Source organism: Budorcas taxicolor, chromosome 25 (assembly GCF_023091745.1).
Source record: "Budorcas taxicolor isolate Tak-1 chromosome 25, Takin1.1, whole genome shotgun sequence".
Classification (NCBI taxonomy): domain Eukaryota; kingdom Metazoa; phylum Chordata; class Mammalia; order Artiodactyla; family Bovidae; genus Budorcas; species Budorcas taxicolor.
In genome coordinates this window covers 38,159,442-38,231,530 of record NC_068934.1, presented here as the reverse complement: position 1 = coordinate 38,231,530, position 72,089 = coordinate 38,159,442, and the positions used below count along the sequence as shown (strand labels likewise).

The window sequence follows — 72,089 nt, the reverse complement described above, 5'->3', positions numbered from 1 at the left end:
ATCCAAAGCAACCTATAGACTCAATGCAATCCCAATCAAGCTACCAATGTTATTTTTCAGAGAACTAGAACAAATAATTTCACAATTTGTATGGAAATACAAAAAACCTCGAATAGCCAAAGCAATCTTGAGAAAGAAGAATGGAACTGGAGGAATCATCCTGCCTGACTTCAGGCTCTACTACAAAGTTAGGAGCAAGGTAACCAAGTTAAATAAATGGCTACCCTTCCATTGCCAACCCAGAAGAAACAGCCCTGAATATTGCTTTCCTGCTGCTACATGGAGGCAGGTATGCTGATAAAATCGGAATGGGACAGGAGAGGCAAATGAAAGGAACTTCCACTCTGGTGCTTGCAGACATCTGAGAGCTACCCAGCAGTGGATGCAGTTGAGCTTTCTCTCATCTTTCCCTTCCTGAAAGTCTCCTAGCCTGGGAACAAGAGTTCCTGAGTCCCAAGTCTTCACTAAGTTACCTGAAGCCTTAAGGTGAGTCATACACCCCAGGGTTCAGTTTCCCATCTCTTGGATGAGGGAGACTGGACTTGCTCCAGAGCACTTGTTCCAGACTGAAGTTCAGTGCCAATCAGTGAACAAGTGGCTCAGAGGTGGGTGTTGCTGAGGATGCTGAGGATGCTGAGACTGCCTCTGGTGGGCAGGGGGCTTTAACTGTCTGATGATATTCATGGGTCCTGGGCTTAGGACTGGGAGTGGTAGCCACTTGGCACACAGCTACCGTGACACCTAGGACCTTAGAGTCCTTGCCCCTGGGAACTTACCATCATTTGGGTTCCGTGGGATGAGATCAGGTAGTTGTAAGTCAAAAGATCCCAATGGGGAAGCTTGTAGAATAAACAGCAGAACCCAAATGAGGCTAATGAATCATCTCTCCTAAGAAACTCTGGGAACAAGATATGCCAGGACTCTTAGACAAATTTTGTAGTATTTTAAATACTATTTAAAGTAGACCATATTTTGAATGACCTGCCATTTGCTCTCTACCTTGGGATGATACCCACAGTTAGAGTGGAATCCAAGGGCTCCTGGGATAGGCTGTTCCTCTCCCCGTGACTCATTAGCAGTGAGTACAGCTCTATTCTCTCCATATCTGGAGAAGAAATTAAAGCAGGAAGGACGCGACTTCCAAGTTTAACTGGAAGACTCAGGTAGGTCTGGCCCTCAGGTAGGCACTACTCTTTTCCCAGTGCTTCTTCCTTCCCTCCTGGGTCCTGTGCAAGCTGCCCATCTCCTGGTTGCTGGGTTCTGAATTCCTCCTCCATTCTCTTGCAAATATCCATGCAATCTCACTTGCGGCTTCCTTTCTAGCCAGGCCCTATCCCTCACCTGCAGATGGCAATAAAGAAGGGAAAACCAAGGAGGGGTCTGCCCAGATCATTCTTTCTAAAAATGTATGCATTCTTTCTCCTTTCAGACCCTGTCCTGAATCATGAGGATCTCCAACCAGATGACTCAGTATCTTAGCAGGAAGTGGAGATGCAGATAGTGTTGGAGGTAAGGTTGTCAGGTATGGGGGGGGATGGTTTTCAGATGACAACAGAAGAGTTGGAGGAAAGAGCATGTGGTCCTCCCACCACTCACTCATTGGGGACCTTCCTGAATCTACTATCTTGGGCCCCTGAGGGTATCACCAAGACAGAAACTTCATTCTATAAACTTCTTAATACAAAACAATTTCAAACATGACAAATATAAGAAAGAAGTGGGTGACGAACCCTATATTCCATCATTTGGCATCAATAACTACCAAACTAACCTCTTAGTCCCATAGGCTGTCATAGACTGGAGACTACGCAGCATCAAGGTGGTGTACAATTGAGTTCTCGTTGAAGACATTCTTGACCTGCATCAGGTCTTTTTCTTCTTGCTATGTTCCTATTTGTGGTGGGGGAAGGGAAGTAGGAATAGGGAGAAAAAGAGAGAAAAAGAGGGAGAGGATAATCCCATCATGAGGGACCACCATAAAAACCCCATGTCAACTTGCATACCTCCCAAAGGCCCTACTTCTTAATACCATCACATTGGGAGTCAATGGTGGACACAATTCAATCTATACCTGCTATGCAGATCTGCTTTTAAATAAAGACAGACCCTCATTTCATTCTCCTTTTACTCCTTATTCATTTTTCCTGAAGTGTTTTATGGACGAGATGTTCATTTCACAAAATATACATAATGAGTAGTGGGGTAAAATGATAGGATGTGAAAAAAAAAAATGCTCTTTTGTTCCCAACAAAATTAATGTCTAATATCCAGTCCATGTACAAATTACCCTGATTCTCAAAAAGCAGATGCCTTTTCACAGTTCATTGAGAGAATGTAGTCATATGTTGCTCTTGGTTGTTCTCCTTTAAGACTAAATGACTGTTCCTCTTCCAATTTTAATGCCATTTATTTGAACAGAAACTGAGCGGAAGCAGGGTACTTTGTCTTACAGAAAGTCCCACTATTGGGTTTAGAGCAGGAGTTAACAATACCAGCACAGTGGGTCAGGACAAGTACCAGTCCTGGGTCTATTAGGAACCAGACCTCCATGGCAGGAAGTGAGCTGCAGGCCAGTGAGTGAGGCTTCATCTGTAGTATAGCTGCTCCCCATCACTCTCTCCTCATCCCCAGAAGGGACAGTCTAGCTTCTTTTCCTGGAACTGTTTGTAGTTACATAAACTATGCATAATAGAAACAAAAATAGCATTAATCTTGATTATTTTCCTTTCTCAGTGCTCAGAATCTTGAGTTGGTGCCCTAGCAGTCTATCAAAGTGACAAATTAGATGTTGCATATTAACATTTAGACACATTCAGCCAGCTTAAAATTACATATTAAAAAATTAAGATCATGGCAACCAGCCCCATCCTTCATGGCAAATAGAAGGAGAATTTTTTCAGAGGGGCATATATTTTAAAATTTACAGCCTCTCTCAAATGGAACACAAATTCCCCTCCCAGGTTGGTCTAACCGTCTGTGGGCCACTGAAGACAGAGCCCAGCCTCAATTCTTCTCTGAGGATCTTAAGGCAGTGGACCTCATCCCAGTCCTAGCCCCACTTCACGTATCTCTAAGTGGGAAACTCTTCTCTCCCACACATTGGGGACCTTGTAGGTACTGACCACCTGTTCCGTCTAACCTTCATGGAATCCTGGTTTGAGATGCCTTTTGATGGCATCTTGGGCTTGAACTACTGCAACATATCCTTCACTGGAACCATCCCCATTTTTGACAAGCTGAAGAATCAAGGTGCCATTTCTGAGCCTGTTTTTGCCTTCTACTTGAGCAAGTAAGTCTGAGATGGACAATTTCTTTCTCCAAATTAGCTGTAAGATGCTTTCAGTTGCAAGAAAATTATAGAAAACTTGATAAAGTAGTATCCTGAGAGATAATCTAATCCACCATAACTATGGTCCCTACCTGACACCACCCCCTGGCTTTTATAAATAAAATTTTATTGGAACACAATCCAGATCAAGTAACTTGATCTAAAGGGGTGAGTGAGGAGGAAGGCTAATGGAAGGCAACAGGAAACAATCTGAAGGACAAGGCATTAGGATTTGCTTATGAATTTGATAAGGAAGGAAGGAGAAGGCTGGTGGATATCTTTCCTTCCTCATTATCATTTCACTTGAAGCCCAGGTCCAGCTACCCAATTTGTAGGAGCCAATGAAAAATGAAAGTGTGGGACACAAAATTGTGGGACCCCTTGTTCAAGAAATAGTAGGCATTTCAAGACAGGGAAAGCAGAGGTGGGGTTCCTTCTGAGTGTGGGGCCCTTTGAACAGGAGAGGTCACAGGCCAGTGGAGCCAATTCTGGATGACCTGAACCCACACCCTTAGAACTCGCAGGCTTTATTTTCCTGAAAAATGACAAGGTGGACAAGGAGAAAACCAATATGCTTCAGCACCATGTCCTCTGTGTGTGTCTGAGCACTCAGGTCATAGGAGGTAGGGTATCTTGAGAAGATATAGTGGGTGGATCCCAGCCAGGTGACTCAGCCTCTAACCTCTGTGCCACTCATTAGCAAGTAATCAACCTTGGTCTGTATCTCAGTGGCTCCTAGACTCGGGGAACTTATTAGGGCCTTGATCAGTGGACTAGCACAGCTCTCAAACAGTGCTGATGTTACTCTCCTCCAAGGATACCCCTTCTCTTCTTTCTACATATTCAGGGCAAAAGGCAGTGTGGTGATGTTTGCTGAGGTGGATAAATTCTACAACCAGGGAGCGCTCAACTGGGTACCATTGATCCACACGGGTGACTGAAGTGTACACATTGACCAGTAAGCTTCTCCCTCTGAGGGTCAGCCCAAGTGATGCTCCCACTACTGTACGGGGGACACAGGCAGACACACACAAATACATTCTCATACACACAGTCACACAGACACATACACCACCCACAATGACACAGACAGACACACAGACACATGCAAACACACGAGCAAACACATGTAAACATACACTGAAATACATATAAACATGCATAGCTAGTCAGAGACACACAAGCACTCACAGAGACACAAACAAACACACATACAAACAAACACACAAGCAGATAGATATGCAAACAACCAATGAGTTCATAATCCCCAGGCCTTCTGACCAGGGCTCCGACTAGGGTACTAAAAGGGTCCGGAGAAGTTTGTGCAGATGGGAGAGGATTGTATCCACTACCCTGTGAGGCATGGAGCAAGGTTAGAGGACTCTTCAGTGTGGTGAACAGAGGTATAAGATGACCAACTGTCCAGGGCTACCTGGGATATAGGAAGTTCTCAGTACAGATAAAAGCCATTTTAAAAACAGGGAAAGTCCTGAGCAAATGGAGAGACTGGCTTCCTAAGGGATCAACTACTGAGCAGGGTAGAGAGATTTGCTGAAGTCTTAAGACGTGAAAGCAATTGATAAAGAAGACACCCCACGTTCATGGGCACACAGTGGGGCAGGGGCTATAACAGAGAATCAGAAAGGTGGGATCCAGGAGAGACCTGAGGACAAGAAGCATAATTGTTAGGATTCTGTGTGATACCCTCAGACAAAAGCTGACCCATTCTTTGGAGTGTCTGTGGGCTTGTCATATATTTTCAGGGCAGGGACTGAGGGTCTGAGCTGGTTGTAGGAGCAGTGCTGGCAGACACCCTTACCCAGAGGGGCCCCTCTCTCCCACCATTATGAGAGTCTACTGCCCTCACAAATCTCCATCTTCACACTGTGATGGACCCGTTATTTGTTCCCTACCAGATACAGCTCCTTGGTATTTCTCATTCATTATTTGATAGTCTTCACTCACTCACCACACAAGGCTTGGGCATCCACTGTGTGCCAGACACTTTAGGGAAGCAAAGAGAATGAAACTCACCCTCACATCTAAGAAGGCAGATGCACAGGAAATGAGACACACACAGAGTTAATTGTGACTTTGGCACATGCTAGACATGAGGAAGTGTCTACAGAGACTATCAAGGAAGGAGACTGATCAACACCGGGGAAAAGACTTCCCTGAAACCATGACAATTAAGCTGGAATCTGGAAGATGAGAAGAAATTTGCTAGTCAAAGGGGAAGGGGCTCCTATAGGAAGAAAGACCAGCTTGTGTCAAGGTGCAAAAGAGCCTGGTGTATTCAACTACTACATTCAAGAATGTCAAGGAAGGTGCCATGTCGGGAGCAAAGGAAAAGAGGGCAAGAGACAAAGGTCTGTTTAGGAGACAGTCAGGAAGGGGGCAGCTCTGGGGAGACTCAGGGTGACCTTGATCCCTGCTTTGTCACACTGTCTCTCAGCATCTCCATGAAAAGAAAGTTTATTTCTTGTTCTAGCGGCTGTGAAGCCCTTGTGGATACTGCGATATCACTGATCCTTGGCCCAAGAAGACTGGTCAAAAACATCCAGAAGCTCATCGGCGCCACGCCACGGGGTTGCGTGGTGAAGGCTCATGCTGCAGGGTCACTCCCAGTCTCCACGCACAAAAAGGATCCCCAGGGGCAACCTCTCTCCCTCTCTCTCTAACAGCACTACGTTTCATGTTTTGGAGTCAATACCCTGTCCTCTATTATCCTCACCATCAATGGTATCAAATACCCAGTCCCAGCTCAAGCCTACATCCTCAAGGTGAGGGGAGAAGCCTGAGGGGTGGTTCTCAAATAGGAACTTGAAATAACACTTGGCCTGCTGCTAGGAGAAGGGCGCCCTCTGCAGGCCATCTCGCACTATTGCAGATGCTTCTGAGCCCTGTGGCTGGGCCAGAGCCTCCCACAACATGAACCACTTGAGAGTAAAGGGCCGTCTGGGACACTGATCATCCTGAAATAAATGTGGAGACACCACGCCATGCTGGCATGGTGGGAGTCACAAGGAGAGGGGAACACTCAGGTCCTCAGTGTTCAAAGAGTTTCAGTTCAATCTGAATCCTCAGATGTATGAACATGGAAAGTCAGCTCTAGCAGTCCCTGAATAAGTCATGTGACAAGGAGAATGGCTGGGGACAATCCCAGTGTGCTGTCCCACCATAAGGATTAACAGTCTCCCTTCACTTCTCGCAGTTTTCCTGATTTGGATGATAAATTAGATGGTTACCCTAGTTCTCGGATGCATCTTCCCATAGCTCTGGCCGGGTACCCCCTTTGTGAGTCAGGCTACCCGACCCCTCTGTGGGGACGATGGATGCAAATGTGAATAAACGGTTCACAGTGACTGCTCAGCCCCGGCACAGGGTGGAGGCTTCATGTCAGCTCCCTAGGGGCGTTCAGAGCTGGCTGATGGGCTCAAAGAAGGCTTTGAGGAAGGGAGGGAATTTCAGGAATTCTAAAACTGTAAACTCATGGAGCCATATGGAGGGTTGCTTGGTTCTAGGCAAAAGTGCACTGGATTCCAAGCAAATGGCATCCCAAGATGCTCTGCATTGGGCCACTGGGGACTTACTTGGGGTGATGAGGGCTATAGACTGACCAGTGGGGATGGGGAACTAGAATACGTTACCCACCCAAGCCTGAATTGGCCAAGGAGGGTGAGTGAGGGCAGAAGGAGGATTCCCAGAGTTCCTAAGTTAAGTCTTCAAGAAGGTGTCGTGGGCACTGCTCTATATAAGATGGGTAACCAACAATAAGTTACCCTGTAGCACAGGGAACTCCACTTAATTATATGACAACTGGGATGGGAGGGGTATTTGGGGACCAGGATACATGGATACATATGGTTGAGACCGTTTACAGTCCATCTGAAACTCAGAATATTGTTAATCAGCTATACTCCAATACACAATAAAAATTTTTAATAAAGTATGGATTGTACAGATGCAGGAGGAGAACCACAATTCTTTGCAGATAAAACAAAGAGCAGGAGTCAGAAGGAAAGAAACAGGGAAAGAGGAGAACTATGGACACTCTTTTTCTTTTCTAAAAAAATTATTGAAGTGTGGCTAATCTTCAGTGTTGTGTTAAGTTCTGCTGCACAGCATTGTGACTAGGTTATACACATATGGAAATATATATTCTTTTTCTTATTCTTTTTGATGTGGTTTATGACTGGATAGTTACTATATTTCCTTATACTCTACAGTAGGACTTCGTTGTTTATTTATTTTTTTAATTTTTATTTTTACTTTATTTTACTTTTCAATACTGTATTGGTTTTGCAATACATTGACATGAATCCACCACGGGTGTACATGCATTCCTAAACATGAACCCCCCTCCCACCTCCCTCCCCATAACATCTCTCTGGGTCATCCCCGTGCACCAGCCCCAAGCATCTTGGGCTGGGACTTTGTTGTTTATCATTCGTCTATATCCCTAACTCCCAGACCTTCCCTCCCCCACACCCTTCCTCATGGCAACCTCATGTCTTGGCCCTTTTTGGTTGTGAATGAACTCTCATATCCCCTACTAAGGAGAAACTCCCTTGATACTTACCAAAAGAGGGAAATAAAATCAAAAATTGTGCTAGGTCTAGATATTTGTGGGAGTCGCATAGAAGGGCTCAGGCTGACTGGTGTGTGTCTCTGACTCCCCCAAAATTCTAGAGGCCACTGATATACCATCTTTAGAGAACACAGTGAGGATATCTAGAGAGACCTGGATCCTGGGTGACATCTTCCTGAGGCTGTACTTCTCAGTCTTTGATGGAGGAAATGACAGGATTTGCCTGGCACAGGCAGTATAAATTCATGATGTGGTTCAGGAATCAGTAAGGGTGCTCCGAGCAAACATTAAATCACACTTAGGGTACTCCTGCCCAGGATGCTTGCGAACTGTATTTGTTGGTCTGCACACCCTATTCTCAGCAAAGAATAAAGGGTTTCACTCGTAATGATGCTGAAACAAAGAGTTGCCTCCGTTAGTGTCTGGGAAGGGTACAATGATAGGGAAGGATCTAGAACAAAGTCTGAATCACAATTGAGAGGAGCCCACCTCCAACTGGCTTCCAGGAAAGGGGAGACTCTCTGAAATGATTTTGGGAATCCAGGACACAAGACTCAGTGCAAATACAAAGATCTCAGTGACCGGACCCAAGAAATTAGAAATCATCAGTTCTCTATTTTACACACTCACTCTTTCATTCCCTCTTCTTTGATGGTCTGAGCCTGACAACATTCTTCCTAAAGCTTCTACAACTAGTTAGGGAGTCCAAGCTACCTGCCCCAGGGTTTTATATCCTGAAGGCCTCTCCAATAAGGAAACTTAAGATTGAAGACATCAGAGTTCAAGGGTGTTGTCTGAATGACCCACTTCAGATCACATGTGCAGTCCTAGATCAGCCATCCTGGCAGGGCCATGTGGTCCGATGACTGGCTTTACATGCTCTTGGGGTCTGACCCAGCAGCACACATTATTGTCAATTCCCTCCAGATCTACATGACTGAAGCTGGGGAGAGGCAGCCCCAAAGAAAGTGACTGGGAGATAGTCTAGGCCATGAAAGAGTTGGTGATGACCCACCAACTCCACCACCTCCTCATTCAGAGGAATTATAAAGGGCAATGAAATAGACTCTCTTCATCCCATCTCAGATGAACTTATAACTGGGCTTCACCTCCAGGGGAGTTTGAGTGAGGTACTTCATGGAGAGGTGGTTCCCTTTTGTCCCATACCCAGTCACCAGCTCTCTGCCACATATGCCTGCTCTGTCCTTTCCAGTCCTACTTGGTGAGTGATAGCCCCAGTGGATCCCTGAGCCGTCCCACTCCTCCAGGGACCAGAATGCCCCTTTCTTGGCCTCAAATGCTGCTGGGGAGAATGCAATGGATGTATCAGGAGACCCAGGGAACACAGAGCCTTCAGCCTTTCTGAGTTTCTCCGTGGGTGGGGCTACAAACTGTTTCCTTGGATTTGCCATGGTTAGGCACTTTTGCAGCGGAAGCATCCATTCTTTCTCCTTGGAGGCCCTCAGTAGTTGCCTCAGCTAATACAGCAGGGGTCACAGGTTGATTTCCTTTCAGATTGACTGGTTTGATCTCCTTGTTGTATAAGGGACTCTCAAGTATCTTCTCAAGCACCACAGTTCAAAAGCTCAATTCTTTGGCATTCACCATTTCTTATGGACCAGATCACACATCTGTACCTGATTACTGGAAAAACCTTAGCTTTGGCTTAACATACCTCTGAGTCTCTGCTCAGTGAGTCTCTGCTTTTTAATACACTGTGCAGATTTTTCATAGCCTTTCTTCCTTTGAAGGAGCAAGTGTGTTTTAATTTTGTGGCTGCAGTCAAGGTCCATAGTGATTTTGGAGCCCAAGAAAATAAAATCTGCCACTGTTTCCACTTTTCCATCATCTATATGCCATGAAGTGGTGGGACTGGATGCCATAAACATTGAATATCTTTTTGTGAATAGTTTTTTGAATGTTGAGTTTAAGCTAGTTTTTTCATCTCCTCTCCTCATTGAGAAGCTCTTTAGTTTTCCTTTGCTTTCTGCTATTAGGGTAGTGTCATCTTCATATCTGTGGATGTTGATACTTCTCCCAGCAATCTTTATTCCAGCTTGGGATTTATCCAGAACAGTATATTGAATGATGTATCTTACATAGGTTAAATAACCAGAGTGACAGTGTATACCTTGTCATCTCCTGTCCCAATTTTAAATCTTTCAGTTTTTCGGTGTCTGATTCTAACTGCTGCTTTTTGACCTACATACAGACTTGTTAGGAGAAAGGTAAGGTGATCTGGTACTCCCATTTCCTTAAGAATTTTCCACAGCTTGTTGTGGTCCACACAGTGAAAGGCTTTAGCATAGTCAGTGAAGCACATGGAAATATTTTTTCTGGGATTCCCTTGCTTTCTCTATGATCCAATGAATGTTGGCAATTTGATCTCGGGTTGCTCAAACCAGTTTGCATATCTAGAAGTTCTCAGTTCATGTACTGTTGAAACTTAGCTAGAAGGATATTGAGCATTACCTTGCTAGCAAGTGAGATGAACACAACGGCATGATTGGTGGAACATTCTTTGGAATTGCCTTTCTTTTGGATTGGAATGAAAACTGACCTTTAGCAGCACTGTGGTCACTGATGAACTTTCCAAATTTGCTGGCATATTGAATGCAGCACATTTACAGCCTCATTATTTAGGAACTTTAAACAGCTCAGCTGGAATTTCATCACCTTCCTTAGCATTTCTTGTAGTGATGCTTCCTAAAGCCCACTTGACGTCATACTCCAGTATCTGGCTTTAGGTGAATGACCTAACAACATCCCTATCCTAGTCATTAAGACCATTTTTGTGTAATCCTTCTGTGCATTCTTGCCACCTCTTCTATTCTCATCTGCTTCTGTTAGGTCTTTGACTTTTCTGTCCTTATTGTGCCCATATTTGCATGAAGTGTTCCTCTGGTATCTCTACTTTCCTTGAAGAGATCTATACTCTATACAATTCTATTGTTTTCCTCTCATTCTTGCACTATTCACTTATGAAGACTTCCTTATCTCTCCCTACTCTTCTCTGAAAGTCTGCATTCCATTGGGTATATCCTTCCCTTTCTCCTTTGCCTTTCACTTCTCTTATTTTCTCAGCTATTTTTAAGGCCTCCTCAGGCAACCACTTTGCCTTCTCACATTTGTTTTTCTTGAGGATGGTTTTGATGACCACCTCCCATACAATGTTACAATCCTCCATCCATAGTTCTTCAGGCTAACAGATCTAATCCCTTGAATCTATTTCTAATCCCCACTATATAATCATAAGGGATTTGATTTAGGTCATAGCAGAATATTCTAATGGTTTTCCTTACTTTCTTCAATTTAAACATGAATAATGTTTGCTTCTGCCTAAGCATTGCTTCCAGATCACTACCCACCACTCCCAGCGGGTGTCGAGCAAAAATACACAATTTGAGGACTGTTACCCTGGGTTTGTGCTTGGCTTTTCACATGCTTAGCTGTGTCAGCTTGATCAAGTCCCTCAACCTCAGTTTTCTCATCTGGAAAATGGGCACCATGATGTTAATCCCACCTTCTAGATGGCATGTGTGCCTGCAAAGAGCAAGTGGCCCTGAGAGGGCTTTCTGGGTTCCTGAATCTGGAACAAATATGAATTATTCCACCACCTGGGGAGAAGGAAATCTTCTGTTTAGAGGTTATGGCTGCCATCCCCAAGGTTAAATATTGATTCAAGCCAAATGACATCTATTTCTGAACCCTGACCCAGAACTCTGACTGAGCCAATGCTTCTGTTTTCTGGGCTCACACAAGAGCTAATGATTACTGTCTCAGATTACTCCCTTCCTCAGCCTTACCAGTCAGCCTTTCCTTGTCAACTGCTTCTCCCCTGAAATCACACTGCAAGGAAAGTTGTAAAAGCTCTTGCTCTCTTATCAGTTTCCCACATCTCCAGCTTAGCAACAAGTAGCTGTTATGGCTACTTTTCACAGCAACAACTATGGCAAGCTGTGCAGTCCAATCTCGTCCTATTCAGTGAATCTTTCCCCATTTGGGCCCTCATGTTTATATTACCTATAGTTGCCTTAGTAATCATCCTATGCTTGTTGTTTAATGTTAAAATATGTGTGTATCTGATGTAGTTTTCTTTCCCAAGCATAATTCCATCTGTGCAATTAAGTAACCAAACATTTAGTCATCTAACTACCCACAGGAATTGACAAAAGCAAACCACCCATCATGCATTTCTCGCTTGCCCCAAAAACCATTGAACTGATCTACTGAAATAATATGATACATTGGCATGTACACTCCAGAAGGGACAATTTTTCTCTGGATTTGTTTTCCACCTGATGCAGAATGTCTACCATAAGCCTGGCCCTCCAGCAGTTGGTTACCTAATTTTTGCAGACTGAGCCCACACCAGATTCCTTCCACATCCCTCAGTAAAATCTAGAGAACAGATTCAGTCAAAGTTCTCACTCCTGCAGAAAGCAGTTTTTTGTTGTTGTTTGTTTTTTTGTTTGTTTTTTGTTTTTGTTTATAAAACAATATTTGTTAACACATTCAAAATCCTGTGCTCCTTGCCTTGGATTCAAGGAGTTGCACCAAAGGATGGGAAGCCTTCACTTCCACCTAAATCTTTCACCACTCCCACCAGGGCCACAGGCTTGACTGGACCTCAAAGACTTCTGCCTGCTCCCTGATGTTTTCTGCACATTAGTTCAGTTCATTCTCTCAGTCATGTCCAACTCTTTTCTATATTATGGGATGCAGTATGCCAGGTTTCCCTGTCCATCACAAACTCCTGAAGTTTGCTCAGATTTATGTTCATCAGGTCGGTGATGCCACCCAACAATTTCGTCTTTTGTCTTCCCCTTTGCCTTCTGTCTTTAATCTTTCCCTTAATCAGGGTCTTTTCTAATGAGTCAGTTCTTTGCATCAATTGGCCAAAGTATTGGAGGTTCAGCTTCAGTATCAGTCCTTACAGTGAATATTCAGGACTTATTTCTTTAGCTTGGACTGGTTGAATCTCCTTGCAGTCCACAGGACTCTCAAGAGTCTTATCAAACACCACATTTTAAAAGCATCAATTCTTTGGTACTCAGCTTTCTTTATGGTCCAACTCTTGCATTCACTCACGATTTCTGGTAAAACCATAGCTTTGACTATACAGACATTTGCTGGTAAAATAATGTCTCTGCTTTTTAGAATGCTGTTGGGTTTTTCATAGCTTTTCTTCCAAGGAGCTAGCATCTTTTTTTTTTTTTTTTTTTCACAACTATGGTCACTATCTACAGTGATTTTGGAGCCCAGGAAAATAAAGCCTGTGTGTTGGAGATTACGAGTGAAATGACATAAAACAAGACACACACAAAGGACAGACGACACGTACACACTCCGGCTGGAGGAACAGAACAGAACTGCCCAAACTATTTGGGCTTTATTATTATAAAGCCCCCCTAGGTAGAAATTCAGACTGCATGAATAAGCCTTTTTAGTACAGCGCAGGTACATACATGTTATTGTACAGTAAAGGGGAGTGAAATTCCAGCCTTCTGCAGAGTCTGTCCAGAGCCCTTATCACAAGAAGGGAATGTTCCCTTATTTGCAAGGGACCATCAATCTCAAGGCTGTGTCCGTCTCCTTGGCAGAACATCTTGTTTGCAAGCAGCACATCTCCACTTTCCCTATTGTGGCCACATTAACCCTTCATCCCCCCCTTTTTTATTTTATTTAAGCCCTTGAGACATTTGTATTGATGTTTTGTAGAGCAAGGCATAAAGCTGTAGGCGACCAACCTCCAGCCTCGCCAGCCCCTCTTGTGGCTGTGCCTGTCTTAGATTGCCCTCCTCTGAGGGTCTTACCCGTCATTGGCTATCTAGCCACCTCTTGTGGGCTAGGCGGAATCTCTCTAGATGATTGGCATCTAGAACTCTTTTTATCTATATGTCTCAGTTAATCTCTTGAAGGGCTCATGTTAAACGGTACAGGTGTTAAACAAAACTGAGAAGAATTTCAATCACATTTCAACACACTCCATGTAGATAAAACAGCCAATTGTTCTCCAAGCCAGGAAATGGTGTGTTGAAGATTGAGCACGTCGGTAGCAAGTTGGGCATCCAAATCTCACTGTTGTTGCCATAACACATGAGAGTCTTTTTGCCAGTCCCGAATAAAATCAGCTGTTTGAATTCTTTGGTGTAAATCAAGACCTGCCGCCATTGCTGTTGCAGTTACTGACGCAACTGCTAGAATCGAAGCAATGACCACACCAAGCATATGTCAAGATCAGTGTAGCAAAGTCTGTACAGCGGTTACTAGACGAGAAACAGCAAAAGAATCTGACCATGGCCAAGTCATATTTATAGGTAACCATACTTCTGTCCGAGCCTTAACAATTGCTTGCGAGAAATTGGAATTAAAGGCTCGTCTTTCAAATTCTTTCCACCAAGACTGATTTACACATTGAGTTAGAGTACAATAATCACATGACACAGACCCCACAGTATCATTCCAGGTCCAATTCCCATATAACAATGCAAAAGGATATTTTACACATGCCATTGCAGGATAAGATTTATTAACATGTAAATTAACATGGAATGGACCTGAAGAATCACCACTGTCCAAAGTATAGTTTCCTGACCAGATAGTGAGATTACCAGAAACCGTCCAAAGTTTCCAAATATCTCCTTGAATGTGCGGATATCTTTGCAATTGTAATTGAGGAGGGACAAGTGCAAATTGCTGCCATTTAACTGTTTCATTACCATTGCCCATCAAAGTGCTATTTGCACGATGCCACCTAAAAGATTTATTTGACCATTTTTTTAAGAATTGCCCATGATCTGGACTCCAATCTACAATGATGGCCCCAGAATAATTTATGACTTTAAAGGGTCGATGACCTCGGCAACATTTCCACTCCAAAGATTCTAGAGAAGGAACAAAAAAGTTAACAGGACATAGTGACATGTGTTTTCCATTATGAATATCTATCAGTTCTGTCGAGATGCTAAATCCCCTGGTGGAAACAAGTACAGTAAAAGTAGCAAAATGTTAATTATTATATTTTACCCCCCATGTATTATAAGAATGATGAGAATGTTCCTTGGTGGACAGACAAAAGTGGTGTCCCCCTATACATAAAGGAATACCTTCCATTGCAATGGTCAAATTACTAATATTATATTATTGTTTATGATGAGATAGTTGTTTTATTCCCCCGCAAGCTGGCAGGGGAAAGAAGTCAGTCTCATTAGTACATACCTTCACTTCTGGTTCCCCCCAGGAAACTGCTCTTACTAATGGGGGATTAGGTATATATGCCCAATATGTATGATTACTTGCTGATACACCAATTACCTGACATGTTACCACCGCCATTATGGCAAGCAAAAGATTGGTAGGATTCAGAGGTTGTCCTGCCTTCGTTAATGTCTTCTCTGCTTCCTGGGTCAACCTCTTCATTTGACCCCATGTAGGAGGTGTTGCTTCCCTTGTACAGGAAGTAAGTCTTCTCTGTATAGAAAGCTCTTCGAATTTTCAAACAAGGGGGTCAGCCATAGTTGATTTTGTTCAATCTTGCTGGCGTCCAAAACCTGTAATTATCAACAGAAATGAAAGCATACCCTCGTCCCAAATATATTAATGATGCTGGGATCCAACCTTTCCCTTTATCTTTATACCAAATAAGCGTATTCAAGATCTTCTTATCCTCTTCTTTCCCTTGAAAATGCAACTGTGCTGCTGATAGATTTCCCTCGCTCCAAACATTCAAAAAATTTAAGGTAAGTAAGGTTTTATTCAGAATGTCTTTAGGTTTCATAAATCTCTCTTGTTCCCCCTTTTTTATTTTTTCAAGATAATCATGCAAGGTACAATTAGCTCTTTTAATGATAGCTTGCCCTTGACTATTATAAGGAATACCAAAAGTATGAGTTATATGATATTGTGATAAAAATTGAGCTAATTTTGCGGATTGGTAGGCAGGTGCATTATCAGTTTTTAATTTAATTGGTAATCCCATAACTGCAAAACAAGATAACAAATGAGTAATAACAGCATCAGCCTTTTCAGAATGTAATGCAGTGGCCCATTGAAAATGTGTGCAAGTATCTATAGTATGATGCACACATTTTTGTTGTCTGAAGGAAGAAATGTAAATTACATCCATTTGCCATATCTTGTTTGCTTGCAGTCCTCTTACGTGACACCTGGTGGGGTAAATGGCAAAGCAAAGGGTACACATATGGAAAAAGAATGAACAATATTTCGAGCTTATTTTCGAGTAATAGCATGAGATTTTTATAACCCTTTGGAGTTGGTATGTTGTAAGAGATGTTCTTGCTTTGTTGCTTTTATAGGATAAAGTAAGGCATCAATTGTAGCATTTCTGGATGATAAGGGTCTAGAAAGGGCAGTATGTGCACAAATGTGAGTAAAGAAAATTAATTCTGAACGCTGCAAGAGCGATTGTTGTACTTGGTAAAACAATTTATCAATAACTGTTTTAACAGTCAATGGAAGGGAGACATGGGGAATCTGTAGGCAAGAGAGAACAGCATATCGAGAATCTGAAACAATATTAATAGGAAGTTGGGGAAAATCTTGCAAAATTAAATAGATAGCCCATAATTCAGTGGGCTGTACAGAAGAAAATGAGTGGGGGAGAACCTTGGAATTTTCTGGGGTCCGATATCCAGCAGTATTTTTATTTGCATCTGTAAAAATAGTGGGTCCCTTAACTGGAATATCTGAAATTGGGGAATGAGATATCATAGTGTTAGTCCGGAGAAAATCACTCAATTTAGATGATGGATAATGATTAGAAAACGAACCAGGATATGAGGCAAGAGAAATTTGCCAGTTTTCATTAAATTGTAAACATCGAGATATTTGAGCAGTTGTTAATTGAGTAACAATCTGGTGTGGTTCACATCCTGATAATTGTACAATACAATGGCGACCCTTCTATATAAGAAAGGCTAATTTATCCATATATATAGTCAATTTTTTTGGAAAAACTGTTAGGTAAGAAAACCCATTCTATTAATCCTTTTTCTTGAGCAATTACACCAGATGGGGAATAACGGGTATGAAATATTATAAAAGAAATAGGTTGAGATGCATGTAAGTAAGTCAAAAAGCCATCATTTAGTCATTGTTCAACAAATTGAAGTTCCTGTAAAGCCAATGAGGTTAAGGTCCAGGGGCTATCCAGAGCTGTATCTCCTTCTAAAGTAGAAAACAAATGTCATAATTGATAAGTAGGAATCCCAAGTACCAGGCGTAGCCAATTAATATATCCCAATAACTTTTGAAAATCATTTAAGGTTTTGAGATGGTCTCTTCTAATTTGCAACTTTTGGGGCCTAATCCTATGTTGTTCCAATATTGTCCCTAAATATGAAATAGGAAAGTCCTTTAGAATTTTTTTCTGGGGCTATTTGCAAATTGTATAGTCTTAAAGCCTCCTGTACTTTTAAAAAGAATTCATCACGTTCAGCAATACTAGGAGCTGCCAATAGGAGATCATCCGTATAATGATATAGAATATAATTGGGGTATTTTCGACGGAGGGATTGTAAAGAGCGAGCTACGAATTCTTGGCATAAGGTAGGACTATTTATCATTCCTTGTAGTAAGACTGTCCACTGATAATGCTTAACAGGCTGAGCACGATTAAGAACAGGAACTGTAAAAGCAAATTTATCTCTATCTTGCAATTGTAGGGGAATAGTTAAAAAAAAAAAAAAAACAGTCTTTAAGATCTAGCACCATTAAGGACCAATTCTGAGGAATAAGAGCTGGAGAGGGGAGTCCCAATTGCAATGCTCCCATAGGTTCAATACATTTATTAACTTCTCGTAAATCAGTTAACATTCTCCATTTTTTAGATTTTTTTTTAAATAACAAAAACAGGAGAATTTTAGGGTGAGGTAGAGGGCTCTATATGACCAAGTTGGAGTTGTTTTTATACTAATTTTTTTTAACACCTCGAGCTTTACTTATGGTAATGGCCACTGCTCAACCCATTTTGGAGTATTAGTTAACCATTTTAATGGGAGTGTTTGAGGAATTTGGTAGTGGCTATTAGTTTTCTGATGGAATGGTTATAGAAGCCCCCAAAGGAGAGAGAAGATCTCTTTTTTATATATTAATAGGTATATTTACAATATAAAAGGTAACAAACATTGATCTTTCATTATGGAATTGACATTGCAAGGGATGGGTACTTTTTTAGACATCTGTAATGAAGCCCAATCTCATCAGCATTAAAGGGCTTTTTTTTTTTTTCCAATCTTGGGGCCATTGTTGAGAAGAAATGACTGAAAAATCTGTCCCTGTGTCTATTAGTCCTTTAAAGTTGTTTTTGTTTTTGTTTTTTGTATAATCAAGGAGAGAACAGGGCTGGAATCTTTGATAAGCATTTTTTTAAAATATATGTTGCCCAGTATTTTTAAATCTTCTTGTTTGTTTATTAGGAAGAGCCAAAAAGGAGTGATAAGGTAGGAGAAGCATTTGAGCAATATGTTTCCCAGCTAACAATGAACGTGTGGTAGAAGTAGAGACTATAATTAAAATTTCTCTAACATAGTCAGAGTCTATTACCCCAGGAATTATGGTTAAACCTCTCAAAGCCACACTGCTATGGCCTAATATCAAGCCAAAAGTGCCTTTAGGCAGTGGTCTAAATACATTTGTTTTTAATTTATAAATGCTTCCCCCTGGTGACAAAAGAACATTATCAGCTAGTGGCAAATCAGCAGTAGCACTCCCTGCAGTTGCAGACCGTAAGTCTGAAATCATCATTTGAGGTCTTTTTAATGGGGCATCGACTCGTAACAGTTGTTGGGAGGGAATAGGGTTGGGGCAGATGGGATGGGAAGAGGGCAAGGAGGAGAAGTCCCTGGTATTTTCTTGGGCCCCAAGCATTTAGGCCCACAGGATAGTATTTCAGTATCGGGTTGCCCATTTTGTCTGTTTTAAATCTGCATTTATTGGTTTAATGAAACCCTTTTTCACACCAATGGCAAAGTCTAGGAGGAGTCTAATTTTTTTCAGCAAGAAATCTGTCTTTAGGAATTGCACCTTGATCAGCTTTTAATTTTTGACATTTTCTTTTTATATTACCTGGTTTTTCACAATGAAAGCAGTTACCTCCCTTTGGTGGTCTCATAACTTTGGCCAAGGCTGTAGCAAAGACATTAGCCTGATGCTTAGTCCCTCCTATTTCCAAGCAGGCTCTGATATATTTAGCTATAGATGTACCCTCTCCCTTTAAAGGTTCCAGTATATGCTTGCATTTAGGATTTGCATTTTCCAATGTTAAAGTTTGTAATAATATCTCTGAAATTTTATCTTTCCCCTAATTTGCCTTTCCCCAATGAATCTAGCATAGCCAAAATAAAGGGAGATTGAGGACCATATTGCGCTATTGCAGCTTTAAGATCTTTAAAAAATTTATATTCCAAAGGAGCATATTGAACATTTATCACATTGCCATCCTGCTGTCTCTGGATGGGAAATAATTGTGGAGGATCGATAAACCCACCAGCGGGTGCAGGCAAGTCATCATCATGAAGCATAGACAAAGGAAAGGAGAACCGACAATGTTCCCTGCCCACATCGGGCCAATTAACCGCAGTGGGGAAAAGAGAAGCACAAGGAGGAGCAGAGGGTGTAGATTTTTTCTCCTTCTTACGGGATTTTTACCATTCCCGGAGTAGATGGGTCATTTCTTTAATCTCCTTGCCCTCCTCTGACAAAACTGGAGAAGCCTCCGAATCTGATTTTGAACTATCAGATGTTTCACCATTTACAGGAGGAGGCTCATTTGTATCCTTGCCTTCAGGCGATGCAGAAGCCCCACCAATGTCTGACACATCCTCATAAATTATTTCTCCCCTTCTTGAAGCATTAGATTTAGTTTTATTATCAGTAGAGAGCAAGGTCAAAGCCTGTGTTATAGCACTACACAAAGTCTATAACTTCAAAGGGATCACATTACCCTTCTGATGTTGCTTTTTAAATTCTTTTTGAATTATTTTCCATTCCTTCAAGTTTAACTGTAACTTAGTTTGATATTGAAACCAATGACAGTATTGCTCCACCAAGCAAAAGAGCTCATTCAACCGACGAGTCGAGGCCTTAACACCTATGGAGTGGAGAAGTCCTTTGACTAACTCCATGTACATGAATTCCCCTAGCAATTCTCCATGATTTTTTAAAAGTTCCCTGCTAGGGTGAGGAATTCCCCATGACTTTCTGAAAGTTCCCCCACTAGGGTGAGGAATTCACCATGATTTTCCCGAAAGTTCCCCTGCTATGGATTTAAAATCCCCCCCGGGATTATTCACCCTTTTGGTTTCACTCGAGCCCCACGTTGGGCACAAGATGTTGGAGATTACGAGTGAAATGACATAAAATAAGACACACACAAAGGACAGATGACACGTACACACTCCAGCCAGAGGAACAGAACAGAACTGCCCAAACTATTTGGGCTTTATTATTATAAAGCCCCCCTAGGCAGAATTCCAGACTGCATAAATAAGCCTTTTCAGTACAGCGCAGGTGCATACATGTTATTGTACAGCAAAGGGGAGTGAAATTCCAGCCTTCTGCAGAGTCTGTCCAGAGCCCTTATCACAAGAAGGGAATGTTCCCTTATTTGCAAGGGACCATCAGTCTCAAGGCGGTGTCCATCTCCTTGGCAGAACATCTTGTTTGCAAGCAGTACATCTCCACTTTCCCTATTGTGGCCTCATTAACCCTTCACCTGTCACTGTTTTCATTGTTTTCCAGGTATTTGCCACGAAGTGATGGAACTGGATGCCATGATCTTTTTTTTTTTTTTTTTTGATCTCTAAATAGCACATCAAGACCATCCCAAACAAAAAGAAATGAAAAAATGCAAAATGGTTGCCTGAGGAGGCCTTACAAATAACTTAGAAAAGAAGAGAAGCTAAAGGCAAAGGGGAAAAGAAAGATGACCCATCGGAATGCAGAGTTCCAAATAATAGCAAGAAGAGATTTTTTAAAAAGCCTTCCTAAGTGATCAGTGAAAGAAATAGAGGAAATCATTTAGAATGGTAAAAAACAGAGATCTCTTCAAGAAAATTAGAAATAGGGAGGGAAAGTTTCAGGCAAAGATGGGCACAATAAAAGAGAGACTGGGGATGGACCAAACAGAAGCAGAATATATAAAGAAGAAGTTGAAAGAATACATAGAAGAACTGCACAAAAAGATATTAATGACCATGATAACCACGATGGTGTGATCACTCACCTAGAGCTAGACAATCCTGAAATGTGAAGTCAAATGGGTCTTCAGAAGCATCACTAAGAGCAAATCTAGTGGGTGTGATGGTATTGCAGTAGAGCTATATCAGATCTTAAAAGATGATGCTGTTAAAATGCTGCACTCAATATGCCAGCAAACGTGGAAAACTCAGCAGTGGCCACAGGACTGGAAAGGTCGTTTTCCTTGCAATCCTCATAAAAGGTGATTTTAAAGAATGTTCAACTACCACACAGTTGCACTCATCACACATGCTACCAAAGTAATTTCTCCAGGCAAGTCTTCAACAATACATGGACTGTGAAATTCCATATGTTCAAGCTGGATTTAGAAAAGACAGAGGAACCAGAGATCAAATTGCCAACATTCATTGGATGATAGAAAAAGCAAGAGGATTCTAGTAAAACACCTACTTCTGCTTTACTGACCATGCAAAAGCCTTTGATTATGTGAATCACAACAAACTGTGGAAAATTTACAGAGAAGGGAATACCAGACCACCTTACCTGCCTTCTGAGAAATCTGTATGCAGGTCAAGAAACAATAGTTAAAACTGAACATGGAACAACAAACTGGTTCCAACTCGGGAAAGGAGTACATAAAGGCTGTATATTGTCACCTTGCTTATATAACTTACATGCAGAGTACATCATGTGAAATGCCCAACTGGATTAAGCACAAGCTAGAATCAAGATTTATGGGAGAAATATCAGGAACTTTAGATATGCAGAAGACACCACCCTCATGGCAGAAATTGAAGGGGAACTAAAGAGCCTCTTGATGAACCTGGAATAGGAGAGTGAAATATCTGGTTTAAACTTCACATTCAGAAAATGAAGATCATGGCATTAGATCCCATCACTTCATGCCAAATAGATGGGGAAACAATGGAAACAGTGAGAGACTTTATTTTCAGGGGCTCCAAAATCACTGCAGATGATAACTGCAGTCATGAAATTAAAAGATCCTTGCTCAGTTGAAGAAAAACTATGACACAACGATACAAGTTTTTAAAAGTAGAGACATTACTTTGCTGAAAAAGTTCAGTATAATAAAAGCTATGATTTTTCCAGTTGTCATGTATGGATGTGACAGTTGCACCATAAAGAATGGTGAGTGATGAAGAATTGATGGTTTTGACCTGTGGAGTTTTACAAGACTCTTGAGAGTTCCTTGGACTGCAAGGAGATCCACCCAGTCATCCTAAAGGAAATCAGTCCTGAATATTTATTGGAAGGACAGATGCTGGAATTTAACCTCCAATACTTTGGGCCAACTATGTGAAGAACTGACTCATTAGAAAATAACTTGTTACTGGGCAAGATTGAAGGCTGGAGGAGAGAGGATGACAGAGGATGAGATGGTTGGATGGAATCACCAACTCGATGGACATGAGTTTCCCCAAGCTCCAGGATTTGGTGAAGAACATCAAGCCCTGGCATGCTGCAGTCCACAGGGTTGCAAAGAGTCAGACATGACTGAGACACTGAACTGAACTGAACTGAACATATAGCAAATACTATTTGTAATGGGCATGTTTCTCCAGCAAGCCTGGGGCTCCCTATGGCCCCAACATATATCCCCAGTCAAGTTTGCACCCATGCACAGAACTCAGTGCCTAGCATTCACAAGCCATTCAGTGAGTTCTGATTGCAGGGGGACCTCCATTTCAGTTGACATAAAGGATTAAAAGACACATTTATCCACCTGTCTCTAATGACTCCTAAGTAGGAAAGACAAATGAAAGAGCATTGTCTTACATCAAACATCTGTCAACAGAGAATGGATTCCTGAGGTGGGGAGCAAGCAAGGAGAGTTCTACAATTGCCCCAACTCTAGAAACAGTTTCCAACACATAAATGGAAGTTGTAATTAGGCAGAGACAAGCAGTCTCCCCAAGAAGAGAGATTTATGACTCTATATAACTAGAGTTCACAGGAGAGAGCTACATACAGAGAACTGTAGGAAGGTACAGGTGATACCCTTCCAGTTTTCTACAGAGAGTTGATAGTACTGGTCTGAATTATAGGGAAAAATCCTTGAGTCTCAAATAGCACCAAGTCTAATTGGGTCCCCACCCACCAGCATGTAAATTGCTCATTTTTAATATAAATTTATTTATTTTATTTGGAAGCTAATTACTCTACAATATTGTATTGGTTTGCCATACATTGACATGAATCCACCATGGGTGTACACACGTTTCTTATCCTGAACCCCCATCCCACCTCCCTCCCTATACCATCCCTCTGGGTCATCCCAGTGCACCAGCCCCAGGCATCCTGTATCATACATCGAACCTGGACTGGCGATTCGTTTCACATATGATAATATACATGTTTCAATGCCATTATCCCAAGTCATCCCACCCTTGCCCTCTCCAGAGTCCAAAAGACTATTCTATACATCTGTGTCTCTTTTGCTGTCTTGTATACAGGGTTATCATTACCATCTTTCTAAATTACATATGTATGTGTTAGTATACTGTATTGGTGTTTTTCTTTCTGGCTTACTTCACTCTGTATAACAGGCTCCAGTTTCATCCACCTCATTAGAATGGATTCAAATGTATTTTTTTTAATGGCTGAGTAATACTCCATTGTGTATATGTACCACAGCTTTCTTATCCATTCTGCTGATGGACATCTAGGTTGCTTCCATGTCCTGGCTATTATAAACAGTGCTGCAATGAACATTGGGGTACACATGTCTCTTTCAATTCTGGTTTCCTTGGTGCTTATGCCAAGTAGTGGGATTGCTGGCTCATAAGGCAGTTCTATTTCCAGATTTTTAAGAAATCTCCACAATGCTCTCCATAGTGGCTGTACTAGTTTGCATTCACACTAACAATGTAAGAGATTTCCCTTTCCTCCACACCCTCTCCAGCATTTATTGCTTGTAAACTTTTGGATAGCAGCTATTCTAACTGGCATGAAATGATATCTCCTTGCGGTTTTGATTTGCATTTCTCTGATAATGAGTGATGTTGAACATATTTTCATGTATTTGTTAGATCTGCAATCCTTATCAAGCTACCAATGGTATATTTCACAGAGCTAGAACAAATAATTGTGCATTTTGTATGGAAATACAAAAACCCTCGAATAGCGAAAGCAATCTTGAAAAAGAAGAATGGAACTGGAGGAATCAACCTGCCTGTCTTCAGGCTCTACTACAAACCAACAGTCATCAAGACAGTATGGTACTGGCACAAAGACAGAAATATAGATTAATGGAACAAAATAGCCCAGAGATAAATCCATGCACCAATGGTCACCTTATCTTTGACAAAGGAGACAAGAATATACAATGGAGAAAAGACAATCTCTTTAACAAGTTGTGGGCCTTGCTCATGGAAGCTTGGTCACCTCCTGTCGTTCTTTCTTTCCTTTTCAGGCTGACTCCCTGGAGCGCAGGGGCCCTCTGAATTAACTTCTCTGCCCGGGCTTCTAAGACCCACTCGAGAGGGTGCCCAAGGTGGGGCACCCTCTGCTATTTGGGAGGGCGCCTGTGGCTTACGTGAAGAGAACAAGGCTGTGCTGGGGCTTTATTGGCTTTCTGCAGAAACCAAGGAATATCAGCCACTTTCTCTCCTCTATTTTCTTAACTGCAATATTCTTTCTTTATCTCTCTCTATATCTCTAAATAAATCTCAGTTGCCGATGCCGTCACACTTTGGATATCCTGGATCCAACTGGGGCTGGACCCCGGTACATTATCTTTGACAAAGGAGGCAAGAATATCCAATGGAGAAAAGACAATCACTTTAACAAGTGATGCTGGGAAAACTGGCCAACCACTTGTAAAAGAATGAAACTAGAACATTTTCTAACACCATACACAAAAATAAACTTAAAATGGATTAAAGATCTAAATGTACAACCAGAAACTATAAAACTCCTAGAGGAAGACATAGGCAAAACATTTCACAACATAAATCACAGCAGGATCCTCTTTGACCCACCTCCCAGAATATTGGAAATAAAAGTAAAAATAAACAAATGAGACCTAATTAAAATTAAAAGCTTCTTCACAACAAAAGAAACTATAAGCAAGGTGAAAAGACAGCCTTCAGAATGGGAGAAAATAATAGCAAATGAAACAACTGAAAAGAACTAATCTCAAAAATATACAAGCAACTCCTGCACCTCAATTTCAGATAAAATATGACCCAATCAAAAAATGGGCCATAGAACTAAACAGACATTTCTCCAAAGGACATATAGATGGCTAACAAACCTGTGTGTCTTTCATTTCTGATTTCTGTGGTGTGTATGCCCAGCAGTGGGATTATTGGGTCTTATGGCAGTTCAGTTTCCAGTTTTTTAAGGAATCTCCACACTGTTCTCCAGAGTGGCTGTACCTGTGTGCATTCCCACCAACAGTGTAAGAGGGTTCCTTTTTCTCCACACCTTCTCCAGCATTTACTGCTTGTAGACTTTTGGATAGCAGCCATTCTGACTGACGTGAAATGGTACCTCACTGTGGTTTTGATTTGCATTTCTCTGATAAGGAGTGATGTTGAGCATCTGTTCATGTGTTTGTTAGCCATCTGTATGTCTTTTTTGGAGAAATGTCTGTTTAGTTCTTTGGCCCATTTTTTGAATGTGTCGTTCATTTTTCTGGAATTGAGCTGCAGGAGTTGCTTGTATATTTTTGAGATTAATTCTTTGTCAGTTGCTTCATTTGTTAATATTTTCTCCCATTCTGAAGGCAGTATTTCCACCTTGCTTATAGTTTCCTTTGTTAGGCAGAAGCTGTCAATTTTAATTAGGTCCCATTTGTTTTTCTTTTTGCTTTTATTTCCAATATTCTGGGAGGTCGGTCACAGAGGATCCTGCTGTGATTTATGTCGCAGAGTGTTTTAGCTATGTTTTACTCTAGGATTTTTATAGTTTCTGGTTGTACGTTTAGATCTTTAATCCATTTTGAGTTTATTTCTGTGTATGGTGTTAGAAAGTGATCTAGTTTCATTCTTTTACAGGTGCTTGGCCAGTTTTCCCAGTACCACTTGTTAAAGTGATTGTCTTTTCTCCACTGGATATTCTTGCCTCCTTTGTCAAAGATAAGGTGTCCAATGGTGCGCGGATTTATCTCTGGGCTTTCTATTTCATTCTGTTGACCTATATTTCTGTCTTCGTGCCAGTACCATACTGTCTTGATGACTGTGGCTTTGGAGTAGAGTCTGAAGTCATGCAGGTTGATTCCTCCAGTTCCATTCTTCTTTCTCAAGATTGCTTTGGCTATTCGAGGCTTTTTGTATTTCCATACAAATTGTGAAATTAATTGTTCTAGCTCTGTGAAAAATACATTTGGTAGGGTTTCCATTGGATTTATAGATTGTTTTAGGTAGTATACTCACTTTCACTATATTGATTCTTCCAATCCATGAACATGGTATATTTCTCCATCTATTAGTGTCCTCTTTGATTTCTTTAACCAATGTTTTATAGTTTTCTATATATAGATCTTTATTTTCTTTAAGTAGATATAGTCCTAAGTGTTTTAATCATTCATTTCAATGGTGAATGGAATTGTTTCCTTAATTTCTCTATTTTCTCATTATTAGTATATAGGAATGCAAGGGATTTCTGTGTGTTGATTTTATATCCTGCAACTTTTCCATATTCATTGATTTGCTCTAGTAATTTTCTGGTGGAGTCTTTAGGGTTTTCCATGTAGAGGATCATGTCCTCTGCAAACAGTGAGAGTTTTACTTCTTCTTTTCCAATTAGGATTACTTTTATTTCTTTTCTTCTTGGATTGAAATTTTGATCATTATGTAGTGTCCTTCTTTGTCTCTTTTCACAGCCTTTGTTTTAAAGTCTATTTTTTTTTTTCTGATATGAGTATTGCTACTCCTACTTTCTTTTGGTCTCTATTTGCATGGAATATCTTTTTCCAGACCTTCACTTTCAGTCTGTATGTGTACCTTGTTTCAAAGTGGGTCTCATGTAGATAACATATATAGGGATCTTATTTTTGTATCCATTCAACCAGTCTTTGCCTTTTGTTTGGGGCATTCAACCCATTTACATTTAAGGTAATTATTGATAAGTATGATCCTGTTGCCATTTACTTTCTTGTTTTGGGTTTGAGTTTCTACACCCTTTCTGTGTTTCCTGTCTAGACAAGATCCTTTAGCATTTGTTGGAGAGCTGGATTGGTGATGCTGAATTCTCTCAGCTTTTGCTTGTCTGCAAAGCTTTTGATTTCTCCTTCATATTTGAAGGAGATCCTTTCTGGGTACAGTCATCTGGGCTGTAGGGTTTTTTCTTTCATCACTTTAAGTCTGTCCTGCCCATTCCCTCCTTGGGTGAAGAGTTTCTATTAAATGATAAGCTGTTTTCCTTATGGGAATCCCCTTGTGTGCTATTTGTTGTTTTCCCTTGCTGCTTTCAATATTTGTTCTTTGTGTTTGATCTTTGTTAATTTGATTAATATGTGTCTTGGAGTGTTTGACCTTGGGTTTATCCTGTTTGGGACTCTCTGGATTTCTTGGACTTGCTTGATTATTTCCTTCCCCAATTTAGGGAAGTTTTCAATTATAATCTCAAGTATTTTCTCAAGGTCTTTCTTTTTGTCTTCTTCTTCCGGGACCCCTGTGATTCTTATGTTGGGGCATTTCAAAGGTCTCTGAGATTGTCCTCATTTCTTTATATTTCTTTTTCTTTTTCTTTTTTTTTCTGTTTCATTGATTTCTGCCATTCTATCTTCTACCACCATTATTGTACTGTTGGTTCCCACCAGAATGTTTTTTATCTCATTTATTGCATTATTCATTATATATTGACTTTTTTATTTCTTCTATGTCCTTGTTAAACCTTTCTTGCATCTTCTCAATCCTTGTCTCCAGGCTATTTATCTATATTTACTTATTGTTTCCAAGATTCTGGATCATTTTGACTATCATTATTTCAAATTTCGATCAGGTAGATTCCCTATCTCTTTCTCTTTTGTTTGGTTTGGTGGACATTTATTCTGTTCCTTTACCTGCTGAGTATTTCTGTGCCTCTTCTTCTTGTTTATATTGCTGTGTTTGTGGTTGCCTTTCTGTATTCTGGCAGTTTGAGGAGTTCTTTTTATTGTGGAGTTTCCTCACTGTGAGTGGGTTTGGACGGATGGCTTGTCAAGGTTTCCTGGTTAGGCAAGCTTGTGTCGGTGTTCTTGTAGGTGGAGCTGGATTTCTTCCCTCTGTAGTGCAATAAAGTGTCCAGCAATGAGTTATGAGATGTCCATGGGCTTGGAGTGACTTTGGAGAACGTGTATATTGAAGCTCAGGGCTATGTTCCTGTGTTGCTGGAGAATTTGCATGATATGTCTTTCTCTGGGATGGTGCTTGGCTTCAGTGTAGGTATGGAGGCATTTGATGAGTTTCTATCGATTAGTGTTCCCTGGATTCAGGAGTTCTCTGGTGTTGTCAGGATTTGGACTTAAGCCTCCTGCCTCTGGGTTTCAGTCTTATTCTTACAGTAGCCTCAAGACTTCTCCATCTATGCAGCACCGATGATAAAACATCTAGGTTAAAGATGGAAAGTTTCTCCACAGTGAGGGACATCAAGAGAGGTTCACAGAGTTACATGGAGACAAGAAGAGGGAGGAAGGGAGGTAGAGGTGACCAGGGGTAGGTGAAGGGGAATCAAAAGAGGAGAGAGCAAGCTAGCCAGTAATGACTTCCTTATGTGCTCTCCACAGTCTGGATCCCTCAGAGATGTTCACAGAGTTACACAAAGAAGAGAAGAGGGAGGAAGGAAACAGAGGTGGCCAGGGGGGAATAAAGGGGGAATCAAAAGGAGAGAGACAGATTCAGCCAGTAATCAGTTCCCTAAGTGTCTCACCCATCAGGAACACACATAGAGATTTACAGAGTTGGATAGAGAAGAGAAGGGGGAGGGAGGAGTTAGAGGAGACCTGGTGGAGAAAAAAGAGATCCAAAGGGGGAGAGAGCAATCAGGCCAGTGTTCTTGCTCCCAAGTGAAAATGGTTACTGAAGATTGGGTTCTTAAAGTTACAAAATTGATAGCAAACACCAAAAAGCAAAGATTAAAAATCTAGAGAAGAGGTTGGATTCTCAAAAATACAATATTAAAGAAAAAAAAAACAAACTCACAGAAACTATATATATATATATATATATATATATATATATATATATATATATAGAGAGAGAGAGAGAGAGAGAGAGAGAGAGAGTTTGCTTTAAGAAATAGTGTCTTTTTTTTCTCAAAGTAATTGTAGGTTATAAAAATGAAATTTAAAGAAGTAGTAGAGGACTTAAAAATAAAAAAAATAAATTTAAAGAACAAAAATAGTAAAAAATATATCTAAGACTTTCTCTGGTGTTTATGTGGACAGTGTGGGGTCAGTTCACTTTCAGATAGTTCCTTGATCCAGCTTATACTTCTCAAGATCTATAGGCCCCGTCCTATGTAGTTGGTGCTAACTGCGGGGTTTTAATCTATTGCATCTGTCACTTCCAGGGTGGTTCCCTCTGTTGTACCTTCTTCTGTTTGCTGGTCTCTTCAGTGTTTAATTTCTGCCCCGACCGAAGTGTTTGGTGGTGGACAATTTTTTAGGTTCACTTGTTCTCATGTTGTGGGGAGGGAGGAACACTGCAAACAAATATCACTGGCATGTGTGGGGAGTGCTCCCAGTGTCTCAGGCACACTGGCTTTGCCCCTGCTCATGGTGTGTGTGCTTTCCCAGTGTACACTGTTCAGGCTCTAGGTTGCTCTGCTGAAAACTGTCTGAGGCGGGCCCTGGGTTGCATGCACTTTCCAGGTCTAAGCCTCTCAGGTTCATTTACTTGGGTACTCCTCAAAGGCACAGACTCTGTTGGGCCTGCACTTTGTGCTCTTCCCAGGTCCGAGCTGCTCAGGTGACCATGACCAGGTGTTTGGTGAGCGTGGTTGCTCCTACTTATTGCCTCTCCCATCCCTGCTGCTAAGTTTTCTGGGTGTACAACCGGTGTGACTTCTCAGGAGGATATTGACCATCCAGAATCCCAAGAAGACTTGATTAGCAATGAAGCCTGCTAGCAGTATTTTTTCCTGGAGAATCCTGGGGATAGAGAAGCCTGGTGGGCTGCCATCTAAGGGTTCACACGGAGTCGGACACAACTAAAGCGACTTAGCAGCAGCAACAGCTGCTTGCAGTTTGGTAGATGATGACTCTCTGGGGCCACGATTGCCCCCTTCTGGCTCTGGCTGCCCTTGCTCCCCTGTTCCTGGCAGGGGATGGGCCCGTCCACAGCTGGCTACCTCTGCTCACTCCTTTGACTGTGAGTAGGCCAAGAAGTGTCTTAGTTTAAGGCTTTTTGCCAGGGTAGATATCCCAGGGTTTGGTTTGCTATCTCAAGTTAGTTCCCTCAGATTGCACTCAGGGCATTCAGGCCCAGTCCTTGTTCTAAGCAATGCAGCCAGCACCTCCCTGCCCAGTCCCCACTTGCTAGTGGTGGATGCGGGCATCTGCACTGCTTCTCTGCTGAGAGTTACCACTGGGCATGTAATCTGTGGGTTTAAATTATTTATTTATTTTTCCTCCCACTTATATTGCCCTCTGAGGTTCCAGGGCTCACCACAGACTCACCAGTGAGAGTGTTTCCTGGCGTTTGGAAGCTTCTCTATTTTTTATAGTCCCTTCCTGGGGTGGATCTCCATCCCTACCTCTTTTGCCTCTCTTTTTATCTGTTACATTTTTTCCTACCTCCTTTCAAAGACAATGGGCTGCTTTTCTGGGTGCCTGATATCCTCTGCCTGCATTCAGAAGTAGTTTTGTGGAATTTACTCAGTGTTCAAATGCTCTTTTGATGAATCATTTGCGAAGAAATTGTTCTTCCTGTCCTATTCCTTCACCATGTTAGGACTGTCCCCTAAATTACTCATAATTCCCATGAGATCAATAGGGCCCTGAAGTCAATATCCCCTTGCTAGTGGGGAATAGTAAACCTGGTCTAAAGGCCGGTTTCATCTCAGTTTAAAAAACTTTACATCAAGCCTTCAAAAAATGCAATTGTTTCCAAGAAATTAACAGTGTTTGCAAACAGTGAAAGGAATAATTTAGAAAAATTAAAAAATATCCAGCATCCAAATGTAAAGTGACCACATCCACAATCCAATTTAAAATTTCCATATAAATTGTGAATGTATTTGTCCTAGTTTCATCTCAATATAGTAAGGTAATTATTCTCTGATTAAGATAAATAAATATATTTAAAAATTTAAAAAAATCCAGATGTGTAAATAAGCAAGAAAATATCCATAATGAGGGCAAAATCAATTAGTAGAAAAAAGAGTAAGATATATGTTACATTATTAGCAGGGAAGGTCATTAAAGTGCTTCCTATGTCAATAATCCTTCATGAAGCTGAAGAATATTGAGTACGTTAAATAGAGACATGTAAAATAGAAATGCAAAAACTCTGGGGAAAATTTAATTGTGCCTCAGAGACCTTTGAAGTAACTTTATTTTTTTTCCTTTATTTTAATTTACAATAATGTATTGGTTTTGCCATACATTGACATGAATCTGCCACGGGGGTACATGCGTTCCCAAACATGCGTTGGGATGCGTCCCCCACCCACCTCCCTCCCCATAACGTCTCTCTGGGTCATCACCGTGCACCAGCCCCAAGCATGCTGTATCCTGCATCGGACATAGACTGGCGATTCGATTCTTACATGATAGTATACATGTTACAATGCCATTCTCCCAAATCATCCCACCCTCTCCCTCTCCCTCTGAGTCCAAAAGTCCGTTATACACATCTGTGTCTTTTTTGCTGTCTTGCATACAGGGTCGTCATTGCCATCTTTCTAAATTCCATATATATGTGTTAGTATACTGTATTGGTGTTTTTCTTTCTGGCTTACTTCACTCTGTATAATCGGCTCCAGTTTCATCCATCTCATCAGAACTGATTCAAATGTATTCTTGTTAACAGCTGAGTAATACTCCATTGTGTATATGTACCACCGCTTTCTTATCCATTCATCTGCTGATGGACATCTAGGTTGTTTCCATGTCCTGGCTATTATAAACAGTGCTGTGATGAACATTGGGGTACACGTGTCTCTTTCAATTCTGGTTTCCTCGGTGTGTATGCCCAGCAGTGGGGTTGCTGGGTCATAAGGTAGTTCTATTTGCAATTTTTTAAGGAATCTCCACACTGTTCTCCAAAGTGGCTGTACTAGTTTGCATTCCCACCAACAGTGTAGGAGGATTCCCTTTTCTCCACACCCTCTCCAGCATTTATTGCTTGCAGATTTTTGGATCGCAGCCATTCTGACTGGTGTGAAGTGGTACCTCATTGTGGTTTTGATTTGCATTTCTCTGATAATGAGTGATGTTGAGCATCTTTTCATGTGTTTGTTAGCCATCCGTATGTCTTCTTTGGAGAAATGTCTATTTAGTTCTTTGGCCCATTTTTTGATTGGGTCGTTTATTTTTCTGGAATTGAGCTGCATAAGTTGCTTGTATATTTTTGAGATTAGTTGTTTGTCAGTTGCTTCATTTGCTATTATTTTCTCCCATTCAGGAGGCTGTCTTTTCACTTTGCTTATATTTTCCTTTGTTGTGCAGAAGCTTTTAAGTTTAATTAGATCCCATTTGTTTATTTTTGCTTTTATTTCCAGTATTCTGGGAGGTGGATCATAGAGGATCCTGCTGTGATTTATGTCGGAGAGTGTTTTGCCTATATTCTCCTCTAGGAGTTTTATAGTTTCTGGTCTTACATTTAGATCTTTAATCCATTTTGAGTTTATTTTTGTGTATGGTGTTAGAAAGTGATCTAGTTTCATTCTTTTACAAGTGATTGACCAGTTTTTCCAGCACCACTTGTTAAAGAGATTGTCTTTACTCCATTGTATATTCTTGCCTCCTTTGTCAAAGATAAGCTGTCCATATGTGTGTGGATTTATCTCTGGGCTTTCTGTTTTGTTCCATTGGTCTATATTTCTGTCTTTGTGCCAGTACCATACTGTCTTGATGACTGTGGCTTTGTAGTAGAGCCTGAAGTCAGGCAAGTTGATTCCTGCATTTCCATTCTTCTTTCTCAATATTGCTTTGGCTATTCGAGGTTTTTTTGTATTTCCATACAAATCTTGAAATTATTTGTTCTAGTTCTGTGAAAAATATGGCTGGTAGCTTAAAGGGATTGCGTTGAATTTGTAAATTGCTTTGGGTAGTATGCTCATTTTCACTATATTGATTCTTCCGATCCATGAACATGGTATATTTCTCCATCTATTAGTGTCCTCTTTGATTTCTTTCACCAGTGTTTTATAGTTTTCTATGTATAGGTCTTTAGTTTCTTTAGGTAGATATATTCCTAAGTATTTTATTCTTTTCGTTGCAATGGTGAATGGAATTGTTTCCTTAATTTCTTTTTCTACTTTCTCATTATTAGTGTATAGGAATGCAAGGGATTTCTGTGTGTTGATTTTATATCCTGCAACTTTACTATATTCATTGATTAGCTCTAGCAATTTTCTGGTGGAGTCTTTAGGGTTTTCTATGTAGAGGATCATGTCATCTGCAAACAGTGAAAGTTTTACTTCTTCTTTTCCAATTTGTATTCCTTTTATTTCTTTTTCTGCTCTGATTGCTGTGGCCAAAACTTCCAAAACTATGTTGAATAGTAGTGGTGAAAGTGGGCACCCTTGTCTTGTCCCTGACTTTAGGGGAAATGCCTTCAATTTTTCACCATTGAGGATAATGTTTGCTGTGGGTTTGTCATATATAGCTTTTATTATGTTGAGGTATGTTCCTTCTATTCCTGCTTTCTGGAGAGTTTTTATCATAAATGGATGTTGAATTTTGTCAAAGGCCTTCTTTGCATCTATTGAGATAATCATATGGTTTTTATTTTTCAATTTGTTAATGTGGTGAATTACATTGATTGATTTGCGGATATTGAAGAATCCTTGCATCCCTGGGATAAAGCCCACTTGGTCATGGTGTATGATCTTTTTAATGTGTTGTTGGATTCTGATTGCTAGAATTTTGTTGAGGATTTTTGCCTCTATGTTCATCAGTGATATTGGCCTGTAGTTTTCTTTTTTTGTGGCATCTTTGTCAGGTTTTGGTATTAGGGTGATGGTGGCCTCATAGAATGAGTTTGGAAGTTTACCTTCCTCTGCAATTTTCTGGAAGAGTTTGAGGAGGATAGGTGTTAGCTCTTCTCGAAATTTTTGGTAGAATTCAGCTGTGAAGCCATCTGGACCTGGGCTTTTGTTTGCTGGAAGATTTCTGATTATCATTTCAATTTCCGTGCTTGTGATGGGTCTGTTAAGATTTTCTATTTCTTCCTATTTCAGTTTTGGAAAATTGTACTTTTCTAAGAATTTGTCCATTTCTTCCACGTTGTATTTTATTGGCATATAACTGCTGATAGGAGTCTCTTATGATCCTTTGTATTTCTGTTTTGTCTGTTGTGATCTGTCCATTTTCATTTCTAATTTTATTGATTTGATTTTTCTCTCTTTGCTTCTTGATGAGTCTGGCTAATGGTTTGTCAATTTTATTTATCCTTTCAAAGAACCAGCTTTTGGCTCTGTTGATTTTTGCTATGGTCTCTTTTGTTTCTTTTGCATTTATTCCTGCCCTAATTTTTAAGATTTCTTTCCTTCTACTAACTCTGGGGTTCTCCATTTCTTCCTTTTCTAGTTGCTTTAGGTGTAGAGTTAGGTTATTTATTTGACTTTTTTCTTGTTTCTTGAGGTATGCCTGTATTGCTATGAACTTTCCTCTTAGCACTGCTTTTATAGTGTCCCACAGGTTTTGGGTTGTTGTGTTTTCATTTTCATTAGTTTCTATGCATATTTTGATTTCTTTTTTGATTTCTTCTGTGATTTGTTGGTTATTCAGAAGTGTGTTGTTCAACCTCCATATGTTGGAATTTTTAATAGTTTTTCTCCTGTAATTGAGATCTAATCTTAATGCATTATGGTCAGAAAAGATGCTTGGAATGATTTCGATTTTTTTGAATTTATCAAGTTTAGATTCATGGCCCAGGATGTGATCTATCCTGGAGAATGTTCCATGAGCACTTGAGAAAAAGGTGAAATTCATTGTTTTGGGGTGAAATGTCCTATAGATATCAATTAGGTCTAACTGGTCTTATGTATCATTTAAAGTTTGCGTTTCTTTGTTGATTTTCTGTTTAGTTGATCTGTCCATAGGTGTGAGTGGGGTATTAAAGTCTCCCACTATTATTGTGTTATTGTTGATTTCCCCTTTCATACTTGTTAGCATTTGTCTTACATATTGCGGTGCTCCTATATTGGGTGCATATATATTTATAATTGTTATATATTCTTCTTGGATTGATCCTTTGATCATTATGTAGTGGCCTTCTTTGTCTCTTTTCACAGCCTTTGTTTTAAAGTCTATTTTATCGGAAATGAGTATTGCCACTCCTGCTTTCTTTTGGTCTCTATTTGCGTGGTATATCTTTTTCCAGCCCTTCACTTTCAGTCTGTATGTGTCCCTTGTTTTGAGGTGGGTCTCTTGTAAGCAGCATATAGAGGGGTCTTGTTTTTGTATCCATTCGGCCAGTCTTTGTCTTTTGGTTGGGGCATTCAACCCATTTACGTTTAAGGTAATTGTTGATAAGTATGATCCTGTTACCATTTACTTTATTGTTTTGGGTTCGGGTTTATACACCCTTTTTGTGTTTCCTGTCTAGAGAATATCCTTTAGAATTTGTTGGAGAGCTGGTTTGGTGGTGCTGAATTCTCTCAGCTTTTGCTTGTCTGTAAAGCTGTTGATTTCTCCTTTGTATTTGAATGAGATCCTTGCTGGGTACAGTAATCTGGGCTGTAGGTTATTTTCTTTCATCACTTTAAGTATGTCTTGCCATTCCCTCTGGCCTGAAGAGTTTCTATTGAAAGATCAGCTGTTATCCTTATGGGAATCCCCTTGTGTGTTATTTGTTGTTTTTCCCTTGCTGCTTTTAATATTTGTTCTTTGTGTTTGATCTTTGTTAATTTGATTAATATGTGTCTTGGGGTGTTTCACCTTGGGTTTATCCTATTTGGAACTCTCCGTGTTTCTTGGACTTGGGTGATTATTTCCTTCCCCATTTTAGGGAAGTTTTCAACTATTATCTCCTCAAGGATTTTCTCATGGTCTTTCTTTTTGTCTTCTTCTTCTGGGACTCCTATAATTCGAATGTTGGAGCGTTTCATATCATCCTGGAGGTTTCTGAGATTGCCCTCATTTCTTTTAATTCGTTTTTCTTGTTTCCTCTCTGATTCATTTATTTCTACCATTCTATCTTCTATTTCACTAATGCTATCTTCTGCCTCCGTTATTCTGCTATTTGTTGCTTCCAGAGTGTTTCTGATCTCATTTATTGCGTTATTCATTATATATTGACTCTTTTTTATTTCTTCTAGGTCCTTGTTAAACCTTTCTTGCATCTTCTCAATCCTTGTCTCTAGGCTATTTATCTGTGATTCAATTTTGATTTCAAGATTTTGGATCATTTTCACTATCAATATTCGGAATTCTTTCTTAGGTAGATTCCCTACCTCTTCCTCTTTTGTTTGGTTTGGTGGGCAACTCTCCTGTTCCTTTACCTGCTGAGTATTCCTCTGTCTCTTCATCTTGATTATATTGCTGTGTTTGGGGTGGCCTTTTTATATTCTGGTAATTTGTGGAGTTCTCTTTATTATGGAGCTTCCTCAATGTGGGTGGGGTTGTATCAGTGGCTTGTCTAGGTTTCCTGTTTAGGGAGGCTTGTGTTGGAGTTCTGGTGGGTGGAGCTGGGTTTCTTCTCTCTGGAGTTCAGTGGAATGATCAGTAATGGGTTATGAGATGTCAAAGGTTTTGGAGTAACTTTGAGCTGCCTGTATATTGAAGTTCAGGAGTGTGTTCCTGTGTTGCTGGAGAATTTGTGTGGTATGTCTTTTTCTGGAACTTGTTGGCCCTTGGGTGGAGCTTGGTTTCACTGTAGGTATGGAGGCATTTGATGAGCTCCTATTGCTTAATGTTCCCTGAATTCAGGAGTTCTCTGATGTTTTCAGGCTTTGGACTTAAGCCTCCTGCTTCTGGTTTTCAGTTTTATTTTTACAGTAGCCTCTAGACTTCTCCATCTATATAGCACCGATGATAAAACATCTAGGTTAAAGATGAAAAGTTTCTCCACATTGAGGGACACCCAGAGAGGTTCACTGTTTTTGAAGACAATGGTCTGCTTTTCTGGTTGCCTGATGTCCTCTGCCAGCCTACAGAAGTTGTTTTGTGGAGTTTGCTCAGTGTTGAAATGTTCTTTTGAGGAATTTGTGAGGGAGAAAGTGGTCTTCACGTCCTATTCCTCTGCCATCTTAGGACCGCCCTTGAAGTAACTTTAAGAGTGCTAAAATATATGTAAATGGAATCACACAGGAACTGAAAGACAGTAGAATAAAGCAAAGAACTTCATAATTATTGGTTGAAAAATTTCCAGGTATGATGAAAGCTTTAAGGCCATCAACACAGAAACTCATTTAACTAGAGGACAAAAAATATGACAATTCTACAAAGGCACATTATAATTCATGGATTAAGACAATCAACCAAAGAAATGTAACCAGAAGGAAAAACAGACACAGTAGAACAAAAAATGGGGATGACAGCAGATTAGGCAAATGAAATAATGTTAGCCAGGGTACACTGGTGCCACATCTTAATTGCTGAGAGAAATAGAATTGACTCAGAATTCTATACCCAAGAAAAATACATACCAAAAACAAGATAGAATACTTTCTCAGACAGACAACTACAAGACTGCATTGCCACCAACAGACCAATGTTTTTTTAACGGGTCTCAAGTCAGAAGGAATTTAAAACAAAGTGAAAAATCTGGATCTACAGGAGGAATGAACAGTACCCAAAATGATAAACATGTAATATGTATTAAAAGGTAAATATAGGGACTTCCTTGGTGGTCCAGTGGTTACAGATCTGCTTTGTAATGCAATGCATTTCCAAATAGCAAAGTTTTATTCCTTTGCCAGAGAACTAAGGTGCCACATGCCACTGAGCAACTATGCCTTCATGTCTCAAATAGAGTTTAAACGCTGCAAGTACTGAGCTTGCCCTCCTCAAATAAAGAGTCCCTACCACAAGGAAGATCCTGCATGCCACACTAAGACCCAGTATAGACAAAGAAATGATAAAGGAATAAATAATTTAATAATTATCATAATTAATAATGATAGACTGGCAAGTTAAAGATGCATACCATGGATCTTAAACTACTTAAAAAACAGTTACATTGAATAAAGTAACAAAAGATATAAAAGGGAATCCAAAAACCTACTCAGTCACAAAGAAGTCAGGGATAAAGAGACATAGAAAGAAAGAACATGAGACAAACTGAAGATAAAGAGCAAGATAATAGAGTTAAACCAACTAGAGTTAACCCCTCAGATGTGAACCCAGACTGAAGATATACCCCAGGCCCCAGACGACAGTAGATCCCCATACACTGCACTATGAAGTCTAAACAGAGCCTGCCAGGCTCCAGGGCCCCATGTGCCTGGGCACAGAACAGCACCAAAAGTTTATAAGGAACAGTAATTTAGAAAACTTCAATCATACAAAGTATATCCTCTGTTTATAAAGTAATAGCATTAGAAATCAATGTTCACTGGACAGAAGAAGAAGGTGCTAGTATAGTGCAGACTTTCCCACTTTTACAACACTAATTCTGCCCAGGAAGGAGCAGATAAATTGACAGGACTGACATCTCTTCAATACTAGACATACTTGACATACATAGACAATACTAGACATACATGTTTGATTTTCACTGCTCAGTCTCCTCTCTTCCTCATCCTGGGTAACAGGGACCTCTCCTCTAAACCTCAGCTCAATCACTACACACAAAGCCGGATGATATTTGCTGCGTCTTCCACATAAACCGGTGAAAACTTGTTTCCTCCTATTCCACACTCTTGGCTTTTTTCAAGCAACCACGACTCTTTTCCTACCTCCTGGGAACTTGAACCTCCATCACTTGCAGCCATGTTCCTATACACCAGGGCTCAATTACACCCAAAGAAATTCCTATTCAGAGTTGCGATAATACACGCAAAAAGGGAAAGAACAGGCAGCTCCTTACTCTCCTCTCTTGTTCCTTCACTACATACATTCACTGAAAACCTGCGTAGCAAGTTTGTTACATACAAACGTTCAAGTTGAAAACTTTCAAACATGTAAAAGTGCATTTGCAAGTGCAATCACATCAGTTAATTCACAGATCTGACACACATCGTCATGTGTACATCCAAGTTGGTGTGCATTTGTGTACTTTACTGTACAGAACTGTATGGAGTACAATAGTGCAGGACTTTTATTTCAAGCCCACACTGTCTGGAAGGAAGCATAAATGCAGTGGTAATGTAGATGCTACTACTATTCTGTTTTTAAAGGTGTGCTTAGTTGCTCAGCTGTGTCTGAATTTTCAACATATGGACTGCAGTATGCCAGCTCCTCTTGCCAAGGGGATTCTCCAGAAAAGAATATTGGAGTGGGTTGCCAAGCCCTATCCAGGTACACAAGATTTAAAATGTTTCTTTTATTGTTTGTGTTTGTTTATTATATATTATTTGTGTCAAAAATATTATAAAGGTACTAAACTACAGTAATATATAGCCAATTGTCTTACTTGGCTACCTAAGTAACTTTGCTGGATTTATGAAGAAATTGGTATTTTTGAACCCCCCTTTCAAAAGGAACTTGTTCATATACAGGGGACTTGTTCTGCTAAAGCCTGTGGATAACAAAAGTGAACGCATCCCCTCCAGGGAAAAGGAATTCACATTCTTGGTTGGGATTTTAGAGGAAATGTGAGATCTCCATAATTCTAGCCATTTCAGTCTTTTCAAAAGACCTTGATCCGGACAAACAAACACTAAAGGAGAAATAGTCATTGTGTTTATACCCACTTCTAGAAAGTGTTGCTAAATTTTCAATACTGGATCTTGTAATGCTGGTGGACTATTGGACAAGTGATGTGAACAAAAATAAGGAAGGTGAAACAGGTAGGTCAGAATGTGATGTTAAAAAGACAAGATATTTAAAAGCTGAAGAATTGAGAGGGATTTGGGACCTGAGTTGGAAATGCAGTTTTCAAAAGAAATTGGGTCATGTGGTATGTGTAATCCTCACTTCATCCCTTAGAAGATTTCTACAGACTAGTCTGCCTCTATTTTCTGGAGCACAGTTCAGATCCATCTAGCTGTTTCTCATTGCTGCTTCTTTCTCCTGGCTCCAGCACTGTGGCCAGCCGTTCAGCCTATTCCATTCATTTTTGTTGTTGTTGTTATTGTTCTTTAAGGCAGGTGCTGCACGCTACCTACAAAATGATCAATTCTCTGCTTCTCTTTCAAAACTGAAGATATTTTGTTATATAGCCATGAGCCCAGTAGCTACAGGACTGCCCTTCCTATACACCCATGCCTTAGTTATGACTGGTGACTTAGAGATGCAAGAAGATCTGTAAGAAGGATTTCTTGGAAGACTGCATTCAAGGAGCTAATTTAGCTGAAAGATGGGAATCTTCCCATCCCTAATTTCTTCTTAACTGTTGTCTGGATTTTAGTTGTGATGGCTGGAAGTCATGCAGTTGTATTGGACAATCATGTAACCTTGGAGATGGATACCACCCAAGCTCTGGCTGGCCCACCCCCAGCTTTGTTTCAGAGGAAGAGAAAAATCGAGTTTATCTTGCTAAAGTTATAGTTGTTTTAGTTTTTTGCAATGTGCATCCAAACTTAATCCTGTTACTACTATGTGTTTAATATGATATAGCCTCATTATTTTGTTGGGTTTAGTGAATATATTTATGTTTTACATTTCTCTAATTTTTTTTATTTTATAAATTTATTTATCAGCCATTATACCTAAATTGTATAAATGCAAAATTATGATTATAAGCATGCTTTTATTTGGATTTTTAATTTTTCTACTGTCTTATCTTCTTTCCATTATTGTTTTCTCCATATTTGTACAGCCTGGGCCATGTCCTCTCTTATAACCTCATCCATATTCATATCTGCAGGCTAAAAGAGACTGAGAGCTGTGTGTGGAGAACCAAAAAAGAATGAATTACAGAGACATGAATGAAGGATGGTGGCCCTTGTTACTCATCATGAATGTTCTTCAGTAGGATCACATTCCCCTGCCCTTCTGTGTGCCCACCACCCCAGGTTTGCCATGACCATGGAAGATACTTCAGCCAGTGGAATTTAAGTAGAGTTGACATGTCACTTCCAAATGGAAGTATTATTTTCTGTCCTACTAGCTGGAATGCAGATACATTTACAGGAGCTGGAGTAGCCATGTTAAAACAAAGGTAAGCAGCACAGGCATAAGATGTGACAAGAAAGAAGTGGGCCCTCATCTCTGTGGAGAGACCTGTACTAACATTATATGACAGAGAATTGAAGTTGTATTGTACTTAGACAATGTTATTTAGGTTTTGATTATAGTCATTGAACTTGTAACCTAATAGTCACAATAGAATAACTGATCTTTGGGTTAGCCTCGTCTTGACATTAGGGTCTGAATGAGACAATATCTACTGATGTATACTTAGAAGTGAGTCAAGTGACAGCCCTGGCCTCTGGAAGCTTTGCTCTAGCATGGGATTCAGAAACTGAAGCAAGAACAAAGCCAATGGAAGGAGAGATGCATGATCCTGTAGGAACCCTTGGGAGGGGAACCTCAATCAATCCTGATCTCAGGAGGTTGCTTGAAGCAGGGACAATCCTCTATCATTTTCCTCATAAATAGGCCATGGTGCTAAGTTTCATGTAATAGTGAGTTATTTCTAATTCCTTCCAGAGTGTTTTCCCTTTTCATCCAGTGCTTAAGATATGCTTTTGAGACCTGGTTTGGGAAGATTTCAAATGCTCCAGGGCAACTAAGCTGGTGACCCACAGCTACTGAGCCTGAGTGACCTAGAGCCTGTGATCTACATCAAGAGAAGCACAGGACTGAAAAGCCAGTGCATTGCAATTACAGAGTAGCCCCTGCTCACTGCCAATAAAGAATTCCTGAGCAGCAATGAAGACCTGCTGCTGCTGCTAAGTCATTTCAGTCGTGTCCGACTCTGTGAGTCCCCATAGACGGCAGCCCACCTGGCTCCCCAGTCCCTGGGATTCTCCAGGCAAGAACAGTGGCGTAGGTTGCCATTTCCTTCTCCAATGCATGAAAGTGAAAAGTGAAAGTGAAGTCGCTCAGTCGTGTCTGATCCTCAGCGACCCCATGCACTGCAGCTTTCCAGGTTCCTCCGTTCATGGGATTTTCCAGAGAAGAGTACTGGAGTGGGGTGCCATTTCTTTCTCCACAATGAAGACCTAACGCTGGCAAAAAAAAAAAAAAGATTCTCCCAGAAAAACCAGTGATGTCTCCGGGGAAGCAGCACATGAAAAATGATGAAACCAGTCTGGGTCTGATATCATGCAAGTCATGGAGAGGGAAGCTACAGCCTGTTTTCACAGGGAACTTGGGATATAAGTTGTGCCTCAAACATGTCCCAACTCAAGGCTGCGGAGCTGGGATTTCAATTTCCCACTAGTGCCTCCTCCTCTTCTTTCAACTAACACCCAGCTGGTGTCTCCAAGCCCTTGTATTAGATCCTCCAAAGACAAATCAAAGTTGACACTTGAAGCAAAAGACACGAAAGCTCAGGAAAATGCAAACTCAGACAATGTCTAGATTTCTGCACCCGTTCTGCCATCTCCAACATCATATCTGAAATTCTGCGAGTCTAAAGAACTCCATGGGTCTCTACATGTAAGCATTTTTTTTTAATTCAGGTTTTAATTTCTATAGGAGTGTAGTTGATTTGCAGCATCGCATTAATCTTAGTTGTATGGGAAATTAATTTCCTTATACACATACATGTATCATTATTTCTTAGATTCTTTTCCCATACAGGATATTACAGACAATTGAGCAGAATTCCTGTGCTGTACAGTTAATTCTCTATTAAATCAAGTAGTATACATATGTCAATCTCAAACTCTCAATTTATCCCTCTTCCACCTTTCCACATTGGTAACTATGATTGTTTAGATGGAGGGAAGTGTCTATGGGCACTTTTTGGATGAGGGTCTGTGCTTGTGAGAGTGGAGTGGTCAGGGAAAGCAAGCCTGAGAAGGACACATTTCAGATGATGCTGAATGTGAAGAAGGACCTGGCCATGCAAAAATCTGAGAGAAAAACTTTGTAGATAAGGTAAGTCGACCCTGCTAAGGACCAAGGTAAACAAGTTTAATAAATGGCTACCATTCCACTGCCAATCTTCCTTCCATGATTGGAACTTGACCCACAGGTCAACCGCCATGACCTCATCCCATGCTTCAGTTGTGAGTTAGCTGCAATGAGCCATGCCAACCTTTCCAAGAAGGGAGAACCAGGGGTTATCACAAGGCTGAATATGCTCTGGACTCAGGGACTTGTCCACAAACTGGTTATCACCAGGAGCATAGGGTGCCAGGGGAACCACCAATGCTCTGACTATCTCCAGGTACTTGTTCTCAGGAGAAGAAAAGCCAAGGAATTGATAGAGCAAACAAACAAATAATGCTTCTTGTTTAATCTTGCCCCGTGTGATTCCCATGGCCCTTTGAACACAATGCTCTCTGCCCAAAACTCTCTCCTCTTTTGCTTCTTCAAAGGTGGCTTGTGAATAACATCAGCACCTGACTGTGAACCCTGGTGGCTAGAACTCTAATCTCAGTCAGCTGGGACCCAGAGATGTCCAGCCTTGTCCTGTGTTTCTGTCGTTTTTCTCCAACCATATTCATAAAGCAAAGTACCTAAAATATATAAGGGTGATTGTAATTCTCTCAAGGCCTTTGAATCTCCAAGGTCTATTTGGAGCATCAAAGTGGGAACATATCCCCTGCATCCAGGCTAGTCTCAGACCCCAACCTCAATCAGCCAGTGGTTCCCTAAGGAAAGATAAGGCACATATCTAAGTTGCCAGAAGGCTGAGAAGAGAATGCTTCTCACTGTGAATGCAGGTTCATGTTACCCAGTCAATCAAAGGTCTGTGTTGTCTCAATGAAGACTGGAAATTCTGGGAATTCTGAGTTGGGAGTGAGTCAGTGATGACCTGCATGATGGCCTCCTAGGGTCATTACAGCTGGGGCTCTCCCAATCTGCCTGGAACCTAGAAGAAACAGCCCTGAATACTGCATTCCTGCTGCTACAGGGAGGCAGGTCTGCTAATAAAATAGGGACCAGACTTGAGGGGCAACGTGAAAGAAAGTTCCACTCTGGTGCTTGCAGACATCTGAGAGCTACCCAGCAGTGAATGCAATGATGTTTTCTCTCATCTTTCCTTTCCTGAAAGTCTCCTAGCCTGGGAACCAGAGTTCCTGGGTCCCACGTCTTCACTAACCTACACACAGCTAAGGTGATTCATACATCCCAGGGTTCAGTTTCCCATTTTTCGGATGAGGGAGTCTGGACATGCTCAAGAACCCTTGTTCCAGAATGAGGCTCAATGCCAATCAGTGGACAAGTGGCTCAGAGGTGGCTGTTGCTGAGGATGATGAGGTTGCCTCTGGTGGGCAGGGGGATGTAACTGTCTGGTGATGTTCATGGGTCCTGGTCTCAGGACTGAGAGTGGTAGACCACTTGGCACACAGCTGCTGTGCCATAGAGGACCTTAGAGGCCTTGCCCCCTGGAACTTACCATCATTTGGGTTCTGTGGGATGAGATCAGGTAGTTATAAGTCAGAAGTTACCAAAGGGGAAGCATGTAGATTCCTCAACAGAAACCCAAATTTGGGTGATGAATCATCTCTCCAAAAAAACTCTGGGAACTAAATATACCAGGACTCTTAGACAAATTTTGTAGTATTTTAAATACTTTCTAAAGTAGGTCATCTTTTGGATGACCTGCCGTTGGGTCTCTGGCTTGGGATGATACCCACAGTTTGAGTGGAATCAAAGGGCCTCTGGGGGATGTTGTCTCTCTCCCTTTGACTCATTAAGAGTGAGTAGAGCTCTCTCTCCTCCACATCTGGAGCAGGAATTCCAGCAGGAAGGATGTGACTTCCAAGTTTAACCAGAAGACTCAAGAAGATCTGGCCCTCAGGTACGCACTCTTCTTTTCCCAGTGTTTCTTCCTTCCCTCCTGGGTCCTGTGCACACTGCCCACCTCCTGGTTTCTGGGTTCTGAATTCCTCCTCCCTTCACTTGTAGATATCTAGGCAGTCTCACTTGTGGCTCCCTCCCTACCCAGGCCCAATCCCTCACCTGCGTATCGCACTAAAGGAGGGAAAACCAAGACGGGTCTTCCCAGTTCATTCTTCCTAAAAATGTCCACATTCCTTCTGCTTCCAGACACTGTCCTGAGTCATCAACATCTTCAGCTAGATGACTGAGCTTAGGAGAGGAATGGAGATGCAGATTTGGGAAGGGGGTGGTAAGGGTGTCAGTTGTGGGGGACAGTTTTCAGGTGACAAGAGATGAGTTGGAGTAAGGAGCATGTGGTCCTCCAACCACTCATTCATTGGGGACCTGCCTGAATATGTATTCTTGGACTCCTCGAGTATCACTAAGACAGAACCTTCAAAATGGACTTCCCATAAACCTCTTATGCAAAAAAATTCAAACAAAACAAATATAAGAAAGAAGAATGTCATGAACCCTATATTTCATCAATTGATATCAGTAACTACAAAACTAACCTCTTAGTCCCACAGGCTGTCATAGACTGGAGACTATACAACATCAAGGTGGTGGCCAATTGAGTTCCCAGTGAGGACATTCTTGACTTGGCATCAGTCTTCCTCTTCTTGCTATGTTCTCACATGTGGTGGTGGAAGGGAAGTAAGAAGAGGGAGAATAAGAGAGAAAAACAACGAGAGGCTAATCCCATCATGAGGGACCACCATCAAAACCCCATGTCAACCTGGGTACCTCCCAAAAGCCCTACTTCCTAATACCATCATGTTGGCAGTCAAGGGTAGACACAATACAAGCCATAGCAGCTATACATAGCATAGCAGCTATCTGTTTTTAAATCAAGACAGACCATCGTTTCATTCTCTCTGTCTTAACGCTTATTTATTTTCCCTGAAGTATTTAAGGGACAAGATGAATATTTCACCAAATCTACATAATGAGTATCTGTGGTAGAATGATACGATATGAAAAAAATGCTCTTTTGTTCCCCTCAAAATGAACATTTTATATCCAGCCCATGTGAAAATTTTCCTGATGCTCAAAAAGCAGATGTCTTTTCACAGTTTATTGAAAGAATGTAGTCATATGTTGCACTTGGTTGTTCTCCTTTAGGACTAAATAACTGTTTCTCTCCCAATTTTAATGCCATTCATTTGTTCAGAAACTGGGCGGAAGCAGGGTGGTTTGTCTTACAGAATGTCCCACTATTGGTTTTAGAGCAGGAGTCCACAATACCAGCACAGTGGGTCAGGACCAGTACCAATCCTTCGTCTATTAGGAACCAGACCTCCACAGAAGGAAGTGAGCTGCAGGCCAGTGAGTGAGGCTTCATCTGTATTATAGCTGCTCCCCATCACTTTCTCATCACCTCCAGAAGGGGGAGTCTAGCTTGTTTTCCTGGAACTGTTTGTAGTTACATAAACTAAGCTTAAAAGAAACAAAAATAGCTTAAATATTGATGATTATTTTCCTTTCTCAGTGCTCAGAATGGTGAGTTGGTGCCCTAGCAGTCTATCACAGTGACAAATTACGTTTCCTATTAACATTTGGACACTTTCAGCCAGCTTGAAATTCAATATTAAAAACCTTAGATCATGGGATCCAGCTGCATCCTTCATGGCAAATAGAAGGAGAAAGGGTGGAAGCACTGACTGATTTCTTCTTCTTAGCTTCTGAAACCACTGTGGATGGTGCCTGCAGCCGTGAAATCAGAAGACATTAGTTTATTTGCAGGAAAGCTATGAGAAACATAAACAGTGTGTTGAGAAGCAGAAATATCATTCTGCCCAACAAACTGGTAGATGTTTGGTCTTTTCATTTGGATTCCTAAACATTCTGTCCAGTCCCCACTGGTCTTTGAAGTCCCTCCGTTTTCTGGTTCTTCATGATTCCCAAGATTATTTTGTGCATTTCTCTACCCAGTCCTGAAATCAGCCATCTCTTTAAGATCTTCTGATGGGAAATGTATTTAGAAGCTACATGTTAGACCTCAGAATAGGCACTGTCATCAAGTTGTTACTGTTTCTAGGCTTTACAGTGGTTGGTTTAAAAATTAAAATAAAAGAAATATAATTAGTGGGTACAAACTTATGCTTTCAGTTCAAGATTCAAGACAGCAAGGTTTGAATTAAACTTCTTTATGTTATGTGTGAACCATTTTTCCTAGCCACTGAAAGGCTTACTTTAAAACATTAGTTTTAATTATCATCTTGCTTTTACCTGTTAACATACATATGATTCTGTCACAATAACAGAAACAATATGAGAAACAATAAGTGGTTGAATTTTTGCTCGCCTCAGCTGTGATGGCGGTGCAGATGCATGATGGCTACAATGGCAGCACAAAAGTGTGGTGGAGAGGAACTACCTCATGTCCCAATCAGGTTCAGCAACCAAGAGGAGCTACCCTACGTCCAAGGTAAGAGCAGTGGCTGTGCTTTGCTGGAGAGCAGTGAAGTGATACCCCACATCCAAGATAAGAGAAACCCAAGTAAGACAGTAGGCACTGAGAGAGAGCATCAGAGGGCAGACAGACTGAAACCACATGCGCAGAAACTAGCCAATCTGGCATGCGGACCACAGCCTTGTCTAACTCAATGAAACTAAGCCATGCCGTGTGGGGACACCCTAGATGGATGGGTCATGGTGGAGAGGTGTGACAGAATGTGGTCCACTGGAGAAGGGAATGGCAAACCATTTCAGTATTCTTGCCTTGAGAACCCCATGAACAGTATGATAAGCAAAAAGATAGAATACTGAAAGATGAATTTCTCAGGTCATCAGGTGCCCAATATGCTACTGGAGATCAGTGGAGAAATAACTCCAGAAATAATGAAGGGAGGGAACCAAAGCAAAGACAACACAGAGCTGTGGGTGGGCCTGGTGATAGAAGCAAGATTCGATGCTGTAGAGAGCAATATTGCATAGGAACCTGGATTGTTAGGTCCATGAATCAAGGCAGATTGAAAGTGGTCAAACAGGAGATCACAAGAGTGAACACAGACATTCTAGGAATCAGCCAACTTAGATGGACTGGAATGGGTGAATTTAACTCAGAAGACCATTATATCTACTACTGTGGGGAAGAATCCCTTAGAAGAAATGGAGTAGACATCATGGTCAACAAAAGAGTGTGAAATGCAGTACTTGGATGCAGTCTTTAAAACGACAGTATGATCTCTGTTTGTTTCAAGCCAAGCCATTCAGTACCATGGTAATCCAAGTCTCTACCCCGATCAATAAGGCTGAAGAAGCTGAAGCTCAACAGCTCTATGAAGACCTACAAGACCTTCTAGAACTAACACCCAAACAAGATGTCATTTTCATTGTAGGGGATTGGAATGCAAAAGTAGGAGTCAAGAAACACCAGGAATAACACACAAATTTGGCCTTAGAGTACAGAATGAAGCAGCGCAAAGGCATTCTGCCAAGAGAACACACTGGTCATAGCAAATACCCTCTTCCAACAACACAAGAGAAGACTCTACACATGGACATCACCAGATGGTTGGCACCAAAATCAGATTGATTATATACTTTGCAGCCAAAGATGGAGAAGCTCTACACAGTCAGCAAAAACAAGACTGGGAGCTGATGGTGGCTCAGATCATGAACTCCTTATTGGACATTTTCAGACTGAAATTGAAGAAAGTGGAGAAAAGCACTAGACCATTCAGGTATGACCTAAATCAAATCCCTTAGGAATATACAGTGGAAGTGAGAAATAGATTTAAGGGACTAGATCTAATAGACAGAGTGCCTGATGAACGATGGAAGGAGGTTCATGACATTGTACAGGAAACAGGAATCAAGACCATCCCCAAGGAAAAGAAATCCAAAAAAGGCAAATGGCTGTCTGAGGAGGCCTTACGTATAGCTGTGAAAACAAGGGAAGCAAAAAGCAAAGGAGAAAAGCAAAGATTTACCCATTTGAATGCAGAGTTCTGAAGAATAGCAAGGAGAGATAAGAAAGAAATCCTCAGTGATCAATGCAAAGAAATAGAGGAAAACAACAGAATGGGAAAGACTAGAGATCACTTCAAGAAAAGTAGAGATACCAAGGGAATATGTCATGCAATGATGAGCTCAATAAAGGACAGAAATGTTATGGACCTAACAGAAGCAGAAGATATTAAGAAGAGGTGGCAAGAATACACAGAGGAACTGTACAGAAAAGATCTTCATGACACAGATAATCACGATGGTGTGATCACTCACCTAGAGCGAGACATCCTAGAATGTGAAGTCAATGGGCCTTAGAAAGCATCACTATGAACAAGGCAAGTGGAGATGATGGAATTCCAGTTGAACTATTTCAAATCCTGAAAGATGATGCTGTGAAAATGCTGCACTCAATATACTAGCAAATTTGGAAAACTCAGCAGTGGCCACAGGACTGGACAAGGTCAGTTTTCATTGAAATCCCAAAGAAAGGCAGTACCAAAGATTGCTCTAACTACCACACAATTGCACGCATCTCACACACTAGTAAAGTAATGCTAAAATTCTCCAAGCCAGGCTTCAGCAATATGTGAATCATGAACTTCCAGATGATCAAGCTGGTTGTAGAAAAGGCAGAGGAACCAGAGATCGTATTGCCAATATTTGATGGATTATTTAAGAAGCAAGAAATTCCAGAAAAACACCTACTTCTGCTTTACCGACTATTCCAAAGTCTTTGACTGTGTGGATCACAATAAAATGTGGAAAATTCTGAAACAAATGGGAATACAAAATCACCTGAATTGCCTCTTGAGAAATCTGTATGCAGGTCAGGAGGCAGCAGTTAGAACTGGACTTTTGAACGGTGGTGTTGGAGAAGAATCTTGAGTGTCCCTTGGACTGCAAGGAGATGCAACCAGTCCATCCTAAAGGAAATCAGTCCTGAATGTTCACTGGAAGGACTGATGCTGAAGCTGAAACTCCAGTACTTGGCCACCTGATGCAAAGAGCTGACTCATTTGAAAAGGCCCTGATGTTGGGAAAGATTGAAGGCAGGAGGAGAAGGGGATGACAGAGGATGAGATGGTTGGATGGCATTACCAACTCAAGGGACATGAATATGTGTGGACTCCGGGTTGGTGATGGACAAGGAGGTTTGTCTGCTGCCCTTCATGGGCTCACAAGAGTTGAACATGACTGAGGAACTGAACTGAACTGAAGTTGTTGAATATATTGTCAGACTTCTTTCCTTTTTTTCTTTTGGTTTTCTTTGGTTTTGTTCTGATGGGCAGGATTTTTGTTTTTCCTTAGAAGATATTCCACTCTGAATGCGGAGTTATAAGTCTGAATTTTAAAGCCACTTAAGTAATGTGTTGTTATAGGTAGCTAGTCAACACCTTGATGCAATTAGATTTATTAGTCTTTGTTCTCAATTTGTTCAGTTCAGATCAGTCCTTCAGCTGTGTCTGTCTCTTTGCAACGCCATGCACTGGAACAGGCCAGGCTTCCCTATCCATCACCAACTCCTGGAGCTTTCTCAAGCTCATGTCCATCGACTTGGTGATGCTATCCAACCATCTCATCCTCTGTCTTTCACTTCTCGTCTTGCCTTCAATCTTTCCTAATATCAGGGTTTTTTCCAATGAGTCAGCATGTTTAGTATGCAGTCAGTCTCTTTTAAAATCAACCAACACGAATTGAATTTGTCTTTGTCCCCACTTCACTCTCAACTCTAGGCCAGAAACAAAAACCTGCAGAGACTGAAGGTTGATGCCAGCACATTGCTGTGGAGATTTTGTACCCCTCCCTTTTTTTTGGGGGGGGGGGGGTGGGGAAATAAAATTAGTTGCTAATTTAAAATCAGTACATTGTACATAAATATCCAAACTTCTGATTTTCTTGAAAACATGGCCAACTGGCCTGCTTTCCAGCACGGGTGAAGTGGAGAAAGGCTGCTCCCAGAGGTAAGGCCTGTGCTGCCCAGATTCCAACATGGCCACCTAGTCCTAGTATCATATTTCCTACCTCCTGGGGCCATGAGTTTGTGAGAACTGTGGTGTTGGAGAAGATTCTTGAGAGTCCCTTGGACTGCAAGGAGATCCAACCAGTCCATTCTGAAGGAGATCAACCCTGGGATTTCTTTGGAAGGAATGATGCTAAAGTTGAAACTCCAGTACTTTGGCCACCTCATGAGAAGAGTTGACTCATTGGAAAAGACTTTGATGCTGGGAGGGATTGGGGGCAGGAGGGGAAATGGACGACCGAGGATGAGCTGGCTGGATGGCATCATGGACTCGATGGACATGAGTCTGAGTTAACTCCGGGAGTTGGTGATGGACAGGGAGGCCTGGCGTGCTGCGATTCATGGGGTCACAAAGAGTCGGCCACGACTGAGTGACTGAACTGAACTGAACTGAGACTTCTAGCTCTCTTAAGATAAAGACTACTTTTGTCTTGATCAACTTTGACTTTGAAGCCTTTAACCCAGAACCTAGCACACAGTTCTTCCTTGTACAGTTGTTGGATGATAGAAAATATCTTGTGGATGCATCTGACATTTCTTGCAATACAGAAACCATGCAATTGAAGTACTGCTCTGCCCTATATCTTTGATGCAGCCTAACATCATAGGTGTCCCATGTCTGCCATTCGACCCACTACCTAAACCCAGTTGTATGTCCCTGGGCTGTTCCTGAAGTCTTCACTTTGCCATTTGACAACTTATCATCCTAGCAATATCCTCACCAATGAAGACAGCAATGCATATCTCACAAAGTAGCTAGGAAGATGACATGAAACCACACACATCAAGCATGGCCCCAAATATCCATTTTCATGATGTTGTTAGCAGTTTTTTTCTCCAAGTAGCCCAGTTTTCCATCTTCTTAGATGTCCATGCAGATCAGCTTGATTTTCGAGCCAAGATTCAAGGATGAGATTACAGCTCAATTCTCTGTATTCTGAAAAGCTTCAAAGTCCATTCGCCAAGGACACTGATGAAGGTAAAGTTTTTATTGAGACCTTTGTGTTTTTTCCAGATCTTTTAGTGGCCTGAAGGGGAAAACTAGGGTAGGTCAGAGCATATATAACTAGGGGCTCCCAGTCACCACTACATGCTAAGAATCCAAACTTCCCTGAGTACTTGGTGCCAGAAAAGAAGCATGAAGTGGCTTGTGCTCCTCGGGCTGGTGGCCTTCTCAAAGTGCATATTCAAGTAAGTATGGGGACAGTATGTCACATCATATTCCTTTCTCGGATTTTTCTTTTCATCTGATTATTCTTCTAACCATCAGGTTTAGAATGGAAAGGAATATTACTGTAAGATTCTTCAAGTTCAACACTGATTATTGATAAGTAACTTGCTATAGGAACTGTGGATCCCAAGGTCTTGGTGTAGATTAGGGTTGCACAACACTTGGGGTCTAGTCATGTCATGACCTGTTGAAAATGCAGCTCCTTGCAACTGTTCAGTGCACAGTCAATGCAGATGTTGATCTGGTCCTGTGGAATAGCACTTTTCTGCATTTGTTCAACATGTCTTCCCTGTCTATTTCAGTGTGTATATGCCTATGTCAGCATCTCTGTATCACTGTCATTTATCTCTCCATCTCTTTGGAAGTCACTGGGTGTGTATTTCTCTATGTGTTGTTTGCTTTTAATTTTTCATTTGACTCATCCTTCCTTCTCAAGCCTCTGAATTTCCCTTACTTGTTCCCTATATTTGGACTCTTCTTTCAACTCTCTCTTCTCATTCAACTTGGAGAAAGATACGCTGTTTTATATCTGACAAGCAGTGTGACCATAGCCAACTCAGAAACCTCTTGCATTTCAAATTTCTCCCTTGTAAAAGAGAATGAGTCCCCTTTCTACCTCCTTCCTTGAGGTTCTTTGTGAAGGAATGAGTGGGATGGCAACAACAATGCTAATGGCTGTCATTGTTGAGACTTCCTATTTATCAGGTACCTTATATCCATCACTTCGCATATCCCCAAGATATTCTATTTGGAGGGTTTGTATTATTACATTCCACTATTCCACTTTTTTGCCGAAGGGGAGACTGAGACACCACATGGTCATATGGCTTACCCAAGATGGCAGCAAAGAACCTGTATTCAAATCTATGTCTTTGCCATGGTATATGCATAATATTCTGATAATAATGTGCCTCATAAAAATGATTAGAAAACACACAGGGCCATTACAATGACAGTTATATCTTAACACTGACAGCTAATTGTAGCATCTTCTTTGTTTTCTTTGTCAAATGCTTGGTGAAAGAATACCTCTAAGGAGAGTGAAGACCATGAGAAAAACCCTCAGTGGTAAAAACATGCTGAACGATGTCTTGAAGGAGCATCCTTACAGACTGCCCCAGATTTCTTTTCGTGGCTCAAATCTAACTATTCACCCACTGAGAAACATCAGAGATGTGAGTATTTTGGGATGATGGTGCTCCACAGTGCTTCCTGGTGCTCTAGCTTAGCATGGGGCTCATCTGGAGGTGCCAGGTGGGATGTTGGGGTTGGGATTCCTGCAGAAGGCTGAGACACTGGAAAACAGGAACCCCATCTAGAGATAAGGCACTCTCATCCTCAACTGTTGGTCTTTGTGACTGGGCCTGGCCATTACCAGGTGGCAGGTAAATATCCATTTCTGTGTCAATCGTGTCATTAGTTTGAGAGTGATTGTTCCTTCTGAAATAAGTGAACACCTCAGTTACAGATGAAGAGTGAACTATCACTGATCAAGAGGTAGAACAAAATGCAAAGCAATTGTGAATCCCCAGGTAGAGGAATTCGGTTTCCACAGATGCAAGAACAACAGCAGGAAAAAGTTACTGAACCTGTATTCCGTGTATGGCCATAAGAATCTAACAGAGTGCTTACAGTTTCTAGATTAGAAAAGGGCTTATTTTGTCTTCAAAAATGCCCATGCCAGCCTGAGAGATAGGCAAAGAGTAAATACATGTCAAATGAAAGGGTCACCTGTGTGGTGTTGATTGGATGTGGTCTGAGTTTAGAGGGAGTAGCTGGAGTTGATCAAGAAGGACCTCCTGGAAAAGGGATTGCTAAGGCTTGGTTTGAAGAGACTACAGAGCTTCTCAAATGAAGGCACCAGGACTTCCCTGGGTGTCCAGTGGTCCTGGAGGCCCAGTGGTTATGCCTCTGGTCTTCTCATGCAGGAGGTACCACTTCAACGCCTATTCGTAGAGTCAATATCTTGCTTACAATGTAGCACAGGAAAAATATATCAAATGTAGACACCTCTGTGACCAAAGTCTGTGAACTGAACGGTGGTTAGAAAGTGGCCTCAAGAGATATGTGACACCCAGAGGGAGGCATCTGTGTGGGAATAGAGGGTAATCAATCTGCATTAACCCACTCCCTCCCTCTCTATGTAGACATTCTACGTGGGTAACATCACCATTGGAACACCCCCTCAGGAATTCCAGGTTATCTTTGACACAGGCTCATCTGTTTTGTGGGTGCCCTCTGTCTTTTGCAACAGCTCAACCTGTTGTGAGTACAGACACTCCCTACCCGGATGATCTTTCACTTGCCCTGCTGCCCTATTTCCACCCTTGGCACCTGATGACACTCATCTCTTGTGTCTGCAGCTACACACGTTAGGTTCAGACATCTTCAGTCTTCCACCTTCCGGACAACCAATAAGACATTCTGGATCACCTATGGAGCTGGGAGAATGAAAGGAGTTGTTGCTCATGACACAGTTCGGGTAACAGAGTAACAAATGCTGAGTCAGGACTAGATATGAGGAGACCACTGCTTGCAAAACAGATGCAGGACCATATGGCAGCACCCTTCTTATCCTAACTCCCATAGATATTGGCCATCTTATCGACAGGATCATGTCTCTGAGGTGGTAGTGCCCGTGGTGACACACAAGCAAACAGGTTAGCTAACCCAGAGTTTGGCTTGAGGTGTGGACTTGCAGCTCCTCTGCCCATGAGCAGTTCAAGGTTCATTTCTCTCAGAGTGAAAAGGGATAAAAGCACCCACTTTTATATTAACAGACTCTTCCAGCCACTTTCCACTTAATTCTGCAACAACTTCACAAAGCAGTTACTCTGATTAGCTCATGAGACATATGAGGAAACTGAAGTACAGACAGCAAGGGCCTTGCTGAGAGCACACATGTGATAAAAGGTGGAGTTAGGCTGGCTTTTCAGGACTGAAGTTGCTGTGGGGTGTTTGGGGACAGGATAAAACTGATCTGGGGACATTGGGGGGCAGTCAAGGCCTTCAGGTATCCAGAGAGGGAAACTGGAGGCCTGAGAAGTCAAGGGGTCTGATGAATGAGTTCTCACTCTAGAGGACCCTTGAGAGTCTAATAAATCTATGGCTTGCCTCCCCCAAAGTACTTGAGTAGTTCCCTCCCCCCTCATACACACTGACAGAAATATACACATATCCCCAAAAGTAATTCCCCAGGCAGTAATTTCATAGAACCCTGCAAGCAAGATTGTGTTTTTGTCTTCTGTCTTCCTGGACAGATGCAGAATCCACAGTACATTACAGAGAATTCAGTCCATTCCTGTCATTAGGTCACAGTGATGCCAAAGAGAAGGCTACCTTGCTCTCAATTGTTGTCCATAAGGTGGCACCAATGGGACCTGGCCTGACTCTTGGTTGCCCCACCTGGACAGAAGCCACGGGGCAAATTTGACTCACTCAGGTGGTGTTTTTCAGAGGGGCAAATGTTTTAAAATTCACAGCCTCTCTCAAATGGAACCCACATTCCCCTTTTACTTTGCTCTAACCATCTGTGGGCAACCAAAGACAGAGCCCAGCCTCAATTCTTCTCTAAGGATCTAAAGGCAATGTACCCCAGCCCAGTCCTAGTCCCATTTCACATATCTGTAAATGGGAACACTCTTCTCTCCCACAGATTGGGGACCTTGTAAGTATTGACCAGCCGTTTGGTCTAAGCATGGCAGAATACGGGTTTCAGGGCAGAAGATTTGATGGCGTCTTGGGCTTGAACTACCCCAGACAATCCTGCTCTAGACCAATCCCCATCTTTGACAAGCTGAAAAATCAAGGTGCCATTTCTGAGCCTGTTTTTGCTTTCTACTTGACCAAGTAAGTGTGAGATGGACAATTCCTTTCTCCAAATTAGCTGTAAGATGCTTTCAGTTGCACAAAAATTATAGAACACTTAATAAAGAAGTATCCAGAGAGTAATATAACCAAGGATAACTATGGCCCCAGGTCACTATCTGGTTTCACCACTGGCTTTTATAAATAAAATTTTATTGGAACACAACCCTACTCCTGGGCTCAAGACCAGTAACTTGGTCTAGGGGGTGAGTCATGAGGGAGGCAGAAGGAAGGCAACAGGAAACAAGTTGGAGGAAAAAGCATTATGATTTGCTTATGAATTTGATAAGGAAGGAAGGAGAAGAAGGATTGTGGATATCTTTCCTTCCTCATTAGCATTTAAAAGAGAGCCCAGTACCAGCTACCCAATTTGTGGAGCCACTGAGAAATGAAAGCATGGGACAAAAAAGTGTGGGACCCCTCGTTCAAGAGATATTAGGCATTTCAAAACAGGGGGAGCAGAGGTGGGGTCCCTTCTGAGTGTGGGGCCCTTTGGACATTGTAGGTCACAGGCCAGTGGAGCCAACTCTGGGTGACCTGAACCCATACCCTTAGAACTCCCAGGTCTTGACTTTCATGAAAAATGACAAGGTGGACACGGGGAAAGCCAAAACACTTCAGCACCCTGTCCTCTGAGGGTGTCTGAGCACTCAGGTCGCTGGAGGTCCAGGGCATCTTTCAAAGACATAGTGGGTGGAGCTCAAACAAGTGATTCAGCTTCTAAGCTCCTCTGTGCCACTCATGAGACAGTAACAGACCTCAGTCTGGATCTCTATCTCTCCTGGACTCGATTTCTGCATCTGTACATGGGGACCTCATTAGGGCCTTGATGGGTGGACCAGCACAGCTTTCAGTCAGTGCTGTTGTTACTGGCCTCCAAGGATCCCCCAACTCACTTCTCTCTACAGAGACGAGCAGGAGGGCAGTGTGGTGATGTTTGGTGGGGTGGACCACCACTACTACAAGGGAGAGCTCAACTGGGTACCATTGGTCAAAGCGGATGACTGGACTCTGCACATAGACCGGTAAGCCTCTCCCTCTGAGGGTCAGCCCAAGTGATGCTCCCACTACTGTACATAGACACAGGCAGACACACACAAATACATTCTCAGACACACAGTCACCCAGACATATACACCACCCACAATGACACAGACAGACACACAGACCCTTGGAAACACACAAGCAGACACATATTAACATACACAGAGACACATAAAAACACGCATAGCTAGTCAGAGACACACAAGCACTCACAGAGACACATACAAACACACATACAGACAAACACACAAGCACATAAATACACAAACAACTCATGGGTTCATAATCCCCAGGCCTTCTGAGCAAGGCTCTGACTAGGGTCCTAAAAGGGTCCAGAGAGGTCTGTGCAGCTGGGAGAGGGCTGCACCCACTGCCCTTTGAGGTGGGGAGCATGGTTAGAGGACTATATAGTGTGGTGAACAGAGGATCAGGGAGAATTTCACCAGCCTGGACAGAGTTATGATAAGATGACCAACTGTCCAGGGCTACCTAGTACATAGGAAGTTCTCAGTACAGATAAATGTCTGTTTAAAAACAGGGACAGTCCTGAGAAAATGGGGAAAACTGGTCTTCTTAGGGAGCAGCTACCCAGCAGTGGAGAGAGGTTGGCTGCAGTCTTAAGACCTGAAAGCAACTAATAAAAAAGGCACCACATGTTCATGGGCACACAGTGGGGCAGTGGCTATAACAGAAAATCAGGAAGGTGGGATCGAGGAGTGACCTGAGGACAAGAGGCTTAATTGACAGGATTCTGTGGGATACCCTCAGACAAAAGCTCACCTGCCCTTTGCAGTTTGTGTGGGCTAGTCATGTATTTCCTGGCCAGGGTCTCAGGGTCTGAGCTGGTTGTAGGAGCTGTGTTGGGAGACACCCTCTCCCAGAGGAGCCTCTCTCTCCCTCCATTATGAGAATCTGCTGCCCCTGCGAATCTACATCTTCACTCTGTGTGCGACCTGTTATTTGTTCCCCATCAGATACAGCTCTCTGGATCTTTCTTATTTTTTTCTCTGTTCATTCACTCTTTGAACAGACAAGCACTGGGCATCCACTGCGTGCCAGGCACTTTAGGGAGGCAAGGGGAATAAAACTCACCCTCACATCTAAGAAGGCAGATATACATGAAGTGACTTGCCCACATAGTGAACTGTGACTTTTGTATATGCTAGACATGAGGAGGAGAAGGCAATGGCAACCCACTAAAGTACTTTGCCTGGAAAATCCCAGGGACAGGAGAGCCTGGTGGGCTGGTCTCTATGAGGTCTGACAGAGTTGGCCACGACTGAAGTGAGTTAGCAGCAGCACCAGCAGCAGCAGTCATGAGGAAGGGTCTACAGAGAGTGACCGACACAGGAGACTGATAAACACCAGGGCAAAGACTTCCCGAAAACAATACAATTAAGCTAGAATCTGGAAGATGAGAAGAAATATACTAGTCAAAGGGGAGTGGAGTCTTCTAGGAAGGAAGACCAGTTTGTGTCAAGGTACAAAAGATCCTGTTGTATTCAAGTCCTGCATTTGAGGATGTCAGGAAAGGTGCTGTGTCAACAGGAAAGGAAAAGAGGACAAGAAATGAAGGGCTGTTTAGGAGACAGTCGGGAAGGGGGCCCCTCTGGTGAGACTCAGAGTGACCTTGATGCCCGCTTTCTTCTATTGTCTCTCAGCATTTCCATGAGAAGAGAGGTTATTGCTTGTTCTGACGGCTGTGATGCCCTTGTGGACACTGGGGCATCACTTATCCATGGCCCAGGAAGACTGGTCGATAACATACAAAAGCTCATTGGCGCCAAGCCACGAGATTTCAAGGTGAAGGGTAATGCCCCAGGGTCACTCCCAGTCTCCACACACAACAAGGATCTCCATACTTAATGTCTCACCCTCTCTCTCTAACAGCACTACATTTCATGTTCTGCGGTCAATACTCTGCCCTCTATTATCTTCACCATCAATGGCATCAAGTACCCAGTGCCAGCTCAAGCCTACATCCTCAAGGTGAGGGGACAATACTGAGGGTTGGTTCTCAAACTGGAGGTTGCAGGAACCCTTGGGCTGCTGCTGGGAGGAGGGCGCCCTCTGTAGGCCATGTCACACCATTGCAGAATTTGCTGAGCCCTGTGGCTGAGCCAGTGCCTCCCACAAAACCAATCACTTGAAAGTAAAGGGCAGTATGGGACTGCCGGGAGCCAGTGTGAGGAACTCCGCCCATAGCAAAGGTCATGAGTAGGGAGGCTTCGGCATACGCAAAGGTGGGATTGAACCTCAGGAAACCCCCTGTTCCCGAGCATCTACCCCCAAAACCAGAGTCTACCTACTTTACTGTTTCATGCTCTCACCTTCACCTCTGACTTTATGGGGGGAAGGGGGGGGGGGGCTGTTCCTCACCGGTTCTCTCGAAGAACGAGTAAACTTGCAGCTCCAGTCAATAAAAATTTCTGGGCATGACAAGGGTGTCTCAGGTCAAACCTCTACACTGATTTTCCATATGGCTTGGTGGGAGTTAGGGAGTGGGGAACACTAAGGTCCTCAGTCCCCAAAGAGCTTCAATTCAATCTGAACCCTTAGGTGCATGAACATAAAATTCAGCTCTAGCAGTCCCTAAAATAGGCCATGATACAAGGAGAATGGCTGGGGACAGTCCAAGTGTGAAGTCCCTGCATAAGTTAACAGTCTGCCTTACCTTCTCAAGATTTTTCTGGTTTGAATGATAAATTACACGGTCAGCCTAGTCCTCGCCTGCATCTTCCCCTTGCTCTGAAGAGGTGCCTTCTTTGTCAGTTGGGATACCAAACCAAGTGGGGAGGTTGTATAATAAGGTGTATAAAAGGTGCACAGTGACTGCTTAGCCCCGGCACAGGGTGAAGACTCCATGCCAGCTCCCTGCGAGAGCTCAGAGCAGGCTGATGGGCTCAAAGAAGACTTTGAGGAAGAGAGGGAATTTCAGGAATTCTAAAATGACAAACTAATTGAGCATATGGAGGGTTGCTTGGTTCTAGGCAAAAGTGCACTGGTTTTTATGCAAATGTCATCTCAAGGTGCTCTGCACTAAGTCACTGCGGACTTACTAGGGCTGATGAGGGCTATGGACTGACTAGTGGGGATGGGGAACCAGAGTACCCTACCCATCCAAGCCTGGAGTGGCCAAAGAGGGTGAGGGTGGGCTGAAGGAGGCTTCTTAGTGTTCCTGAGTTAAGTGTTCAAGAAAGTGTTGTGGGCACTGCTCTATTTAAGATGGATAATCTACATTGAGTTACTTTGTAGCACAAGGAACTCCACTCAGTTATATGACAGCCTGGATGGGAGAGGTGTCTTTGGGACCAGGATAACCGGAAACATACAGTTGAGTCCCTTTACTATCCACCTGAAACTCAGAATATTGTTAATCAGCTATATTCCAATGCAAAATAAAGTTTTTTTTTTCAATAAAGTACAGATTGTGGGGATGCAGGAGGAGAACCAGCATTCTCTGCAGAGAAAACAAGGAGCAGGAGTCAGAAGGAAAGAAACAGGGAGTGAGGAGAACTATGGACGCACTTATTCTTTTCTAAATAATTATATTTAAGTTTGGCATATCTTCAGTGTTGCATTAAGTTTTGCTGCACAAAAATGTGACACAGTTATACACATAAAAAATCTTTTATTCTTATTCTTTTTCATGTGGTTTATCACTCTTTGTTGTATATAGTTCCTGACGCTCTACAATAGGACTTTGTGTTTTTTTGTTTTTTTGTTTTTTTTACATTCCTCTGTTTCCCAGCCTCCCAGTCCTACACTCACCATACCCTTCCACATGATAACCTGATATCTTGGACCTTTTTGGTTTTTGATGAACTCTCATATCCCCTGCTGTTGAAAAAACCCCTTGATATTTACCAAAAGAGGGGGGAAAAAAAAAAACAAACAATTTCGCTGGGTCTGGATATTGGGGGGACTCACTGGTAAGGGCTCATGCTGACTGGTGTCTCTGATTTCTCCAGGGTTCTAGAGGCCACTGCTATACGGCCTTTAGAGCGAAAAGAGTGAGGACATCTACAGAGTCCTGGGTCCTGGGTGACGTCTTCCTGAGGCTGTATTTCTCAGTCTTTGATCGAGGAAATGACAGGATTGGACTGGCACCGGCAATGTAAATGCTTGGAGTGGTTCAGGAATCAGTAAGGCTCTTCCTAACACACACTCAATCACACTTTGGGCACTCCTGCCCAGGATGCTGGTAAACTATATTTGGTTTTCTGTACACCCTATTCTCAGTAATAATAAAGGGTTTCACTCTTAATGGTGCTGAAACAAACATTGCCTCTGTTTGTGTCTGGGTGTGAAGGATCTAGAACCAAGTCTGAATCAAAATTGAGAGGAGCCCTACTCCAACTGGCTTCAAGGAAAGGGGAGACTCATTGAAATGATTCTGGGAATCCAAGATACAAGAATCAGAGCAATACAAAGATCTCAGTGACTGGAACCAAGAGATCAGAAGTCATCAATTCTCTGTCACCCTCACTATTTCCCTTCAGTCTGCTTTGATGGTCTTAGCCTGGCAACATTTTTCCTTAAGGCTTCTACACCTAGTGAGGGAGTTCAAGCTACCTAACCTAAGGTTTTAAATCCTGAAGGCATCTCCTAGTAAGGAAAAAGGATTGCAGACATCAGAGTTCAAAGGTGTTCTCTGAATGACCCATCTCAGTTCACACGTACAGCTCCAGATCAGCCATCTGGCAGGGACATGGTGTCTTATGACTGGCTTGACATGGTCTTTGGCCCTGACTCAGCAGCACACATGAGTGTTAATTTCCTCCAGAACTACATGACTGAAACTGGGGAGAGGCAGCCCCAAGGATAGCAACTGGCAGATGGTCTAGGCCAGGGAAGAGTTTGTGATGACCCACCAACTCCACCACCTCCTCATTCGGAGGAATTATAAGGGGTAAAGAAATAGACTCTCTTTGTCCCATTTCAGAGGAACTTATCACTGGGCTTCTCCTCCAGGGGATTTTGGGTGAGGTGCTTCACGGAGAGCTGGTTCCCCCTTTTTCCCACAACCCAGGCACCAGCTGTCTGCCACATATGCCTGCTCTATCCTTTCTAGTCCTACCTGGAAAGTGGTGGTCCCAGTGGATCCCTGAGCCATCTCCCTCCTCCAGGGCCCAGAATGCCCCTTCCTTGGCCTCCAATGCTGTTGGGGAGAATGCAATGCATGTATCAGGGAACCCAGGGTACACAGAGCCTTCAGCCTTTCTGAGCTTCCTCCAGGGGTGGAGCTACAGAGTATTTGCTTGGAGCTGCCATGGTTAGGCTCTTTTGCAGTGGCAGAATCCATTCTTTCTACCTGGAGGCCCTCAGTAGATGCTTCAGCTGAGTCAGCAGGCGTCATAAGTTGATTTCCTTTCAGATTGACTGGTTTGATCTCCTTGTTGTATAAGGGACTCTCAAGAATCTTCTCAAGCACCACAGTTCAAAAGCTCAATTCTTTGGCATTCACCCTTTCTTATTCTCCAGATCGCTCATCTGTACATGATTACTGGAAATATCATAGCTTTGACGCTACAGACCTCTGTAGCAAAGTAAGTCTCTGCTTTAAAATACACTGTGCAGGTTTTTCATAGCCTCTCTTCCTTCCAAGAAGCAAGTGTCTTTTAATTTGGGGCTGTAGTCAAGGTCCATTGTGGTTTTGGAACCCAGGAAAATAAAATCTGCCACTGTTTCCACGTTTCCCTCATCTATATGCCATGAAGTGGTGGGACCAGATGCCATGAATGTTGAGTATAATTTTGAGAAGAGTTTTTTGAATGTTGAGTTTTAAGCCAGTTTTTGCATCTCCTCTCCTCATCAAAAGGCACTTTAGTTCTTCTTTGCTTTCTGCCATTACGGCAGTGTTATCTTCATATCTGTGGATGTTGATATTTCTCCCAGCAGTCTTTATTCCACCTTGGGATTTATGCAGTCCAGCATATCAAATGATGTATCCTACATAGAAGTTAAATAACCAGAGTGAGAATGTACACCTTGTCACGCTTCTTTCCCAGTTTTAAATCTTTCAATTGTTCCATGTCTGATTCTAACTGCCACTTTTTGAGCTACATACAGACTTTTCAGGAGACGGGTAAGGTGATCTGGTACTCCCATTTCCTTAAGAATTTTCCACAGTTTATGGTGGTCCTTTATGTGAAAGACTTTAGCATAATCAGTGAAGCAGACAGAAATGTTTACTAGGATTCCCTTGCTTTCTCTATGATCCAGTGGATATTACCAATTTGATATCTTGTTCCTCAAACCAGTTTGTACATCTGGAAGTTCTCAGTTCATGTAGTGTTGAAGCTTAGTTTGAAGGATTTTGAGCATTACCTTGCTAGCAAATGAGATGAGTGCAATTGCATGATAGGTTGAACATTCATTGGAATTGCCTTTCTTTTGGATTGGAAAGAAAATTGACCTTTTCCAGCACTGTGGCCACTGCTGAGTTTTCCAAATTTGCTGACATATTGAATGCAGCATTTTAAAGCCTCATTCTTTAGGATTTTTAAATAGCTCAGCTGGAATTCCATCACCTCTCCTATCATTGTTTGTAGTGATGCTTCCTAAGGCCCACTTGACTTCATACTCCAGCATATCTGGCTTTACATGAGTGACCCAAGCATGATCCCTATCCCAGTCATAATGACGGTTTTTGTACAGTTCTTCAGTGCATTCTTGCCACCTCTTCTTAATCTCATCTGCTTTTGTTAGGTCTCTGACTTTTCTGACATTTATCGTGCCCATCCTTCCATGAAGTGTTCCTCTGGTAGCTCCAAATTTCCTGAAGTAATCTATACTCATTACATTTCTATTATTTTCCTCTAATTCTTACAGTGTTCACTTATGAAAACTTTCTTATATCCCCTTGCTATTCTCTGGAAGTCTGCATTCCATTTAGTATATCTTTCCCTTTCTCCTTTGCCTTTCACTTCTCTTATTTTCTCAGCTGTTTTAAGGCCTCCTCATGCAACCCCTTTTCCTTCTCCTATTTGTTTTTCTTGGGGATGGTTTAGGTGACCACCTCCCATACAGTGTTATGAACCTCCATCCATAGTTCTTCAGGCTTCCAGACCTAATCCCTTGAATCTATTTTTCATCTCCACTATAAAATCATAAGGGATTTGATTTAGGTCATAGGTGAATGTTCTACTGGTTTCCTTACATTCTTCAATTAAAGCCTGAGTACTGCTCACTTCTGCCTAAGCATTGTTGCCAGATCACCACCCACCACTCCCAGTGGGTGTGAAGCAAAAACACACAATTTGAGGACTGTTACCCTGGGTTTGTGCTTGGCTTTTCACTTGCTTAGCTGTGTGACCTTTATCAAGTCCCTTAACCTCAGTTTGCTCATCTGGTCAATGGGCACGATGATGATAATTCCACCTCTAGATGCATGTGTGCCCGCTAAGAAGAGGTGGCCCTGAGAGGGCTTCCTGGAATCCTGAGTCTGAAAAAGTATGAATTATTCTGCCACCTGGGGAGATGGAAATCTTCTGTTTAGAGATTATGGCTGCCATCCCCAAGGATAAATATTGATTAAAGGCAAATGACATCTATCTCTGAACATTACCCAGAACTCTGACTCAGCCGATGCTTCTGTTTCCTGGGCCCCAACAAGAGCTAATCATTACTGGCTCAGATTGCTCCCTTCCCAGGCTTACCAGTCAGCATTTCCTTGTCAACTACCTCTAGCCTGAAATCACACTGCAAGGAGAGTTGTAAGGCTGTTGGTCTCTTTTCGGTTTCCCACATCTCCAGCATAGCAACAAGTAGCTGTTATGGCTTCTTGTCATGGCAACAAGTATGGCAACATGTACAGTCAATCTCAGCCTGTTAAATGAAACTGTCCCTATTTGGCAACTCATGTTTAAATTACCTACAGTTGCCTTAGAAACCTTCCTATGCTTGCTGTGTAATGACCAAATATGTGTGGACTTGATCTAGTTTTCTTTCCCAAGTATGATTCCAACCATGCAATGAAGTAACCAGACATTTAGTTATCTAATAACCCACAGGAATTGACAGAAGCAAACCACCCATCCATTTCTTGTTTGCCCCTAAACAACTTTGACGTGATCTGCTGAAACAATGTGATACATTGGCATGTACACTCCAGAAGAGACACTTTTTCTGGATTCATTTTGCACCTAGTGCCTGATGTCTACCACAAGCCTCTCCCTCCGGCAGCCGGCCACCTGGTTTTTGAGGACTCAGCCAACTCCAGATCCCTTCGACATCCCTCAGTAAAATCTAGAGAACAAACAGTCTCTCCTGCAGAGGAGAATTTTTTGGGTTTTTTTAGAAAACAATTTCTGGTAACATTCAAATCTTGTGCTCCTTGCCTTGGATTCAAGGACCTGCACCAGAGGATGGGACGCCTCCCCTTCCAACTAAACCTTTACACTCCAACCAGGACCAGAGCCTTCACTGGACCCTGTGTCTTTATTGGTATCGTTCAGTTTTAAGCCATGTCTGACTTTTTGTGATTACATGTTTGGCAACAAAACAGGCCTCCCTGTCTTTCACTATTTCGTGTAGTTTCCTCAAACTAATGTCCTTTGAGTAGGTGATGCCATCTCATATTGTCATCTCTCTCTTTCTGCCCATGATATTTCCCAGCATCAGGGTCTCTTCCAATGAGTAGGGTCTTCATATCATTGCCCTAAGTGTTGGAGCTTCATCTTCATCATCAGTTCTTCCATTGAATGTTGCTGTACCACTTCATGTTTCCAATCACCGAACAATATTGAACATTGATAAAGTTTAATAGAAGTGGGATCTGGTCCTCTGGAAAATTCCAGCACTGCTCCCCTGCCCTTCTCTTACCATTCTCTCCACCTGGCATAGAATTGCTTCCCTACAGCTTCTTCAGCTTGAAATGGCCTGCGGACCAAAAATTGTCAGCTATCCAGGACTTGTTCCTTCCTCCTTCCTTAAAGACTTCTGCCTGCTTCCTGATTGCCCTTTGTACATCAATTCAGTTCAATCTCTCAGTCATGTCCACTCTTTGCTATATCATGGGGTGCAGCACGCCAGGCTTCCCTGTCCATCACCAACTCCCAGAGGTTGCTCAATCTCATGTTCATCAAGTTGATCATGCCAGCCAACAATTTCATCTTCTGTCTTCCCCTTTGCCTCCTGCTTTTAATCTTTCCCAGCATCTGGGTCTTTTATAATGAGTCAGTTCTACCCATCAATTGGCCAAAATAATAGAGGTTCAGCTTCAGCATCAGTCCTTCCAATGAATATTCAGGACTGATTTCCTTTAAGATGGGCTGGTTGGATTTCCCTGCAGTCTAAGAGACTCTCAAGAGTCTTGTCCAGCACACAGTTCCAAAGCATCAATTCTTTGGTGCTCAGCTTTCTTTATGGTCCAACTCTCACATCTACTCATGACTTCTGGAAAAACCATAGTTTGACTGTACAGATCTTTGCTGGTAAAGTAATGTCTATGCTTTTTAGTATTCTGTCAAGGTTTTTCATACCTTTTCTTCCAAGGACCAAGTGTTGTTATTGTTGTTGTTTTCCCTACAGCTGCAGTCATTATCTGCAGTTAGTTTGGAGCCCAGGGAAATAAACTCTATCACTGTGTTCATTGTTTCTCCATATATTTGCCATGAAATAATGGAACTGGATGCAGTGATCTTCATTTATTGATCTGTACATACTTAATCAAGGTCATCCCCAATAAAATGAAATGCAAAAAGGCAAAATGGTTGTCTGAGGGTGCCTTAGAAATAACTTAGAAAAGAAGAGAAGCAAAAGGTAAAAGGGAAAAGAAACACATACCAACCTGAAGGCCGAGTTCCAAAGATAGCAAGAAGCTATTTTAAAAAAGCCTTCCTAAGTGATCAGTGCAAAGATAGAGAGGAAAACAATAGAATGGGAAAGACCAGAGATCTGCTCAAGAAAATTAGAGGCAGGGAGGATCATTTCATGCAAAGATGGGCCAAATAAAAGACAGAAATGGTATGGACCTAAGAGAAGCAGAACATATTAAGAACAGGTTGAAAGAATATATAGAAGAACTATACAAAAAAGATATTAATGACCCAGATAACCACGATGGTGTGATCACTCACCTAGAGCTAGACATCCTGAAATGTGACGTCAAGAAGGCCGTAAGAAGCATCACTACGAGTAAAGCTAGTGGTTGTGATGGAATTTTAGTTGAGCTATTTCAAATCCTAAAAGATGATGCTGTTAAATTGCTGCACTTAATACACTACCAAATTTAGAAAACTCAGCAGTGGCCACAGGTTGGAAAGGTTGTTTTCATTGCGATCCCAAAGAAAGGCGATTTCAAAGACTGTTCAACTACCACCCACTTGCACTCATCTCACATGCTACCAAAGTAATTTCTCCAAGCAAGTCTTCAACAGTGCATGATCTGTGAAATCCCATATGTTCTAGCTGGATTTAGAAAAGGCAGAGGAACCAGAGATCAAATTGCCATCATCCATTGGATCATAGAAGAAGCAAGAGAATTCCAGATATATACCTACTTCTGCTTTATTGACCATATAAAAGCCTTTGACAGTGTGGATCACAACAAACTTTGGAAAACTTACTGAGAATGGCATACCAGACCATCGTGCCTGCCTTCTGAGAAATCTGTATGCAGGTCAAGAAGCAACAGTTAGAACTGAACATGGAACAGCAGACTGATACCAAATCAGGAAAGGAATAAGTAAAGGCTGTATATTGACACCCTGCTTATTTAAATTATATGCTGAGTACATAATGTGAAATGCCCAACTGGATGAGGCACAAGTTGGAATCATGGTTGGTGGGAGAAATATCAATAACCTCAGGTATGCAGAAGACACCACTCTCATGGAAGAACATGAAGAGAAATTAAAGAGTCTCCTGTTGAAAGTGAAAGGGGAGAGTGAAACTTCTGGCTTAAATTCCACATTCAAAAAATGAATATCATGGCATTTCGTACCATCACTTCATGGCAAATACATGGGGAAACAATGGAAACAGTGAGAGACTTTATTTTTAGGGGCTCCAAAATCACTGCAGGTGATGACAGCAGCCATGAAATTAAAAGATGCTTGCTTGTTTGAAGAAAAGTTATGACAAGCCTAGCCACATTTTTAAAAGCAAAAACATTATTTTGCTGAAAAAGTTCAGTATAATCAAAGCTATTTTTCCAGTTTTCATGTATGGATGTGACAGTTGAGGCATAAAGAATGGTGAGTAATGAAGAATTGAAGGTTTTGAACTGGGTGGTGGTGGTGTTGGACAAGTCTCTTGAGAGTCCCTTGGACTATACGGAGATCCAACAAGTCCATGCTAAAGGAAATCAATCCTGAATATTCACTGGAAAGACAGATGCTGAAGCTGAAATTCCAGTACTTTGGCCAACTGATATGAAGAACTTACTCATTAGTAAAGACCCTATTACTGGGAAAGATTGAAGACAGGAGGAGAAGAGGATGACAGAGGATGAGATGGTTGGATGGCATTACCAACTCGATGACATGAATTTGAGCAAGATCCAGGAGTTGGTGATGGACAGAGAAGCCTGGCGTGTTGCAGTCCATGGGGTTGCAAAGATTCAGACATTACTGAGTCACTGAACTGAACTGAACATACCCCTTAACAAATGCTATTTGTAACTGTCAGGTTTCTCCAGCAAGACGGGTCTCCCCAGAGCCCCATATCCATAGTTAGTCTGCACCCATGCACGGAAGTCAGTGCCTAGCATTCACAAAGCATTCAGTGAGTTCTGATTGCAGGGGGACCTCTATTTTGCCAGACATAGAGGAGCAAAGGACACATTTATTCTCCTGTCTCAAACAACTTGAAAATAGAAGAGATAAATGAAGGAACACTTTTTTACATCCAATGTCAGGCAGCAGATATTGGATTCCTGAGGCGGGGAGCAAGCAAGGTGAGTTCTACAATTGTCCCAACTCTTAAAATAGTTTCCAACACATATATGGAAGTGCTATCTAGGCAGAGATAAACGGTCTCCCAAGAAGAAAGATTTGAGACTCTAGATTGTTAGAGTTCACAGGAGAGACCTACACACAGATAACTGTGCGAGTGTACAGGTGATACCCTTCCAGTTTACAGCAGAGATTTGATAGTACTGGTCAGGATTATAAGGAACAATTCATGAGTCTCAAATTGTGCCAACTCTAATGGTGTCCCCACCACCACCATGGAAATTACTCATAATTCCCATGACATCAGTATGGCCATGAAGACAATATTGCCTTACTAGTGGGGAATAGTTAACCTGGTCTAAAGGCTGGTCTTATATCAGCTAAAAAACCTGAACAGCAAGCCTTCAAATAATACAATTGTTTCCAAGAAATTAACAGTGTCTGCAAACAGTGCCAGGAATAGTTTATAAAAATTAAGAATATCCAGCATCCAAAGGGTAAAAATTGACACATCCAATATCCAACTTAAAATTTCCATATAAATTGTAAAAATATTTGTCCTACATTAATCAAAATATTGCAAAGTAATTATCCTCTAATTAAGATAAATATATAAATTTAAAAAGAAAAAAAATTTTCCAATGTGTAATAATGCAAGAAAATATCCAAAATGAGGGAAAAATCAATTAGTAAAAACACAGTTAAGATCTACATTACATAATTAGCTGGGATGGACATTAAAATGCTTCCTAGAACAATAATCTTTAGAGTCATGAAGTTGAAGAATAGTGAGTATGTTAAATAGAGACATGGAAAACAGGAATGAAAAGACTGTGGGAAAAAATTAATTGCCCATCACAGAGATTTGAAACAACTTTAAGACTACTGAAATATATGTAAATGGAATCCCACAGGAAATGAAAAGAGGAGAACAGAGAAAATAACTTCATAATTACTGGCTGAAAATTTTCCAGATACGATGAAAGCTTTAAACCCATTAACACAGAAGTTCAATTAACTCAAGGACTAGAAATAGGACAACTATTCAAAGGCGCATGATAATTCATTGTTTCAAACAGTCAACCAAAGAAATGTAACCAGAAGGAAAATCAGACACAGTAGAACCAAAAATGGGAAAGACAGAAGATTAGGCATAGGAAACAATGTTAGCCAGAGGACACTGTCATTACATCTTAAAATGCTGAGAGAAATATAATTGACTCAGAATTCAACACCCAAGAAAAATACATATCAAAAACAAGATAAAATACTTTCTCAGACATACAACAACTATGAGACTGCATCACCACCAACAACCAATGTAACAAGAAAATTTTTTACTAGGCCTCAAATGTGAGATCTCCATAATTTTAGCCATCTCATTCCTTCAAAAGACCTTGATAAGGACAAACAAATATTTAAGTAGAAATAGTCATTGTGTTTCTACCCACTTTGAGAAAGTATTGCTAACTCCTCAGTTCTGGATCTTGCAATACTTGTGGACTAGATGGAGAAGTGATGTGAACAGAAATAAACAAGGTGAGACAGGTAGGTCAGAATGTGGGGTAACAAAGATAAGATATTTAGAAGCTGAAAAATTGAGAGAGACTTGGGACCTGCAGTTTTCAAACCACATTGGGTCATGGGGTGTGTATAATCCTCACTTCAGTCCTTAGAAGATCTCTACTGACCAGTCTGCCTTTTATTTCTGGAGCACAGTTCAGGTTCATCTAGATGTTTCTCATTGCTGTTCCTTTCTCCTGGTTTCCACACTGTGCCCAGCAATTCAGCCTAATCCATTCAGAAAAGGTTTCTTCTTTTAGGCAGGTGATGCAAGTTACCTACAAAATGATCTATTCTCTGATTCTCTTTCAAAACTGAAAATAGTTTGTTAAATAGCCATGAGCACAGTAGCTACAGGACTGCATTTCCTGCCCACCTGTGCTCTTAGTCATGACAGGTGACTGAGATGCATGGAGAATCTGTAAGAGGGATTTCTATAAAGACTGCTTTCAAGGAGCTGATTTAGCTGAGAGATGGGACTCTTCCCTTTCCTACTTTCTTCCTAACTATTGTCTGGATTTTAGTTGTGACGGCTGGAACTCCTGCAGTTGTATTGCACAATCATGTAACCGTGGAGATGGATACCACCCAAGCTCTGGCTGGCCCACCTCCACCTTTGTTTCAGTGGGAGAGAAAAATGAAGCTTATCTTGCTAAAATTATAGTTGTTTTAGTTTTTTGCAATGTGCATCCAAATTTAATCCTGATACTACTATGTGTTTAATATGATATAGCCTTATTATTTCATTGGGGTTAGTGAATATACTTATGTTTTATATTTATCTATATTTTTGTTTTATAAATTGATTCATCAACCATTATACCTAAATGGTATAAATGCAAAATTATGATTAAAATCATGTTTTCTTTTAGATTTTGAATTTTTATACTTTCTTATCTTCTTTACATTCTTGTTTTCTCCATATTTGTACAGCCTGGTCCATGTCCTCTCTTATAACTTGATCCATATCCATATCTGCAGGCTAAAACAGACTGAGAGCTGTGTGTGGAGAACCAAAAAAGAATGAATTACAGAGACATGGATGGAGGATGGTGGCCCTTGTTATTCATCATGAATGTTCTTCAGTAGGATCACATTCCCCTGCCCTTCTGTGTGCCAACCACCCCCAGGTTTGCCATGACCA

At 41.6% G+C, this 72,089-nt stretch overlaps 1 protein-coding gene and 1 pseudogene across 1 annotated transcript; both read left to right on the top strand.

Annotated features, from left to right (window-relative positions):
• The window catches only part of LOC128068555 (pregnancy-associated glycoprotein 1-like), a 14,292-nt pseudogene extending 8,163 nt beyond the window's left edge, over window positions 1-6,129 (top strand).
• A 46,349-nt stretch (window positions 6,130-52,478) lies between these two features.
• LOC128068982 (pregnancy-associated glycoprotein 4) lies at window positions 52,479-61,603 on the top strand. The gene is made up of 10 exons (XM_052662265.1): window positions 52,479-52,531; window positions 53,596-53,746; window positions 54,719-54,836; window positions 54,935-55,053; window positions 56,227-56,420; window positions 57,347-57,463; window positions 59,144-59,285; window positions 59,373-59,471; window positions 61,182-61,189; window positions 61,462-61,603. Exons 1-10 carry the CDS (start codon window positions 52,479-52,481, stop codon window positions 61,601-61,603), a joined length of 1,143 nt encoding a protein of 380 aa, XP_052518225.1.
• Window positions 61,604-72,089: the final 10,486 nt, after the last annotated feature.

Excerpts from the sequence above, each read along its gene's own strand:
- LOC128068982 (XM_052662265.1), top strand. The coding sequence starts at position 52,479 with ATGAAGTGGCTTGTGCTCCTCGGGCTGGTGGCCTTCTCAAAGTGCATA. Across the intron at positions 52,532-53,595 it reads TTCTCAAAGTGCATATTCAA|AATACCTCTAAGGAGAGTGA; the intron begins GTAAGTATGGGG and ends GCTTGGTGAAAG. Across the intron at positions 59,286-59,372 it reads CCAAGCCACGAGATTTCAAG|CACTACATTTCATGTTCTGC; the intron begins GTGAAGGGTAAT and ends TCTCTCTAACAG.